At 44.3% G+C, this 72089-nt stretch overlaps 1 protein-coding gene across 11 annotated transcripts; it reads left to right on the plus strand.

Annotated features, from left to right (window-relative positions):
* The first annotated feature begins 4237 nt into the window (after window positions 1-4237).
* Window positions 4238-56588, plus strand: LOC142566826 (uncharacterized). Of its 11 annotated transcripts, XR_012825138.1 has the most exons (6): window positions 4890-5761; window positions 7325-7441; window positions 28789-29073; window positions 37313-37562; window positions 51418-51557; window positions 54714-56588. XR_012825138.1 is itself a non-coding variant. In XM_075677718.1 (5 exons), exons 1-4 carry the CDS (start codon window positions 4661-4663, stop codon window positions 28818-28820), a joined length of 348 nt encoding a protein of 115 aa, XP_075533833.1. In that variant the 5' UTR covers window positions 4603-4660; the 3' UTR covers window positions 28821-29073; window positions 54714-56587. The 11 variants fall into 11 exon arrangements, 3 of the variants coding, with proteins under 3 accessions (XP_075533833.1, XP_075533832.1, XP_075533831.1); XR_012825144.1 differs by lacking the exons at window positions 37313-37562; window positions 51418-51557 and adding an exon at window positions 4238-4303 and having other exon boundaries at window positions 5629-5761; window positions 54714-56577; XM_075677718.1 differs by lacking the exons at window positions 4890-5761; window positions 37313-37562; window positions 51418-51557 and adding exons at window positions 4603-4824; window positions 19088-19122 and having other exon boundaries at window positions 54714-56587.
* The last annotated feature ends 15501 nt before the right edge of the window (window positions 56589-72089 follow it).

Genomic DNA, 72089 nt, shown 5'->3' on the forward strand with positions numbered 1-72089 from the left:
GTTACCCTGCAGCTTTTTTTTCTGTTTCTATAAGAATACTTTCCGTAAATCTGAGTACAGGGCTCTGGATGGGGCAGATATGTTTTATTTGTTTGAATCGGCAAGCAGAAAGGTTACATGTGTTTTTCCGTCTGCGTTTCGCAAGACCTACCGATGGAAAATTATATGTGTAAGGATACATAAGAAAGATGCATGCCGCTTGAAGATCAAGAAAATTTTTTTCAAAGGGAACCGTACAATAACATAGTAAAGCCGACACTGCGGCCGCAATGCACGCGCAATCGCTGAGCGGCATTAAAGATAACTAAAACGAAATAGAAAGCGAAAAAACGCATCTGTTCCTAAGGCAAAATTACATTCCATATCCAATTATAAACACCGTTTGAGCGGTCTGAACGCATACAGTAGTGCGCCAAGTAGTACGAACATGGAGGAAGGAAACTAAGGAGAGGCCCTACTGTATACAGTGTAGCCCTACCCCCTCCGCGCGCTAGGAGAAAAGTCTGGAGGAAATGACGTAGTAGGTTCTCCTTTGTTCTGCTGTTTTTTATATTTCTTTGCTGTAGTGGCCCCGCCTTTCGGGCCACAATGGCGGCTTTGTTATTGTTCTGTGCGCTCACACGTGTTGCTCCGTAGCATGGAGGAAGGAAACTAAGGAGAGGCCCTGACGTCACTCTTTGTGAAGCTAAAGTGAAGCCGGAAGTTGGCGTTGCTCATGGCGTTGCTCCGCCTTTCGGGCCAGCTCTCCTCTCTTGTTTACATTTCTCGCGAAACCACGCCGCGCTGCGTGCAACAGGGCTGCTCCGACGCGCGCCCTCCGCAGCATTACTAAACAATCGCGATGTCTCATTGCATTACCGTTGCCGAATTCATGTTAAAAGAAGTTCATAATGGGCTTCGCAATTTGGGCCGTGGGGTCGAATCGGCTGCTTTTACCGGTTTTATGAAAATAAACATGTCTTACAAGGCCAGCCAACTGAACTGTTCTCATCAACCGCAGGTACCGGCCGCAGCCCAGTTCTTGCGTGTTTTTAAAAAAAGGTCACGCTATCGCTGCCTTCTACTTACTTTTCTCTGCTTGGGCTTCCTCGGGATCTCAGACGGTCTTGCGAGCTAGACGTCTGGCGATACGAAAAAAGTGTACGCATTCTCACTGCACTGCGAAACCGCACTAGACACCTACGACACACTGACCCATTTGAAATTTATGAGCACAAACACATTCTCGCTTGAGGACTCGTCGTACTTTACTAAACAAAATTCGGGTGGCCGCGCATCACTACAACAGCGCGCCGGCTAGGAGGCAGAGTGTCATTTCTGACTCCGCGTTTAGATTCAGTGACTGCGCGGCCTGAGGTGCCTTAATTCTTACCACGTTAGAAGCAGCACGGAACCAAAGTTTTGCGATCGCCGGCGCACGGTGCAGAACAGTACGTACGCGCGTAGAACCGGCCGACGTGCGACCATGGAACAGCCGTTTGATGTGTTCGCAGGCGTACGTTCTGTGGAGCCTTGCTCACTCTTGCAGAGCATCCGCTAACCTTCACTTCCCTGCGCTTCTCGCGTGCACAGATAAGAGACGCCTGCGGTAGGGAGGATTCGTTCTTTAAGTCAAAGCAGCCACTTCTTTCCCATCTTACAGGATGAAGCATCGGCTGGCAGGCGCACGGTGCCGAGGGCAGCAAAATGCACATATTCTGAGTAACGCTCTACCAGCAAATGTATTGAGGTACACCTGTGCAGGTGTGCATGAACCTCGAACGCACTCTACTTAAAAGACTTCGTGCTGTCGCGAGTACTACGAGGAAGAAGCAACAGTTAAGCAACACGTGTTTTAAAATGCACAAAAGCAAGTTGTTACTGAACAGGAACTATGCATTCATAACGTACGTTCTAGTACGTGCCGCAAATGCACCATATGCGCTGTCAAAAGCAGGAATCACTGACCTGCAAGGCGTTCACTGTACAGATTATGAAATGCACCGGTTTCGGCCTGCAATGGCTGTTAGCATGACTCCGCCAAAAGAGGGCAAAATTTCCCGCGGATATTCCTTCGTCCGTTGCCATTGCGGTGGCGCGGCACTTTGCGTACAGCGTTGCATGAGCGTTCATTTCGCGAACTTTAGTTCCTCCTGTCCCACCTGGCCACAGAAACATCCGGGAGAGCACGGTCCAGATAACGCAGCGCAAGAAAACACGGAGACCAACGCAAACTTGCCCGCACGGCGCCTTTGCCACTGTACGAAACCTAGGGAGCAACACGCGTGAGATGCACAGAACCATAACAAAGCCGCCATTGTGGCCCGAAAGGCGTGGCCACTCGAGCAAAGAAATAAAAAAAAATCAGCAAAAAAGAGGTGAACCTACAACGTCATTTCCTCCACACTTTTCTCCTAGCGCGCGGAGGGGGTAGGGCCTCTCCTCAGTTTCCTTCCTCCATGCTCCGTAGGTTTCGTACCATGACAAAGGCGCCGTGGGGGCAGGTTTGCGTTGGTGTCCGTGTTTTGTTGCGCTGTGTTATCTGGACCGTGCCCTACCGGATGTTGCTGTGGCCAGGTGGGACAGGAGGAACTAAAGTTCGTGAAATGAACGCGCATGCAACCCTGTACGCAATGTGCCGCGCCACGGCAATGGCAACGGACGAAGGAATATCCGCGGGAAATTTTGCCCTCTTTGGCGGAATCATGCTAATGTGCTAAGGATTGTTTAGTATTGCTGCGGAGCGCGCTGGTCCGAGCAGCAAGGTTGCGCGCAGTGCGGCGTGGTTTCGCGAGAAATGGAAACAAGAGAGGAGAGCTGGCCCGATAGGCGGAGCAACGCCATGAGCAACGCCAACTTCCGGCTTCACTTTCGCTTCACAAAGAGTGACGTCAGGCCTCTCCTAGGGCGCTATTCCGGACATTCCGCCATTTTCTTCGGTGCGTGACGTAGGCGCGACGCAAACAAAGTGGCGTTAGTGGCCCAGTTTTGCTTACGTAACGTGACGCTAACTTGACGTTTTGCCAAAGAAACTGAAATGAAGGCACTGAATGCAGCGTTATCAGTAAATAAAAACAGTTTTCCTCCGTAGTAAAAATAAAGCAGCTATCTCAAAGCATATGATTATTCGGTCGAAAACGCTTCTCGCTTCCGTCGTCTGCTGCGTACAAGACGTCGTCTGCTTCAATAGCTAGGATGCGTGTCCCCGGAAAATGGAATGAGTCATCCCACGTTGGCGCCAACTCGCTTGTTTTCTTGCTTGAGACAACATACGCGACCTACCAGTGGTGATGCGCGCACATTCTAGGCCACGTTACCGCTATCTTGTGAAACGCAAGTGACTCAGCCCGACTCGGCTGGCTGAGAAACGGCCGAATATCACCGATAGCGTTGCGCGCGCCAGAGATATCCACTAGCGCGACGCAAGCGCCGGCGCTGCCATCTCTTGTTCATTTCGCTGGTTCTCGCACCGTGGGAGGAAACTTCAAGGCACCGCCTTGCGTACATTTCTTTTTGTAAATTAGAAAGAGCCCATTGTCAAAACTTTTGATTGTGCAAAAAGACATAAATCTTGATTACAATACAAATGCAGCAGTGAAAAGTGGACAACATTGACGAAAGTTTGCTATGTTCAACCAATATTATTTCGTATAAACGCGTTCTTTTAAAAAAATGATGGCCCCAAACACAAATGCCAACACCACCCGAGAGCGATGCAAATACTATGAGCACGCATTATGAACAAAATATTTTCGTGGCGCCAAACGACGGGGAAAATGTGGCGATACGCCTTCCTCTCGGTTCCATTGCATATGGCGGCTCATTAGCATAATTCGCGCGGCTCGTTGCAGCAAAAATTATGGCGGAAAATCTCAGCAATGGCGGTCCAGCGCAACGTCACGCATCGTCAAAATGACGCTTACGAAACAGCCCTTCCTGTGACGCACATCACGAGATATTCCTTCAGCCAATCAGCAAGCTGGCATGGCGCATATCTTGAATCGCCACCACACATTCGCGCAATTGCACATGCATTGCACTGGTTGTGTATGCTACCGCTCACATTCTTTTTGAAGCGCTAACATCACAGTATAGCTGCCTAGGACCAAAAAAATGTATTAGTCCATAAAATTTGCAGCTCCACGTCACGTTTCGTCACCTTGATGAAAATGCAAAATGACATTTCGCAAAACTTCCGTTTTCCGGCACAAATTTCAAGGCACGTGAGCTCTCAACAGCCAATCAGAGAGTAAACATGGTGGATAATATCGGCCGTGCAGCCGCCATGCGTGTCGAGAATAACACCCCTCAGTTTCCTTCCTCCGTGAGTACGAATGACCCTTCCTAGAAGTATCGCCAGCAGTTTCCAAAGGCACGACCTTGATGCGGCCCAATCCACTTTGATCGCAGCGCCGCCACAGTGTTCTTCGTCGCAGCGCGCCTCACTGCATGCTCACAGCAAAGCATGTGCCGTCCCAGCTGCTCCTTCCCCTCCACTGTATTCTAGTACACTTTACTGAAGTGGTAGGGTCTTTCACATTGAGACAGCATTACATAATGCAACCAGCTTTGGCATGCGGACCCTCCGTGAAGCCACAGTGGTAGCCCAACACGTGACCTCTCGCGTCGAGATCACGGAGCGAGAATCGAGATTTGCTGATAGCTTTGGTTCCCAATATCTATGCCAGTTGTTTTTATTTGGTGCGCGGGGTGGGCGCTTGTTCAGCTGCCATGCCGTGGTTCTGCCTGCAGAGCGGGAACGGGAAAACCAACCGCGCACTTTGACGTGCGATCACGTGTTGGGCCACTGCTGGCCCGCCAGATTTCGGTTTCAGTCGCGTTGAGGTATGATCCCTCCTCCTTTTTTTTTTCATTTCTCCATGGCCTTCTCTCTGTCTTTTTCCTCCGTCCATATCTCGTGACGTTGGCATTTATGTCACGTGACATATTAACCACGTCAATTCACTGCATTTCCTTTCTTTACGCGGTTGGCACCGTTTGCAGTTTCCGCAGTTCGCTTGTTCTGCGCAATACTTCAGCTTATTCAGTGCGTTCAGCTCATTCTCAGTGCCTTTGGTACCAAGCATCTGACAAGCTCGACACGTGCGACGTTTTGAGCGCCTTGAGTGAGAACAACGAAGACTCAATCGTGCGACGCGGCCTTTCTGACATGGCCACCCGAAGCTGCGATGGCGAAGAGAATGGCGCTGCGACGGTTGGCGGCAGCAGCGACGAACCGCGTTATGTTGATCGTGGGTGTCAACAGACGGTGCCGTGGGCTGACAAAGCTACGCAGTGCAACCTGGATACATGTGCTCGCTTTGACCAAATGTACAGAGAGCATGAGACGCGCATGGAGGGGCTGCGTGTGCTGCATGACAAATATCGTGAGCTGCTCAACAGACCGGCCCGTAATTTGTCAAAATAATCCTGGAGTTCTTCTGGGACGTGACAATCCCAAAGTTAATAATTTTCACGTTTCGTTTGTCATTCAAATATGGTTCTGATTTTTTTTTTCTTTTTGAGCGCAGTACTGCTCTGAAAACTAGTTTCCCACGCCAAGTATGTATGTCATGGTAACATAAGGCGTATTTGACTTTTATTCTTCTTAATAACTGACGCGTGCCTGCTAAATCTGCTTCAATACAGGGCGGACTTGCCATGCAGTGAATGAAACACTAAATGTGGATTGCGGTGAAACACTTGGCGACAGGTCTGCTTGGCACGTAGTGCCCATGAACGAAAGGTTCTGATCCTCCGTGAAGTGGTTCTCTTCATATAGGTAAGTGTCGCGTAGCGCCAGTATAGTGCGTTGTTGCGTTACATGTATACGTCGTAATTACGTATGTGCAGTCGGAGCGATCGAAAATAGCTAGCATAGCAGTACCCTGTAAAGCGCGTGGTTATACACGGGGAACATTTTATTGATGTTCACCCCAGGCGCATTTCTGCCGTCGGCGTCGCCGTGAGCTTCCCCATAAAGTCCAAGGGCAATAAAATCGTCGCCCCGCGCCGTATGCTGTATGTGCAAGTGAGAGCGCGCGAGGGTGAGCCGCCAATCGCGGCTCAATGTGAAATGCGTTCGTGCTTGCTTATGTGCGCGTGACACCATGCTTGTTAATTTAGTTAGTATGCCTATGTTTAAAAGTTTATACGGTCGTTAAATCAGCCATCCTTTCTTCATATAGATGTCCACTAATTTGCTATCACAATTGGTGCTTCGACTTTCTGGTGGAACTGCGACATTTAAGTTTCACGGGATTTTGAAAAATCTAATTGTTGCAGATACCATAACTCTAGTCCTTGAGCTTGATTATTCAATAATCGGCCATTAATTGCACCAGAAATAGAAACATGTATTCAACTAATATAAGAAACATGTATTCATCTAGTATAAGAAAATCGCTAATTCTTAATTACTTAACTGTATGGTTTGCAATTTGTGAATTGTAGCCAGTGAGTTTGCAAGGTACATGCACTTGGAATGGATTTCCAAAATGAAACCACTTTGGAGATGTGCGCCATCAAACTCCGTAAAGATGGCACTATTGTGCCACTTTTTCTTTTTTTTTTTTTTTCAAAATGCTTTTTTATGCAATGATGTGGAAAAGCAACTGGAATGCCCATGTATTTTGCCCACACTTTGGGAAATATCTCGAAGCTGGTGTCATCCTTGAAATTCATTTCAAATAGATGCATCTTGCAATCTCACTAGCTACAATTAATAGATTTCAATGTATGCTGTAATGTAATTAATTAGGAATGTAATCAGTGAATTTTTGTTCATTAGTTGAATATGTGTTTCAAGTTCACATTCTGGTAATGTCTGCCTCTTCAAATAACCCAGGTCAAGGACAAGAATTTACTGTCTGCTACAGGTGGTTTTAAAGAATTTACGAAAACTTAGAAATTCCTATGACTATGACACTGATACACTTTATGCTATGCTGTTATAAACTCGTAATGAACTAATAACGTCCATCAACCAAACTGGAAAATCTGTGTCGCGGTGGATGGGAGCAATCGGGGGGGTCTCTTGCTGGCAGGCACCTTACATGCCGGGTTCTCTGCCATTACTGGAACGGTATTATCAGTGGATCACTTTTGGGAATACTCTTGTGTAACGCGACGTCCGATGCGACGCCGCCTCACTGGAGACATTGTGCACCTGCGCTGGCATAACCAATTTGTTCTTCTTAACGCGTACAAAACTCACAGTAGCTTGAATGCAGCACAGTAAGGCTGTTTCGCTACACGGCACATTCAATTTTTTTGAACGCATAGATAAGACGATAGCCTAGTTGTGCTTTTTGTTTGCCAAGCAGCAAAATTATTTTTGTTTCAGAACTTTAGCCTGCTCCTCGTGGCCACCGTATGAAGAGGTGGCCATCCAGCAACTGGGATTGAACCACGCACCGTCTATTGTCAAGCCAGTTGTCTTACCCACTAGGCCACAGCTGCGGTAAGTAGGTCTGGGCTGCTCCCATGGCAGCAATTTACCATGTGGCATACCAGGTGCCCTCGGGTTGGGAAGGAAACACAAGCGTTGAGGTCTTGTCATGGCCAGGCCATGACCGTGCGTTGCCTATTTTACCGATAGGTACTGCGAGGCAGCTCTAGCACTTCTGCCTCCGATAGCCGTGGCAGGTGCCCAAAGACTGTGTCTATAAATCTTGAAGAGGGTGTCATAGCTGTTGTCACAACAAATTCTTGGTGTTTTGCGAAATTCAAATAACATAATTTAAGAAATAAAAAAATGTGAATAGTAATGCACTGTTTCTGACCAATCGCAAACGGAATGAAAATGCACAAAACGATTAAAATTAAAAGACAAAGTTGCAACACAGGTGGCTCAAGGTAGAGTTTTAATTTGGAATATTACAGGGATAGTTTAAATGAAACTTGAAGCGATATGGGCATTTTCATAGAAGTAAGAAAGTGTAGAAGCATGGGAGAAAGGAAGTGAGTTGGAATATATGAAGGAGACACAAGATGTAAATTTAATTTAAAGGCACTTTCCCTACTCTCTCCCTACCATGGGGAAAATGGCGTTTTTTGTAGGTTCCATCAAATTTTTTTTCTGAAGGAACTACTGCACTCAATATTTTGTGTAAAATATAAACAAAAGGTAGAATGAATGTACTTTTCATGCATGATAGTTTTATTAATGAGATGTAATCATCGTCATCAGCCTAGTTATGCCCACTGCAGGGCAAAGGCCTCTCCCACACTTCTCCAACTACCCCGGTCATGTGCTAATTGCGGCCATGTTGATCCCGCAAACTTTTTTATCTCATCCACCCACCTAACTTTCTGCCGCCCCCTGCTACGCTTCCCTACCCTTGGAATCCAGTCTGTAACCCTTAATGACCATCGGTTATCTTCCCTTCTCATTACATGTCCTGTCCATGCCCATTTATTTTTCTTGATTTCAACTAAGAAGTCATTAACTAGCGTTTGTTCCCTCACCCAATCTGCTCTTTTCTTATCCCTTAATGTTACACCTATCATTCTTCTTTCCATAGCTCGTTGCATCGTCCTCGATTTAAGTAGAATCCTTTTCCTAAGCCTCCAGGTTTCTGCCCTGTACGTGAGTACTGGTAAGACGCAGCTGTTATACACTTTTCTGTTGAGGGGTAATGGCAACCTGCTGTTCATGATCTGAGAATGCCTGCCAAACGCACCCCATCCTATTCCTATTCATGTGGTTATTGCAATCTCATGATCCGGATCCGCGGTCACTACCTGTCCTAAGTAGATGTATTCCCTTACCACTTCCAGTGCCTCGTTACCTATCGTAAACTGCTGTTCTATTCCGAGACTGTTAAACGTTACTTTAGTTTTCTGCAGATTAATTTTTAGACCCACCCTTCTGCTTTGCCTCTCCAGGTCAGTGAGCATGCATTGCACTTGGTCCCCTAAGTTACTAAGCAAGGCAATATCGTCAGCGAATCGAAAGTTACTAAGGTATTCTCCATTAACTCTTATCCCCAATTCTTCCCAATCCAGGTCTCTGAATACCTCCTGTAAACAGGCTGTGAATAGCATTGGAGAGATCGTAATTCCCTGCATGACACCTTTCTTTATTGGGATTTTGTTGCTTTCTTTATGGAGGACTACGATAGCTGTGGAGCCGCTATAGATATCTTTCAGTATTTTTACATGCGGCTCCTCTACACTCTGATTCCGCAATGCCTCCATGGCTGCTGAGGTTTCGACTGAATCAAATGCTTTCTCGTAATCAATGAAAGCTATATATAAGGGTTGGTTATATTCCGCACATTTCTTTATCACCTGATTGATAGTTTCAATATGGTCTATTGTTGAGTAGCCTTTACGGAATCCTGCCTGGTCCTTTGGTTGACGGAAGTCTAAGGTGTTCCTGATTCTATTTGCAATTACCTTAGTAAATACTTTGTAGGCAACGGACAGTAAGCTGATCGGTCTATAATTTTTTCAAGTCTTTGGCGCCCCCTTTCTTATGGATTAGGATTATGTTAGCATTCTTCCAAGATTCCCTTACGCTCAAAGTCATGAGGCATTGCGTATACAGGGTGGCCAGTTTCTCTAGAACAATCTGCCCACCATCCTTCAACAAATCTGCTCTTACCTAATCCTTCCCGGCTGCCTTCCCCCTTTGCATAGCTCCCAAGGCTTTCTTTACTTCTTCCGGCGTTACTTGTGGGATTTCAAATTCCTCTAGACTATTCTCTCTTCCATTATCGTCGTGGGCTCCACTGGTACTGTATAAATCTCTATAGAACTCCTCAGCCACTTGAACGATCTCATCCATATTAGTAATGATATTGCCGGCTTTCTCTCTTAACGCATATATCTGATTCTTGCCTATTCCTAGTTTCTTTTTCCCTGCTTTTAGGCTTCCTCCGTTCCTGAGAGCATGTTCAATGCTACCAATATTATACTTCCTTATGTCAGCTGTCTTACGCTTGTTGATTAACAGGGAAAGTTCTGCCAGTTCTATTCTAGCTGTAGGGTTAGACGCTTTCATACGTTGGCGTTTCTTGATCAGATCTTTCGTCTCCTGTGATAGCTTACTGGCATCCTGTCTAACTTGCCACCAACTTCTATTGCTGATTCTTTAATGATGCCCATAAGATTGTTGTTCATATCTTCAACACTAAGGTCCTCTTCCTGAGTTAAGGCCGAATACCTCTATGTGATAAAAAAGATATAGATTGCCAAAATCAAGATTGTGGGATAAAATTGAAAAATGTTTTTAAAGACATGCTTGTATCTACTAACAAAAAACTTTAACAAAAATTAGATATGCAAAATTTATTGACGTCTAAGAGGCACTATCTCTGAAAAAATAAAAAATAATTAATTGAACAGGTATTCCGCTACAAAAGTTTGAGTGGAAGTACTACAGTTTGGCGTGCTGGGCTGCGGCCGCCGATGTTCCGCGCTGGCTTGCATTGTCGTCGCTCTCAGAGTCAAAGTCCGACTGAAAGGTAGCATCCTCAGACTCGCTGCTTCTGGATCCATCAATAAAATCGTCTGAAAACGCTGCGGAATTGCAAGATCTGCGATCGTTCGAAGCGCGCGCGCTGCTATATGCAGTTGGCCATTTTCACTTTCTGCTTGGACGATCGCCAGACTTCGGAGTGCGTTAAAAGATTAATGCGTGGTGAGGAAAAACCGAAGTGCTTAGAAAACAAAAATATAGTTCTCCTCCTTCAGGTCCTAAGGCACGGTGTGTCTGCGAGTGGCACAGAAGGTCTCGAAAGCGGTGTTTCAAATCTTAGATAGCGGGTGGCAGTTTTTACTTTCTACTTTGACGAGCGCGAAAACATCAGAGCACATTCAAAAATCGCTGCCTGGGGGAAAACAGCGAACTGCTTAGGAAACAAAGGAATAGTTCTTCTCTTTCACATCCGATAGCGCAGTGTCTCCATGAGCGGCACGGAAAGTCTCCAAACCGGCGTTTGAAACCATAGGTAGTGGGCTAACGATACCCAATATGCGCAGTACAAAAAAGTTAAAAGGACAGTCTACTGCTCGGAACATGCATTGAGATTAGGGTGGAAATGAGAACAGTGTGTGGTCACATTGACGGAAGTGAGCATGCTTGTTCTCCAGAAACAAGGAATTTTATTTTTAATATGGCTCCGAAAGAGGTGCAAGAATGACATGTGGTGTTGCTCGACACTGAAACAGTACACCCCATCTGTGTACCATCACATAACCAAAAAGCTGCGCAGGGAGAGTTTTTTAACTTGGGTGCAATATTGTGTTGCCTGCAAGTGTACTTTCTGCTCTTCTGCTTACTTTTCTTTGTTTGCAAGTAATTTCATTTTTCCTTCCAGCTAGCATGCGTTGAAAAATGGTGCCATCTTGTGCAGTTGCAGTGAATAAGAGTGGTACATTGATGCGTGACCTTTGAAATTGCCATCGGTCCAGTAATCAATGTTGTCAGCATCCGTTGGCGTATGTACACAGTTTCAAGAAGAGACTACACAGATTGAAAAATTCTTTCAAAAATTTCTTCTCACTTTTCTGAGAAACTACTGCACATTTAGGCCCTTCAATGGGTAAGCATTCTAATGCGCTGCAAAATTGAAAGTGGTTGTCAATTTTCCTTTCATGAAAAATGAAGGTACTTGAAAAATGGTAGACGGTCCCTCTGTTCTCACCGCTGGATCCTTGGCCGATGTGGTGGGTATGTGCTAGTGCTGTGGTATGCAAGGTGCCACAGTGCTTGATCATGGTGGCTAGAGCCACCGTAGCCATCCCTCTAGCTACCATAGCTTGATTGTAGACATGGAGAAAGGAAAAATACTTTCTTCATGGAGGTAGAGCACAGAGTTCCTTTATATATCTATAACTGTATGAGGCAGAATATGTGAAGTACTTGAGGTCATCAACATTGTCATCTATAAGATAGTACCATAGAGGAAGTACGTTTCAAGTCTCCAAGCATGGGAGAAGGCAAAATATTTCTTCCATATGCCATTGATCAATCCAGAAACGCTTCAAAATTTTAAGCAGCACGCACTCGACACCAACATGTATATCACATTCTTCCTTAAGGGGCCCTCCACTGAAACAATAATCTTTTTGTTGCATCTAGTTCAAGATGAACCAGCAGTAGCACTATGTGGTGAGCCTTGGACAAGGCTTTCGTCGAAGGGTTGCTGTGAAGTGTATATACCTCTAAAAAACTATTTCTTTGCCCGACACTCTGGCAGGGTCTGTGACCGAAGTAGTGAGCCTCGTTTTGGAAACCACTTCAGCTACAGCAGGTTGTGGCTGCAGAACCACATTACTCATGAGCTTCCTGAACGATGATAATTTAGTGGCCAAGTTTGCAGGGCCAATACGTTCGATGCCACCTCATCTGTGTCGCGTGGGCTATGCACGATACCGCCTCTGAAAACGCGCCGTGTGCGCAAGGAAATGTTGGGGGGGAGGGCGAAACAAGGCCGTTCTTGCTGTACTAAAGGAGGTGGGAGAGGAATGTCGTAACGTGGTCGAAAAAATGGGCGGAGTAGCTCGCATCGCCTCCACCTTCTCGCATTTCAGCACTTCATTTTCGATCTCTACTGCTACTGAACTCACCAACAAAAATATTGAGGTAGAACACTCCCTGCATGGCGCTTTACGTCTAGTAACTCATATTTACTGATTGGATGTGGGACCAGGTGTGACAAAGCAATCCAATGTAATTCAGCAGAGAGTAGTGAATTCAGCAGCAGTCTTCTAATCCTACTGAGTAGAGAAAGGAGGCCATGAACAAAAGCTGCACTCATTCATTTTTTAAAATAAAAAAAATTTTAGTGGTAGATGTAATGTAAAAAAACAGAGCCTGCTGTAAGACAGGTGTTACGACAAGGAGGTCTGGGCTAGGAAATATAGTGGAGTCCTCATAAAGATGGCTGTATGTGATGTGCTTGACTTTGTTGTCTACTTTCTGCTCGACACAATGAGGTAGACGGTGTAGTTCCCGGACTGTGCGTCATGGCATTTGCATTGCAGCTGCTCTTGGACTGCTCTTGACAGAGTTGCTTGTGCAACTTGTGGGGATGCGTGACTCTCACGCGTCCCCTGATATCTTGTTTTCCCGCATAGCTCCCGTCTCCTGCAATGCGACTTCGCCGCCTGGTCTGGCACCTACGGCGGTCGGAGTGGTTGAAGTGCAGTGCGAGAGATGGCGCGAGTGTTGCGCTGCTAGCGCCACCTCACAGCAGGGTTACTTGGGTGCGGGAAAGACAAGGCACTCTCTTTGGGTCTGGGACGGCAAGCAGCGCGGACGTGCCGCACGTGCGCTGATCCATGCTTCTGCGAGACCGTCTCGTGAGGCCTCCTTCGAACGAGCCACCGTTTGCGTGACCGTACGCACGAACGACCAGGCGTTGGGATCCAGCATGGGGTGAACATATTCGCTCGCTATATCCGGTCGCGGTGAGTCTGACTTCCTAGATTTGTTGCGCGCCCATCGGCATGTTTTGTGTATAGCAACTCGGCTAGCAGGCATTGATCTATGAAAGGTGCAATAAATGCCCTTGTGATTGTTTGCACTACTGTGTTGTCATTCCTTTGTCCCAAGAGAATGGGTGTGAGAACCCCACAAACTCAAATGCAGAGTGAGGACAATACAAAGAGACTTAGCAAAAGTGAGGACAATACAAAAAGACTTAGCAAAAGTGAAATAGCTGCAATTTTATAGGTCATGCAAAGCTGTTGTACATGCAGAGGTTTGTCACAGTGGTATCAAGGTATAGGCACTTATCAAAAGCAGAGTGATTGTGTGTCATTTCCTAACCTGCTTTACTAACATGAGCAAGCGACAACTGGATAAATTGTTTTTAGATTTATTTTCCATTGTTGATTCTACGTCCCATTACCATTCATTACTCTTCTATGTACGTTGTCCATGCACAATCCTTGCGGGTGCGACATCAAAATGATGGACTCTGGGACTGCCAGGGTCAAATTATGCACGGGGGATGGTAACTTTGGTTGCCATGGAAACGTATAGAGGGGAAGTCGGGCCTAGTTTCCAGAGCCGGTTTGTGTGACATTTAGGCAGACTTCCTGTGTGATCCCCCGCGGAGCGTTCTTGCGCTCTGCTGACCGATTGGGAATTGAGAAACCCGAGCGCTTGCTCGAGGATTTTGGCGGCCGCTCCAGATCAACCAGTGAAAAACACCATAATGGTCTGCACCTATCATCTTTGTTTCTTTGCAGCAATTATTAAGTGTGAATTCGCAGGTCATTACTTTGTCATGTGTAACTCGGTTAAAAACTGTGGTGTGCCACAACAAAGGCATGAAACTGCTCATTAAAGTCTTTGATCAAAAGCAGTTCAATAGTGAATTTGGCACGTGTGACTGGAACTTATTTGTGCAAAACAACGTCCCCAATCCTGATGATGCCGATACACTGTGAAGGGATCTTACTAGCTTGATGTTTTTTAAAGCGAAGCTTTCTTTGCCTTTTCCTTCCGACTTTCCCACTGCTGTCGTTGCTGTGGCGCTGCTGTCCTGCACACCGTGTCGGGGGGTGGTTCAGAGCTTGGATATACATGGAAGAAGCGAGGCAGAGAAGAGATGGGAGGAACTCCTTTGAGATGCACCACGTTGAATGTCCACAATAGCCTCTGGAGCTACCGTTTCATCACCACTTTAGCCTCTTGACAGCTGTAATTATCCATGACCCCCTGCAAGCACTTGCCTTTCTACCAACGTGCAAGTCCAGAGGGAAGCTAGAAAGAATGGAAGAGAGGAGGGAAGAGAGGGGGCAGGGAAGGGGTAGTACCCACGCAGTCGCGAAACGAGTAAATAACAGCCTTGCCACTCTTCGCTTGCAGTTCCCATACAAATACAAGGAGGGAGGGGGGGGGGGTGATAGGGAAAAGGTGACATGAAAAGGCGAGAAAACGCTGGATAAACTTAAGTTCAAGGTATTGGGGGCGAGGAGTTACGGAGTCGCCATCTATCGGAAGCGCCTTGCTGGCGTAGTATGAGGGATCACGCGGCGCGCGCATCATAGGTTTTGCTATCAGCGCTCACTGAAAACACCACGCGCGAGCTCTCCCGGACATTTCTGTAAGTACATTCGAAACGAGATAAGTTTTTTTACTGTCTAAATAATAATCTTGGGCAAACTGAAAACACAGAATTGTTTACAGATGCTATCTGTTTACCGAATACGTACAGTGACCGCCACAGCGCGCGGTCGCCGTGATGGAGTCTCCTGAACCGGCTTCTTGCGTGAAAGGTAGGTAAACGCTGAGAGCAAACTATGTGCAATATGCTCTTATAATGTTTCTATAACTAAATGGAGCGTAATAGAATGAAGCCTCAATGCAGCGATCGCAGATTTGCAGCGATCGACTGAGCGTCTGCATGCTTGTCCGCGCACTGTTTCGCTTTCGCCGCGTGCGCGTTTTCGTACCCTGCCATGAGCTTTAGGCCGAAGAATATGAGCATTTGACAGTATACAAGCAACCATTGTTGCGTGGGCGCTATCAGAGCGATTCCAAAATAATTTCATTGTAGAGACTTCGACGTGTACGGGGACTGTGATGTGCCGTCGCAACGATTCAATCTTTTTCTTCTAAATTCTTGGACGTTTCAATATTATTTCTCGAGTTGCGTCACACTTTATGTTTATCGGTGTTCTCAGCGTGCGATTTCCCGCTGCTTCTATTTTGTACTCCTGTGCATTAATTTATAACACAAACATGACAATATGCCATGCTTTCTTTTAATGTGCTTCTTACCGCTCCCTTTCCACTCCAGTGAACTTGCCAGTATCTATAGCATCGACAAGTTCATAGACCAAACCGTCATGACATTAGTCGGGCAGCGTACTCGCGCGAGCGTCTCAGTGCGCGTTTTGCGAGCATCGCAGAACCGGCGCCGTAGCAGAAATCTTCGTCGCGTCTGTGCTTGCTGCATACCAGAGTTGTAGCCGATGACTGTTTGCCGGTGTTATGTTTCGCGAGCCAAGCTTCACGCAGCTTCTTGTCATGCGGCTACGTGTGAATAAGGCTGACACCGGGCTCCGTTGCGTGCGTCCGGCACTGCGGCACCGAGCAGTAGCCTACCATGTTGCGCGCCTTCAAAGGCAGCCACTACCTATTGTATTGCTTTCAAGCGTTGTAAAGGAGACACTCGAAGCGGGAAAATCTCTCCACTAATTGAGGACCGCAGTATACGAGGGAACTTAAACTCTCGTTTTCAGCTCGCTTCGGCGCTCCCGAAGCAGCCGACGCGGCCGCTATGTCCACGTGATCCCTAATAGCACGTCACGGCGACGGTGGCGCCAGCTTTTCCAGTGGTGGCGCTCGAGGCCAATGGTACGCTGCGTTTTGCTATTTCTGAAAAATAAAACCATGCAGATATGTCTAGCGGACAACTTATGCAGGGCGAGAAGAAGCGGAGCCGCATTAACTTAAGTGCACCGCAGGGTTTAGGTGACACAACGGAAGTGGTCACACATCATATCAATACTTCTATGCCCGCCGCAATAGCTTTGCGGCTATGGCATATTGCTCGAGGTCATGGATTTAACCGAGGCAGCCACATTTCGACGGGGGCGAAATAAAAAATGCTCGTGCATTTTGATTTAGGGACACGTTAACACCACGGTTTCAAAATTAATCCGGAGTCCGCCACTACGGAATGCTTCATAATCCGATTCTAGCTTTGGCACGTACAGCCCCATAATCCAATTCAAGTTTCATACTTCTGCCACGATGTGATTTGCCATGTGAGGCAATGAAAGTGCTCAACCCTCGCAGAGGTTATAAAATATGGCGCACAACAACGCCTCAAGCAAACACCTCTCCCTTTGTGTTTTGTGTTCTACGCAGACAAACAGCAGTGGTGCACTCAAGATAATGTTTAACATCAACTCTCCACTCTTGCGTTGGACAAAACATTGAAGAAATTAAACATTTGCCATCAACATCACCGCTAATTATCATCAATCAAAGTAAACAGCATAGAAAGCTTCACTTACATCGATTCGCACAGTGCGTGGGATCTGCATAATTTTTTTTCAGCATGGGACTTGGTATCTGCACCCTAGCTACCTCTCCCGGCTGCAGAGGCACATCCTTTGCACCATGTTGCTGGTCGGTGTTTGCTTGGCATTTGAAGCTATCCCTGCTTGCAATTTGTCGTCCTGTTTGTAAATATATAGGCATAGTCGCTGACCATTTATTCAGACCTCATGGGGACTGAGGAAATGTCCGAATAAACAGGTGTCCGAAAAAGCAGATTAAGAAAATAAAATCCTTTATTTCCACGCACTTATTCGGGCTCAGCAGTAGGCTTGAAGAAATCATGAATGCGCTGTTGCACACTGTTCCGTTTACGCGCAGTCAGATAAGCCTGAATCTCGGAGAGAGTCATACGGTCACAATAGGCGGCTGAAAGCATAGTCACTGCTTGTACACGCTCTGCATGCGACGGCAGCATAGCACATGGTGCGTCATCTTTCGACTCGGAGTCATCGTCCAGCGGTGCAGCAGAAACCTGACGAATGATCTCGCCGTAGTCGAGTTCTGCGCATGTCAATAGAATAGTGTCAGCACCTGTGAAACTGTCAATCGAGACTGTGTCCGGAATGGCAATGCAACCACTGCGCAGGTCTCGGCAGGACATTTTCGGCGTCAGTAGGGAGCACATCGGAAGGCGACAAATCCTGGGCCTCCTGGCACCCGCTTGCCGGCATTCCCCAGCGCAGTCTGCATGGCCACTGTCGGCGCCATTAGACACTTGACGCAATGTTTCCGTAGGCCGCGTTGGATCACCGCAACCTCGAGACAGCACACAAAGCAAACATCACCACGCCATCACGCCGACATCAGTCGCACAAACGAAAAACGTGGTCTACACGCAGCATCGTGCACGAAGAAAGAAACAAATCAGCTGATGGATTGTCTTGACCTGGCTTACTAAGCTGAGACTGGAACTGCTGTAGCCACGAACCAGGCAGAAACGATGATGATGAGCAGGGATTTTGCAGTAGCGTCACTTCGTGGGGTAGCAAGGAGGCACTGTTCAAAACAAAAATGGTGTTCAGCAAGTCAAACCATGCACCGGTCAGAGTCGGTGCATGGTACTTTTGATCGAGTTGGCTCAAGGAGTGTCCGAAAAATCAGACGAGAGGTTGCAAGGTGTCCGAAGTTTCGACAGTCGTTCTATATGGTCTATGGGGAGAATGGCGGTGCCGCAAAGCAGACCTGACTAACTGAGGATGTCCGAATTTTTGGAGTCCGAAAAATCAGTCGGCAACTGTAATCAGGAGCTCCTACTAGGTCAAGCTCTGTCCGGGGATGACAGCAGTGTAAAAGTAGCACTGGTTTCTGCCCTGCTGGCAAATATGGTGTACACTGGTATGCTCTGAGTGACAAATTCTTTTATAGGCTTGCGCTGCTTTCAGGCAGGCGTGAATGTACGCCTTCAATACCTTCAATACATGGTTAAAATGTTCAACCTGCGTGTTTGACTGTGGGTGATAGATCATTGAGAAGGAGCACTCTATACTATGTTCTCTAAAAAATTGTTCAATCTTTACAATTGTGAACTGTGAACCGAGATCACTGGCAAATTTATCGGGATAGCCTACATGGCTAAACACACTTCGCAAGAAAGATGTCACGGTGTCAGCTGTCACACTCAGGTTGAAACATGCTTCTGGTTATTTGCTGATGTTGTCTTGTCAGAGTATTAGCAAAATGAAAATTGTGCAGGGCATTTGCTGATGAACCAACCAAGTCAGTGGCAAATATCTTCTACAGCATGTAGGGAAAATGCACAGGCTGCAATGGTGGTGTGACTGGCTTGGCTGATTTGTCCACAGGTTGGCATATGGGGCACGACTTCATAAGCTCTTCCGCCTTTGTTCTGTATCCGTGCCTGACCACCAAAAATGCTCATGCAGTTTCATGTGGATGATGCCTGTGTGCAACTTGTGCACCTTGGCTGGCTCATCAGGGATGGTGGCACTGCAGACCTGTTCCCACATAGTAGCCGGTCTGCAACAAATTAATCTTGCACATGGGGGCACACTCCAGCTGTTTGTGCATTGCAATGTCAGGATGTAATATTGTCCACTTCACTACTTGTTGCAGCAAAGGATCCTGTAGGGTTTCGCTGACAAATTCGGGTGAGTGCCACAGGATGACTCATGCACTTTCTCTGGGTCTTTGTGCGTGATGTGCTGAGGGTATGTTAATGTGAAGAGAGTGTATGCTACAGCATTCTTGTTGGCCTCTCTGAATTTTATAGTGTAGCTGTAAGCCAGTAGCGTGGTGCTTCATCAGGCAATCTTAATTGCTGACCACCCGCTTCTCTGGTGCTTAGGGGCGTCACCAAAACCTGGTAATCCATGTGTAGGGCGAATTGGCACATCCAAATATATACTTCCCAGTGTCCGCATGCCCACATGCAGGCTGAGGCATTTCGTTTACTTGCTGACTAATTGGTCTAGTCTGGTATCCACCTTCTTAATGCATAAGCAGCGCAAATGAGGTGGTCACCCTCATTTGCGGTGGTGGCCATGATCCTAGGCAGGGTCAGACAGCTACCAACAGCTGTGCTTTCCAACAAGAACTTGATGCATTTAAACCAAGCTTGTTCCTCAGGGAAGTTACTTTCTGAGCCAATCCTGTTTTATACTGATGTGTATACATGCCAAGATGTTGTACTATGAGTTTGGTTGTTTGGAGAATTTAGTGATATTGATAAAGTTGCGGTTTCACCCACTGCCAAAACTAAAAGCTGGTACCAGCATTGTCTGTGACATTGATTGCAGAAGCTGAATTTTTGTGCAGGTGCCATAGTTCCACGAACCAAGAAAGTGGTCAACAACCACTGGTTCTTCCACTTCAGCATTAGACTTAGTTTTCTTATTCTTGTGCTGGTAATTTCTTTATGATATTAACATTTAGGGAATCTACAGTCTGCACAGCTTCAAATAAAGTTATGATTTCAAGCTGGTAGAAATTAGGCGCATTTCCGTGACACTGTTCAGATATACAAACATGGTGCCGTTTTCTTGGCACACAATAATTAACGGTCTTAATTTTCTGGGTTTTTTAGTCTTCAAAACTTGTGGGGTGACAATTGGGCAATTGGGCATTAGTCATTACGAAGAAATCAAATAAATCTTAAAATGCCTGTCCAGTCTTTAGGGTAAGGCAAGGGTAGGTGAGAGTGGTTAAAGGGGCCTTGAACCACTTTTTACTGAAGTGGAGAAGGGCATTTGAAATGAAAATGGACTAGTTCAGAAATACTCTGCCACAAAATCCACTTCAATGCATTCAGCAGAAGCGGAGTTGTTGGGAATCGCACACGGCCTTCACAGTGCTCCCACTCCTTCGATGAAGGCTACAGCGGGGTGTGCCCACGCCTTCTAAACGTGGCACACAGTTCAAATTTGGTTTTGGATGTTAATGACGCCACTTCCAATTTTGGCGCCTGCGACGTGCCAGACGTAAGTCACAAGCGATTGCTCTCAGCGAGCCGGAGTGCACTTAGCCAGTGGATTCATCGCGGCGGACATGGAATCTATGCTACGTAGCAGACTGCAGCTAGATGTAACCATAGTGCATATGCGTAGCGTTTGCTTTGTGAACGACAGGGCTAGAGTGCGTGTGCAGCAGTCTGACCGTTCTGCATGGTGCAGACCAGCTTTGTCCTTCATAAGCTTGACTACCAGATAGTAGCCACATCCAACATGCATATTTTTTGAAGCACTGTCAATTAGTCTGCCCAGGCGTCTACTCAAGGCAAGCGTGAGTATGGCCTGACCTTAAATTTCGCATGGATCGAGACTAGTTGAGCGTTCAAAACTAGTGAAAATTGGTGAGGTTCGACTGCTATGACACTGATAAACAGGGCGGCCAAAGTTTATTTGCCACACAGGCTGCCGCAGCCCTGAATGAGCTTACGATAGTTGTTTTCTTCCGGAAGTATGTAATTATTATCAAAATTTGAAAGCACATTTTTGCTTACTTCAGCCTGTTTATTTAACTTCATGAATAAATATACGCAGTTACAGTAGGATGAAGTGCACTGATCCAAACACCCTTTTTGATTGATGTCAGCTATTGGCTAATGGCAGCTGCGTTTGGGAATATGCTATATGAATTTTAATAAAGCATCCAGAAGAGAGCAAGCAGCAGGCTTGTGTTGAAATGAGAGCGTTTGAGAGAAAGGCTACTTCACGCTCCGCCTGTGAGCTCCATCCATGAGCCGCGCACGACTGCAAAACTTGGCTGAGGTATTCACAGCAGTGCATGCCCTCCGCGGACTATATCTTTCGCCAAGCCCAAGGCCTGGTTCTGGACTCCTTTAATTTTACCATTGAGGAGAACATTAGTGTATAGCGTCTCTCTTGCAGGATATAGTAAGCGGTTATATAGTTATGTGGTCAGGCATGGAAAGTACTCAAGGGCAGAAGAGAGTCTAGCTGGGGGCTACCTGGATACTTGTTTCACGTCAGCCATTTTGTCAGCCTATACATATAATTTGCATAATTTGCATTTGATGTCACATCCGTCATCTGTCCTGACCATCCACCATTGATTTTGCTAGAAGAATGCCACCAAATTTAAAAAAGGAAAAAAAAAAATCGAGAGGCAGGCATAGACAAAGCGATAGAAAGGTGGCTGGACTAACAACTCGCCTTCCTTTCACTTTGTCTGTGTCTGCCTCTCGATTTATTTTCACTTTTTTTTTTTAAGTTTAGTAGCATTCTCCTAGCATAATCATGTATCAACTAGCCCAACAAACCACTCGTAAGAAGCACCATTGTTAGGCACTTGTGTGTTTTGCTGTGTCTGCTCTAGGAGTTGTGTGACTGCAAAAGTTAGAAGCCCCAAATTTTGCCCTTCCTACATGGACAGGCTTGTGGAGCTGGCACAGGCTTGCTATAAAGAAAAGTCTTCACTGTGCGACTGCATGAGCTTGTACTTCACGTTGTTGCATATTCGAGTTAATTATAAGACCCCAAGGTGCTGCCAGCCACAATGCACATTGATATGATTGCAATTACTTGGTGCCTTCTACAAACCATGCCACTGCACAACAAATGAACAAGAAATAATTGTGAACTGTAGGTTCACAAGTATTTTTGGGCGAGTAACGTAGGTGCATATAGGCCTGCCATCATGGTCTACTACGAGACAACTCAATAAAAGCATGTTCTTTCGTTTACGCTAGTGAAAACTTGCTTGGCTAATTGGGTCCGAATTAGCTTTGGTTCATCATCTGAATTTGTTCAGCAGAGCAGAGAATTAGGCAAGTTGTTTTAGATTCATGGTTTGGGGTAGCATAAGAGAAAAGCAAGAAAAAGAAAGCATGAAAGAAGCTCGCAAATGCACGCAAAGTGCCTCGAGTGCCAGTCGCATGGCAATTTTGCCTGTATTCACAGGCTTCTTTCATGCTCGGGAAAACACTTATGTAGCACTTATTGAGCAACAGAAAGCTGTATCGGGAGTTTTTCATTGTTGTTCTATAATTTTCTCATTGACAATTTTCATCTAATTATAATATTTGAGAAGTTGATTAACTAATTAAGACTGATTATGTAACGAGGCAGAATGCAAAAAATAGTCTGGGTATCTCCAAGCGACGGCAAACAACATTGCCTCGGTTCGGTCCAGCTACGTGACATTTGCATATTTTTGAAGTTTGGCTCAAGTTGCGTGAAACACCCTGTAGAAAAAAAAGTTTCTGGGAAGGGCTAATCAATTTGTGTACTTCTTTAGTGCCTTGAATTTACACTTGCAGGCTACTTGCCCTCCTCAGTAGCTCAGGTATTGTGCTGCTGAGCATGTGGTCATGGTTTGATTCCTGGTCAGGAGAGATACAAACTTTAATGATGTGCTGGAGATGTTCGTTTCGTCACGGCATTTGTGTTTTGATGGGCGTAAAATGCAGAACTGCTGATGTACTTGGATTTACGTGCACGGTAAAGAACCGCAAGTGGTCAAAATTGACACAGAGCCCTCTACTACAATGTTCCTGGTAACCCAATCTCAGGTTGTTAAGCCCCATAACATAATAAGGCAGAATATTCAGCTAATTTGCTGCTAGGGTTAAACTTTTTTTCTGAAAGTTTGTTGTAGTTTCATCACTCATGATTGACAAGATGTATTTGCAGCTGTTTTTGCTGAGTACTGTTCTTCTGAAATGCAAGGGTAATTAAAGGGACAGAAACACTGAATCAGTTTAGATTGATAAAATATTCTTAAATGAACTTTATTTTCTTTGATTTAGCGGCAATAACTTGATTATTAGAAGAGAAAATGATGCTTTCATTTTTGAATTTCAAGCAGAAACCCCAGGGCCAATCTGTGGTGTCACTGTGATGTCACAGTGACACCAAGTCATTTTTTGCATTTCGACCATTATGATTCAGTAAATGTTCTTGAAGCTTCCTAAATTCAGTCTTTAGCTCTTTAGAATACAGTGTGTAGCAGTTCACTTTTATCAGCTTAACAGGCCACGAGCAGATTCTCTCACAATCGATGATGCCGCAGTGAGCTGGCGTGGGAATTTCAAGGCCACCTGTTTTTCATTTTTGCATATTTTCTGGCTCACCAAGAGCATTCTTGCGGTAAGAGTGGCTTTTTTGGTGTTTTGGAAAAGTAGTTTACTAACATAGCTCAGATAATGTTTCCCTTTAGTGTTCTTTTAAGGGGGCATGAGGCACTTTTATATTCTTATTTTCTTGAACAATTTTAATGAAATTTTCACAGTTAATGTATTTTTAACAGCTGATTCCAGAAATACAATTATTTTTTCATATGATAAATATTTTTTATGATATCCAAAAGAGGATGTTCTTTAACCCTTCGAGGGTCGATTTTTTTTTTTTTGCCATGTGCAACCACCCAGGGTCGATTTCTTTTATTGCAGATTCCAATTAATCTTAGGGACTTATTTCGAAAAAAATTTACCGTAATTTTTCCAGGGTGACCGTAAAGTGACAAAAAAATATTTTGCGTTGGTATATATGCACTCTTCATTCATGAATAACAGCAATTAAAAAGGAAATAATAAACTTATCTGTATTAAAAATTTGATGCATTTTCATGCACAGAGTTCAAAGCTTTGAAAATCCGCACACGAGAATATTTCGCAAGTCTCAAATGTTCCTGCCCTTGCACTATTATATACGTCCATAGCGTAATCGAACTGCGTAGGTGCGCGCACTCAAAAAAACTGTTTGGTTGTGTGCCCATAAAAAAAAGCAACATGTGTGACACACTTCCGCTAACCTTCATCTTATCGCCAACCAGCTAGGGCAATTAGATTTCGTGACTATTAAAAAAAAAGAAAAGAAACGGAAACGCATGCACGGTGGGATCCTTCCTATGCGCACCCCTGTGAGCACTCAACGAGCGAGAAGCAAGCGGTCGCCCTTTGAGCGATTGGGAACGTGATAGCCATCACTTTTGCAAGCGAAAAAAGGCGAAACCGCCCGCGAAACAAAATCCAAACAACTGCCCGCACGTGCGCGTGCGCCAATGCACGAGCGGTAGTATGTAGACGCGCGAGAGCAAACTAGCGCTAAAACAAACCATGCAACGAAAACCGAGAGAGGGAGGCGCGCGAAAAAAATTCCCTGTATCCCCACATAGTGGCAGCACATGACAGAAAAGAAAAAATTAGGAAATTGGCGCGCTTTCTAAACGTACAGACGGCGCCGTATATATATATGGCATCTACCATTTTTGGACTTGTTTGCGGCGCCGTATATTTACGTCATTGACCGTCAAAGGGTTAATTCTTTAGGGCCTAATGAGCTGATTAACAACTTGCACAGTAACATAGAGCACATTGAATCAATCTGAACATTCATAGTGTGTCGTAAGCTATAAATCGTTCTAGGCCATTTTTGAGCGAAGTTATACGTTTTTAAATTTAGTCATAAGAAATGATCCACCTTGATGATAGAAAAATTTGAAGTTGGGCATTTATTATCACTTAAGTTTGACAACCTGTAATGTCGCTTCAAAATGGCCTAAAACAGTGATCAATAGCTTACACCACACTATGAACATTCAGCATTCATTCCATGTGCTGCACATTGCTGTAAATCAGCTAATTAGGCCCTGAACAAAGTAGATCCTGTTTTGAATATCGCAAAAAAATATTTACCATTGAAAAAAATTACATTTTTCAGATTAGCTGGGTGAAAATACATTCACTCTGCAACTTTTATTCAAATTGTTTAAAAAATGAAATAGTTTTTTCAAGTGTCTCGTCCCCCCTTAACAAGGTTTTCCAGTGATTATTTATATAACCATTTACCTGCTCTCAGTAAAGCTTGCTTGAAACAAGTGCTTTCTTGTTTCATTAGTTGAGTATCGCTGTACTTCTAAACATAAAGTTTGGTTGTAGTTAGGCTGTGAACAGGCATGCAATCAAGTGTAATAGTAACGCGCCCCCACTTCTCATTTTGTCCTCTATTATTTGTGCAACTTCTAAATCTGCTGCGAGAAGATTAGGAAGTACTGATGAGGGCCTCAATTTTTTGTTAGTTACAGCTGCATTAAGTGAACAAGCAATGAAGCCAGAGAACGCATAGGAGAAATGAACTGTTCTTATCATTGGTGTGTGGAAATATGAGGAGAAGGGAAATGAAAGTGGACAAAAACACAACTTGTCACTGATGGGAGCCAAAACCATACCTTCCACATTACACGTGCAATGTTTTGCTACCGAGCTGGAGCGGTGCCTATCCACCCCATATACTTTTTCAAGCACATGTGTATATGTACTAGATCTTGTCCTGGTTATAATACTATGGCTACTGGTACTGGCTATAACAGTCCCAGCACTAGACTTTCAGGTTATCCCACTCAACCTAATCTGTGCGACAGTGTATTCAGGTGCCGTAAAAGTCGATCCATCTGCTGGTCACTTTAAGTGCCACTCAATTTATTCTGAGCACCACTTAATACCTACACAAGTCAATTTATTCTAAACACCAGGAAATGTAGTCCTAATGCAGCATCCTTCAAAAGTCCTCATGGTTCAAGCCAAGCAAATTTTCCTGAAATCGTTAGGTGTTCATACTTTTTTTTCTTTAGAATAAAAGGGCGACATGGGGGGGGGGACCAGAAGCTTTATTCCCTCAAGAAACAAAAAAAGTTTGGGGATTGTTTTTTTGTATGTGACACAGCAGACGGCCACTCATAAAAAAAAATTGTTTGACTACATGTCAGCAGGAAGTTGTTATGAGAATTATTGTTTGAAATCCTTGCTACTGGCCACAGTGGTTTAGTGTTATGTTGAACATAACCATACAAGGTTCAATTACCAGCAGTGGCAACTGCCTTTAGATGGAGGCAGGATATACAAAGCACCTGTGCGCTACTTAATTGTAGGTTAGATAAAGTGAGAATGAAGCTGGAGACCTCCACTATTAAGCTCTTCATAGCTGTGGCGTTGCTTTGGTACCTGAATTTTGCTAATTGAGAGGCCATTGAATCGGAAGCATACATTGCTTCCTAACAGCCTGAAAACATGTTAGCTCGGTAACATTTGCAAATGAGTGGTGTATATGCAAAGTGGGGTGGGACTACGAAACTTGTGTTGGAAAGAAAAAAAGAAGCTGTGTGGGTGTTCTTCTCAGCAGGCTGCTACAAACTAGTTCACGGTGCATTGTTTCTACCACCTTTCAACCATATGAAGCCAACAGTGAGGCCAAGGAAAACAGAAAGGAAATTACCTGTGGTTTTAATTCAGAATGTACCAATAGTATAGAAAATAGGGATGACAGTGGACAGAACGACAACTTGCTGCCACCGGGGGCCAAGGCCACATCTTCCGCATTATGTGTGCGGTGCTTTGCCATTATGCTACCATTTAATTCAGTACATGAGCTTAACAGCAGACAAATGGTCAATAAACCCTCGTTTGGCACCTTATGGTATCAAGGCTGCCAAAGTTGAGACCATCACTATGCAAGAAGAATGAGTGGACCAAAGAAAATGCAGCCCCTCAGTTTTCCCTTCTTGTTTTCTAGTGCGTAGGCATTTCTGTTTCGATTTGATTCTCACAGCTCAGTACACTGTGCACACTGCACTGAGTTTATATTGTTTGGCAAATGTGTACCCAGAAAAAAATGAAAATTGGTGCAGCATTCAAATATGCAATATCTTTTCAATTAAAAACCACTTCGATTCTTGGTTTCAGGCTGACATTTCCTCACCATTTTTTTACACATCAGTTGCTGCCTGCCGTGCCACTGTTAAAAAAAAAAACAAAGCCTCCAGGAATGTTCCTTGTGCCACACTGGATTAAAGCTATACATCTCCTGTTTTGCCCTTTTTGTTTCGAAAAATCGCTTTCAATTCCTAACAGTTTCACAAAATATTCTTGGTGGGAACTTCAGAAGCTTTTAAATTATGTTGTGCATATGATAAGTTCCATGACGTTTGGATTTGATTGACTAGCATTAGGGTTAAAGTAAGTGGTGCTTGGATTAAAATAACGAGCACTTGAATTAATTTGTATATGTAGTGCATAGAATAAATTAGGTTGTCAGGTGGATTAAATGTACTGGCCTTTGGATTAAGTAAAGTGGAAAAACCTAATACAAGCATAACAGTCCAGAAACTGGATGGTGGGATTGCTGCTGCTCTACCTGAATGCTAGAGCATCACATGTGTAGTGTGATGTGGGCTCGGCTCCTGCAGCAGCAAGTTGTATTTTCATCTACGTTCTCTCTTTCTTTTTGTATTTCTGCATTTCAGTTTAAAGAGTTAATTTTCCCTGTGCTTGCCTTGGCTTCATTGTCTGTTGGCTAAATCTGTTGTCATTTCTTGTTTTTCAATTTTTCATGTGCCATTTTAAAGCTGCACTGCAGGTAATCAAATGATGGCAGTGGACATGCAAGATGTCATGCAGTGGTTACTGAACAATACTGCAGCTGGACATAATGCATAAACCTGCTCAGTCCGTTGACAACAGTGTCATAGACAGCGAAGCTAAATATTTTTTTGTGGAGCTGCGAAAAGTAGCCTAGAATAAAAAAAATTGCCAGCAAGTTCTTTCCACAGTTTTTTCACGTCAACATGATCTTTCACATGATAGTGGATAAGTCATAATGGCTTCTGGTTTAATTTTTCTAAAAATTATAACTGGTCAATGCATCAGTCAAGAGAAGATTTCTCAGCACGGCTACTTAGGCTGTGCACTTGATTGAATTCATAGTTCACAATTACCCTTCCAATTAAGAGTTTAGAAGCAAATTCAGGCAAATATTGGAGTAGCTATGCCCATTTCAATTGCTGAACAGCAACAAAGGGAACTCTACAGATTCAACTTATCTCTTCCGGTTACGACTGTGCCTGCGTAACTCAGGACAGAAGTCATCCATGCGTGCTACACTTCTCGCCAGCGGGGGAACAAATCTAGGGCCATTCAAGCACCTTTCAAGTGTAGCTGGCATGACTATTGATAAGAAAAGGGACTCTCTACTTCTAAAGTCAACAAAATTTTTTGCCTTTGCAGCTTTCAATTGCAATTCCATTGTGCCTCAGTGAGCTTGATATGCTTGACATTTCCACTCATAGTAAGAGCCGCTGACAGACAACTGCCGGTGTTACTGTTATTGTTATTTAGTATGACTTTGTGATATATAAAGTTGCAGATATATGTCAGCTCAATTAGTAAAGCAAAAGATTCAGTTTACATTTCTGGTGTTTAATCAGGATTCACGGTTGTCAGCTCTCACATAGCCCACTCTTTTTTTTTCTAACGTAAGCCCGGCGGCAGCATGCTAAGAAACCCGCTTTGCTTCTCTATCCAGGTTTTCCTCAGAATTCTGCAAACTGCGCCTGATGGTTCCCCAGCGGCGAGACACGTGGACTGCGTTCATGGGCTCGACACGGCAACATCAGCACTGACCAACGACTGCACTGGTCCCGATGAACCCTGCGTCATGATGCCTCTTCTGATACTGATGATAACTACACCATGTCATGTGGTCCATTCTCCGGCTGTAAGAAATCTGTCAAGCCAGCTCTTCATCAGTGGGCTCGGCAGCAGCACTGGCGGCAACATGCTTAGAAACCCGCTCTGCTTCCGTGTCCAGGTTAGTGGCTATTTGCCTGCGAGTTGTTAGTGAAGCGACAACCATTTCCGAGTGCTGTTGCCTCGCCAACTGTGCGTGAAAAGGCTCTTAAATTGTGCTTTGACAGCCAACAATGATTTGTCATCTTGTGTTGACATCGATGCCAATCCTGGGCCTTCCGAGAGGGAAATGATATCCGAATTATTGCGAGGTAAAAAAATTATCAGTTCGACAGTTGAGGCCATACAGTGCACACAGAAGGAAATAAAAACAAGCTTACCAGAATAACTGAGGATATTGATGGCATCGATCAGCAGTTACATAAGCTGAATTCTCTAGCCATGAAGGTTGAGAATATGAAATCAAGTCTCGAAACTTGAATCTCAGCTGTTGGCGCTTCGGGACCAAATAGATGACTTAGAGAACAGAGGGCACAGAAACAAAATATATATGGTCTAGATGAGCCAACTGATGAGTCAAACGATTAACTAGTTAAAAAAGTACACGAAGACATTTTTGCGGAACATTTCAGTGCGAGAACGCTAATAACGTGAAGACTAAAAGCGAGAGTAATCTGACCATCCACTGGGCAAAGTGCTGCTGCTATCCGTTCTTTGAAGAGACGCAGGTTTTGCACTGGTCTAGGGACCAAACAGCTTGTGAGATATATGAAGCATTTGTGATGACGCGTAAAGGTGATGCCTGTGTCAGTGCTTCTTCCATTGCCCTAACCGACAAAGAGTTTATGTATCTTTGCCACTAATCTGGTTTCATCACTAAGGGGCTACTTTTTATCACTTGATGCATGCGCAGATGAAGTGCAAGTTAGCAACCCCCCCCCCCCTTTTTTTTTTCATAGGCATATTTTTGTATATGCACAATAAACCTTAGGTATGCAGATGGTGCAGCGGTGGCGTAGAGGTAGAACACCCCCCTCGTGTGCAAGAGGTCCGTGGTTCAAATCCCGGTGCCGGCACTTTTCCACCGGATTAGAAAAAATCCGCGTGGTGACAAAATTGCATCAACAGGCCTGGAGTGTGGCCTGATCCCAGTGACCAGAACCAGTAACGCACTCCCTCACCAGAGCAGGATTGGCCACCCTGGTGCAGTACTTGGCCACAACCTCCTATATGAACACAACAATCAAACCCCGGCCCTCAGTCCCCAGCAGCTGCGAAGCAGCTGACCACGGCGGCCGTCAGACCTGCGGCACAGCAGAGGGTGCTAAGAATCCCTGGCTCCGGACAGGCTGCCATCGGAATATGAACCTGGCAACGTATAACGCTACAACGTTATCTACTGAGGCGAGTCCAGCAGTGCTATTGGAGGAATTAGAGGGCAGTAAATGGGATATAATAGGGCTCAATGAAGTTAGGAGGCCAAAAGAAGCATATACAGTGCTAAAAAGCGGGCACATCCTGTGCTACTGGGGCTTAGCGGAAAGACAAGAACTAGGAGTCAGATTCCCGATTAATACGAATATAGCTGGTAACATACAGGAATCCTATAGCAATAATGAGAGGGTGGCAGGTCTTGTTGTGAAACTTAATAAGAGGTACAAAATGAAGGTTGTACAAGTCTACGCCCCTACATCCAGTCATGATGACCAGGAAGTCGAAAGCTTCTATGAAGACGTGGAATCGGCGATGGGTAGAGTGAAAACAAAATACACTATACTGACAGGCGACTTCCATGCCAAGGTAGGCAAGAAGCAGGCTGGAGACAAGGCAGTGGGGGAATATGGCATAGGCACTAGGAATAGCAGGGGAGAGTTATTAGTAGAGCTTGCGGAACAGAATAATATGCGGATAATGAATACCTTCTTCCGCAATCGGGATAGCCAAAAGTGGACGTAGAGGAGCCCGAACAGCAAGACTAGAAATGAAATAGACTTCATACTCTGCGCTAACCCTGGCATCATACAAGATGTGGACGTGCTCAGCAAGGTGCGCTGCAGTGACCATAGGATGGTAAGAATTAGCCTAGACCTGAGGAGGGAATGGAAGAAACTGGCACATAAGAAGCCGTTCAATGAGTTAGCGATAAGAGGGAAAATAGAGGGATTCCAGATCAAGCTACAGAACAGGTATTCGGCTTTAAGTCGGGAAGAGGACCTTAGTGTTGAAGCTATGAACGACAATCTTGTGGGCATCAATAAGGAGTGTGCAGTGGAAGTCGGTGGTAACTCCGTTAGGCAGGATACCAGTAAACTATCGCAGGAGATGAAAGACCTGATCAAGAAACGCCAATGTATAAAAGCCTCTAACCCTACACCTAGAGTAGAACTGGCAGAACCTTTGAAGTTAATCAACAAGCGTAAGACAGCTGACATAAGCAAGTATTATATGGATAGAATTGAACATGCTCTCAGGAACGGAGGGAGCCTAAAAGCAGTGAAGAAACTAGGAATTGGCAAGAATCAGATGTATGCGTTGAGAGAAAACTGGCAATTTCATTACTAATATAGATGAGATCGTTCAAGTGGCTGAGGAGTTCTATAGAGATTTGTACAGTACCAGTGGCACCCACGACGATAATGGAAGAGAAAATAGTCTGGAGGAATTTGAAATCCCACAGGTAACCCCGGAAGAAGTAAAGAAAGCCTTGGGAGATATGCAAAGGGGGAAGGCAGCCGGGAAGGATCAGGTAACAGCAGATTTGTTGAAGGATGGTGGGCAGATTGTTCTAGAGAAACTGGCCACCCTGTATACGCAATGCCTCATGACTTCGAGCGTAAAGGAATCTTGGAAGAATGATAACATAATCCTAATCCATAAGAAAGGGGATGCCAAAGACTTGAAAAAATTATAGACCGATCAGCTTACTGTCAGTTGCCTACAAACTATTTACTAAGGTAATCGCAAATAGAATCAGGAACACCTTAGACTTCTGTCAAGCAAAGGAACAGGCAGGATTTCGTAAAGGCTACTCAACAATAGACCATATTCACACTATCAATCAGGTGATAGAGAATTGTGCGGAATATAACCAACCCTTATATATAGCTTTCATTGATTACGAGAAAGCATTTGATTCTGTCGAAACCTCAGCAGTCACGGAGGCATTACGAAATCTGGGTGTAGACGAGCCATATGTAAAAATACTGAAAGATATCTATAGCGGCTCCACAGCCACCGTTGTCCTCCATAAGGAAAGCAACAAAATCCCAATAAAGAAAGACGTCAGGCAGGGAGATACCATTGATCTCTCCAATGCTATTCACAGCGTATTTACAGGAGGTATTCAGAGACCTGGATTGGGAAGAATTGGGGATAAAAGTTAATGGAGAATACCTTAATAACTTGCGATTCGCTGATGATATTGCCTTGCTTAGTAACTCAGGGGGCCAATTGCAATGCATGCTCACTGACCTGGAGAGGCAAAGCACAAGAGTGGGTCTAAAAATTAATCTGCAGAAAACTAAAGTAATGTTTAACAGTCTCGGAAGAGAACAGCAATTTACAATAGGTAGCAAGGCACTCGAAGTGGTTAGGGAATACATCTACTTAGGACAGGTAGTGACGGCGGATCCGGATCATGAGACGGAAATAATCAGAAGAATAAGAATGGGCTGGGGTGCATTTGGCAGGCATTTTCAGATCATGAACAGCAGGTTGCCATTATCCTTCAAGAGAAAAGTGTATAATAGCTGTGTCTTACCAGTACTCACCTACGAAGCAGAAACCTGGAGGCTTACGAAAAGGGTTCTACTCAAATTGAGGACGACGCAACGAGCTATGGAAAGAAGAATGATGGGTGCAACGTTAAGGGATAAGAAAAGAGCAGATTGTGTGAGGGAACAAACGCGAGTTAATGACATCTTAGTTGAAATCAAGAAAAAGAAATGGGGGGCATGGGCAGGACATGTAATGAGGAGGGAAGATAACCGATGGTCATTAAGGGTTACGGACTGGATTCCAAGGGAAGGGAAGCGTAGCAGGGGACGGCAGAAAGTTAGGTGGGCGGATGAGCTTAAGAAGTTTGCAGGGACGACATGACCGGGGTTGTTGGAGGAGTATGGGAGAGGCCTTTGCCCTGCAGTGGGCGTAACCGAGCTGATGGTGATGATGAATAAACCTTAGTAGTTGGCAGTCAGCGTTCATCCTGTGTTCCTCCCTTGTCTGTGTTTATTTTGTGCTGTTTTCACCCATGGGTGTCCAAATATTTCCATGTTTTGTTTGTGAAATCCTTGCAATTTGGCCAAGTGCCGAGCTAGTGGAGTCAGAGTCCAGCCAGTCCACAAAACCTGGAATAAGCCGCAAATCTAGAACTACTGCCCTATTTTCAACTGCATGCAAAATCTTGGAACCCGTCATTCACAAACACATTTCAGAATTCTAACAATCTATTAATTCTGAAAAGGGGTTTCAACAGTAACTCGATTAGTACAAACAGTGCATGAGTTCGCAAATAACACAAACAAGGGCAAGCAGACAGATGCCATGTATATGGATTTTTCTAAAGCTTCCAATAAAGTCTCTCATCATAAACTAATGCATAAATTGAACAAAATTCTTAAAAGTCCTAGGCTAATTAACTGGATTTCAGATTACCCTAGTGCACGTTAAACAATTCGTTACTCTTAAGAATCACGCCCCTGATAGCCTTTCCGTTGACTTTGGCATTGTCCAGGGCTCGGTTCTTGGGGCTCTCCTCTTTCTGCTGTGTCTAAATGATCTTGTAAATGATCTTCCTGTTGAAATCAAATTACAGTCGAACCCGGATATATCGAACCCGCATATTTCGAATTATTGGCTATATCGAACACACAGATTACCCCCTTGAAAATACTATGTAAAAGTATAGGACAATTGCGTGGTATATCGAATTCCATTTTCGTCGGACATTCGATATATCGAACGCCGCGCTGCACCGCGGCCCTGGAAGGTGCGCTCTTCCCAAAGACATTCATGTCCGGTCCTCAGGGGAAAACATTTCTGCAGTCAGTCAGCAGGCTCCTCCTCTGCACATGCGCGGCCGTCACCTAGCGACGGAGACGTAGAGCCTTTCCTCCTTTCTTGCGCCCCACCGGCGCGAGCTCTCTCTCTCCTCCTCTACTGCCGGCGTGTGCATTGGGCAAGGCCATTGGAGCTCAACGAAGAGAGTGTGCGGCATTGAGACGCGGCGACGTTTCCAAGCCACGCTTCCTGGGGAAAGGAAGAGAGAGTGAGGGGTCGGCACGGTCGCTGCCAGAGAGGGCTAAAAAAACGAAGCATAGCGAAGCGGCAATTGCACCCACAGCGCCTTCGACGGCATATTCCGCTGATCTTTTTCCCCGCTCTCTTCTTTCTTTTCCCTTTGTCGTTCCTTCGCAGCCGCGCTGATTGCCGCTCGAACGTTGGTTCTTTATTCTATGAACAGGCTTCGCTCGGACTGCTCCATCTGCGCATCACACATTTTCTTGTGTGTACCTGTGTTTCAACATGCCGTGTGTAGCATGTATGATTGCGGTCATCTGGTGAGCCACGGACATAAAAAAGAGGAGGAATCTGGACTTTGCAAGAAAGTTTGAGGTAATCCGGCATGTCGAGAACGGAGAAAAGTCCTCCGTGGCAGATGCATTTGGCATTCCGCGGTGTACTTTAAGTACGTTGTTAAAGAACGAGCAGCACATCAAGCTTAAAGCAGGTGAGGAAAGTCACTCGGGAGTGTGTCGTGTGCGCCCTGCTGCTTTTGACAAAGTGGAGAAGGCACTCTATATATACGTGGTTTCTTGAAATCCGAGCGAAAAATATTCCCGTGGATGGCCCGATGGTAATCGAAAAGGCCAAATGCTTTGCTCCGGCTCTTGGCGAAGAGAACTTTTGCGGTGGCACTGGATGGTTGCAATGGTTTAAAAACCGCCACGGCATTGTAGGAAAGGCCATTTCAGATGAAAGTGGGGCTGTCAGCAGCCAGGAGATGCAGCAGTGGCTTTCTGAGGAGTGGCCAAAGATCACTGCGAAGTTTTCGCCTGCAGAAATCTTCAATGCAGACGAAACTGGTCTTATTTGGCAAATGTTGCCGAATAAGACACTCGCCCTTCGTGGAACCTCATGCCACGGTGGTAAAATGAGCAAAGTGCGTGTGTCGGTGCTGCTTGCAGCCAACATGGACAGCTCGTGCAAGCTATGGACATTCGTGATTGGGAAGAGCAAGTCACTGCACTGCTTCAAGAACTGTAAACAGCTTCCTGTCCGCTACGGCTGTAATAGGAAGGCCTGGATGACACGTCAACTTTTTGTTGAGTGGCTGCAGGCTTGGGACGCTGAGTTGGGCAAGTCGGGCCGCCGAGTTTGCCTTCTGGTAGAAAACTGTTCAGCCCATCAAACGACTTGCAAGCTGCAGCACATCGAATTGAAGTTTCTCCCGCTGAACATCACAGCGAGACTGCAGCCCCTTGACCAGGGTATCATAAAGGCATTCAAGGTAGGCTATTGGAAGCGACTTATTCAACGGCTCCTTGTAAACCTCCACATGGGAACCGATCTCAAGATTGACCTGCTCGGCGCGATCCAGATGATTACCGGCGCTTGGGGCGACGTGGAGCAGGCCACAGTAGCGAACTGTTTCGGCAAGGCAGGCCTTGAAGTGGTCGGAGATGAATGTCCGGAAGCTTTAGATGACGATGAGTGCTTGGAGGACGCGTTCCGCGACTTGTCCAATTTTCCCGGCGCCGTCCCGTCCGAAGTTACTGTTGATGACTTCATTAACGCTGACAGCGAAGTTCAAGCGGTAGCCGACCTCGCTGGTGTTCAAGACGGCGACGAGGGCAACTGTGTTTTCGAAGAAACGCGTCCGTGCACAGCCACTGAACTGGCGTCAGCGTTCAGCCTGATTCGGTGCTGCTGCGGCGAAATGGAAGGCACTGGGCTCTCGCACCTGGACAGTCTCGAGAAGATTGAGACTAGTGTTTTCAACTTCATTTCCCAGAGGAAAAAGCAGCCCAAAATTAGTGATTTTTTTCTGTGAAATAAAGCACTTTCATATTGTGTGCACATGCTATGTGATTCGCGGCTGTTCCAATCGGTAAGCCACAATTTTTTATGATCACGAGTGCTTTTCTGGCCTATATTTGTATATCGAATTTTCGCTATATCGAACTATTTTCCAATCCCCGTTGAATTCGATATATCCGGGGTTCGACTGTATATGCAGACGACTGTGTTTTATACTCACAAATAGATAGCCCCTCGGATCAAATATTACTAAATGATGCCTTTCAGAAGGCTGTTGCTTGGTGTGAAGATTGGTAGAGGTCGATAAATTTTGATAAAACTGTTTTTATGCGCGTTACTCATAAAAAATAAGTTTAGTTTCAATTACTCGGCTAACAATACTTTTCTATCTGAGGTAACAGAACATAAGCACTTTGGCCTGTGTATAACGAACAACCTCAAATGGAATTGGCATATTGATAAAGTAACCACTAATGCCTGTCGTAAATGGGTTTTTTTCTTAGGAGAGCAATAAAACTGTCCATGCGTCCTATTTGTTTATTGGCGTACAAAACAATTATACGCCCAGGACTAGACTATGCAGCTATTATCTGGGATCTGTTTGCGCAAGCTAACTTCGAAAAGCTCAAACTTGTGCAGATAAAGGCAGTTGAGTTCAGTTACAATAACTTCTCCCGTACTGCACTAACAGAACCTTCAAAACAAGTCAACTTACCTGCACTAACAGAGTGCAATCGAGTTTCCCAACTAAAGTTCTTATGTCAACTTGTAAATGGACATCTCTGATATAATTGCATTTTCTTCTGGGTATGCCACAAGACAGAGGCATCAGCTAACAATTACATCATTCCATGTAAAGGACAATTGTTTTAAATATTCCTTCTTTCCTAGGACTGTGATGGAATGGGATAACTTGACTAATATCAAAGCTACTCAGCCTTCGTTGTCTTCATTTCCTACTAACCTCTGTTGATTGGGTTACAAGCTCAAATATGACCTTCATCATTAGTTTTCTTCTTTGCTGCATTTTATTTATTCAAAACTGATGTTGTTTCTTTAAGCAGTGTACTCCGCCTTGCTTTGTTTTGTTGCCGGCATTTGCACACTGATATACTGTACATCCACCCTGCTAATTTGAAGATTGCAGTATCTGTAAATAATATATATATGTATCACAACACTGTCATCACTAGGGTTCTTGCTAGAGTACATTTCTGTTTTGCTTTTTGTTTATTCTCCAGTGAGTTGTGTGCTCTGGAACTTTGTCATGGCGGAACTGACAGTGAAATGTCACTAACCCGGTACATGTTCTTCATAACCAGGCCCTGGGTGCTCATGCATTCAGCCCTGGGAATTCCATGGTGAAGGCTGCTTTGAAGCAGCAAAAAAATCACTTATCAGGCTCTTCATTCCTTGACGTCTCCACGCTGCTGAAGCCACCAACTAGTCACTGCATCGTGACAGCATCAACAAACTACGATACACATGAAACATTGCAACTGTTCATCTCATGAGACACAGTAGCACATCTATGACTTGTTGCTGACCAAACACCTGCTCTTCATTGTGCAGGTTGGTTGTTTAGTCCTTGTATCACTTTGTGCCATGTTCACTGCTTCGATATTGGGGTTCTGCCATGGTTCCAACAGTGAATTGATATTGTTGTCGTCCCACATATTTGCTCTGCCGAACTAAAGCATCTGCTGTGTACCATGCGTCTGATGTTTTGTTCATTTATGCCCTGGATTGTCAAGGAACGGTCAGTTCATGTGTTGAGGGCATGGTTTTTGCATAGTTAAACAGAGAAGATGGCAGAATTTTGCTTCCAACATAATTAGACCAGGCCTCATACCAGTTTTGTGACCATTGGCCACATTGCAGAATTTTACTGGACTGTCCTACTAAATCCACCATACAGTCCACCTTCAGACTTCCATCTCATTTGTGCCCATAAGATGTGAACTACTTATGCAACAAGATTTGTACTGTTATCTCGGGTTTAAAAAAGTTAACTTGCCTTTTTTGGTCCTGGTTTTTATGAGCGCAGCATACAAGCTCTTAGAACTTATAACCGGGCTAGTTGGCAATGATTTATTATGAGTATGGTAGCGTAAGACAAGATGGGAGGACAAAGAAACATCATATTTATTCTAATCTAATGCGCACTTTTTTCCCTGATAAAAGGGGTAAAAAGTTGCCTGCATGTTAGAATTGAGTACGACCCTAAATCTGTGTTACCATATCACCACCTTAAAAAATGGCCTCCTCATATGCACCTGAGCCTAGTTGCTGTAGCCTCCATGTGCTGTGGTACGTATGCTCATAGAGCTTCATGCAATAGTTACCAGAGGGAGCTCTGGCGCCAGTGTCTGCTGCAAGGTTGAGCGAGCATGGGAATTATGGGAAGGACAGGGATTTGCCTAAACCTCGTCCTTCTGGCTTCAAGCAGCTTTGTGAACTCGTCATTTTCAACAATGTACTGCACAATAAATAATTAAATAAACATTATTAAAGTTGTCCGATGGCAGGATTAGAACACGGAACCTTTAGCACAAAAGCCTGATATTGAGACCATTAAGCCACAGATGCATGCATTGGTAAGCGACATGAAATGCCCTTATGAATTTATCACGTGCATGTCAGTGCCTTGAGATGCTTGGCGCATTTCGATTTGGCCTACAAAACTACTATCCTTACTTTTCGTACAGCTGTCTACTAATTTGGTATCGCAATCGATGCTTTGCCTTTCGGGTGAAACTGTGACTTTTTTATTTATCACAACTTTAATGTATTGAGAGTAAATCTTTGTTTTTCCAAATGAGAGAAAGTTGTATTTCTGTATGAAAGAATGAGGTGCACGGTACTGTAAAGAACTTTTTTTTCAGGTCACGGCAAACGGGTGTGCATTACTATCGAGGGTGGATTTTTTTTCCTTTTTGGTCACGGGAAACGGGCGACCGTTAGAATTGAGTAAATACGGCAAACAGCACAGGTGCTAATACATAATTGTTGTGAGTTAGTGCCCGTCCTGTGTATTTCCTTGTGCTTGTCCTGCCCTGTGGTTCCATACTGGCAATGAATACATGCCCTCATTCAACTCTGGCAAAAGTGCATAATGAATCGAGTAAATACGGTAAACAGCACGGGTGCTAATACATAGTTGTTGTGAGTTAGCGCCCGTCCTGTGTATTTCCTTGTGCTCGTCCTGCCCTGTGGTACCATACTGGCAATGAATACATGCCCTTGTTCATCTCTGGCATTATTCTTTAGTGCATAATGAATGGTGGTGATTGGACGGGAGAATGATTGTACAGCTGAAACCTTGCTTGATTATTATATGTCCTGTAGTTTTGATGGATGAAAATAGCAGGCACTAATTTTGGAACAACTCTCGCATTTCTGCTATGCAGAGGAACATTGCCTAATGCCAGTTGCGAGAACTTGCCACCGTGACAGGTGGCAAGTGTGTGTCGCAGGCTGTGAATCGACATGCTTTAATGGTGGCTACACTTGAGTAATTGAAAAGGAGAATGCACTTGTCCTGCCTCTTGAAGAAGACTGCCGCTTGGCCTACAAGGCGTGCTCAAGTTGGAGCCTTAGCTGGGCTGTCGTAGCTTTTTCGTGCCGCTCTGTTTTAGCATACACAATGTTTTTTTTTATTATTATTTATCATACCCTCAAAACCATTACGGCATTATAGAGGGGAGTGGTTACAAGCAAAATGGGTAAATTCAACAAACAGGAGTTACTAGTGCAGAAAATTATATATATATACACAAAACTATTTAACAAATGGCACCTAGTATATATACAGTGTTAGCTATGGCGTTTGTGAGGACAGGTTGAACAATGTGAAGAAAAAGGTTCCTAGTTATACAGTGCTAGCTATGGCATTCTTGAATAATTGGTGATCTGCGATAGTGGCCACCGAGGCGGGGAGGCGATTCCACTCATCGGAAGTGCGTGGTACAAATGACTGCAAGAAAGCATTGGATCTGCAAAATGAAATGCCGACCTTATGAATGTGATCTAGTCTGGGCGATACATTCGCAGGCGGAGAAATAAGTTTGTTGCATAGCAGCAGGTGATGAAATAATTTATGAAAAAGGCACAAACGGAACATTTTTCGACGTGATGACAAGGACGGTAGGTTAAGGCTAGATTTCATGGCACTGATACTCGCGGTTCTATTATAGTTAGAAAGAATGGAACGAGTAGAGTTATTCTGAACCATTTCCAGTGAGTGCATTAGGCTTACTTGACCTGGATCCCAGATTGAAGCGGCATACTCAAGTTTAGGTCGTATTAGAGTTCTATAGAGGATTAATTTTAAGGAAGAAGGTACCTGGGAAAAGTTGCGCCGTAAGTAACCTAGCATTCTGTTAGTGTTACTTATATGGATGATGTGGGTATTCCAAGTAAGATCAGAGGTGATGTGAAGGCCAAGGTACTTGTAAGTTGTTACCAATTCTAATGGAGCGTTATTAAGGGAGTACACAGGTGGTTCACTGGTAGTTCGAGATACATGCATGAATTTACACTTGTTAAGATTTAGTTCCATTAACCATGAATTGCACCACTCAGAAACAGCGTTAAGGTCAGCTTGAAGCCTGGTTACATCCTCGTCGTGAGTTATTTCAGTGTAAATTACGCAGTTGTCAGCAAATAGGTGAATTTGAGATGAAACACAGGAAGGTAAGTCGTTAATATATATGAGAAATAGGAGGGGTCCAAGCACGGAGCCTTATGGTACACCTGAATAAACAGGACTCAGATTAGAGGTTACTTCGTTAGCTGAAACAAACTGTGAACGGTTCGTGAGGGAAACCTCAAGCCAGTACAAAATTTTAGGGTCAAGGTTTAGTTGTCACAGTTTGTAGATTAATAAGCTGTGGCACACTTTATCGAACGCTTTTGCGAAGTCCAAAAAATTAGATCTGCAACTGAAGAGTAGTCAAGCAATAGGTTTAGTTTATGCATGAATGATACTAGTTGGGTGTCGCATGAATATGCTTTGCGGAAGTCGTGTTGAAACTCAGAAAAAAAGGAGTTTTCTTCTAAGAAGTTGGCAATATGAGAAAACAGAATATGCTCGATAATTTTGCATGGTATACTGGTTAAGGAAATAGCAGGGTGTCTACCAACCGGGAAAACCGGGAATTCTCAGGGATTTTTAGCAGTCCGGAAAAACTCAGGGAAAACTCAGAGAATTTGTGCCTCTATCAGGGAAAATTAGCTGTAATTTTATTGAAAGGGTCGAAAGTTGCCGTAATGCTGGCTCGAGTAACAGACAGGAATCATAACGAATCGTCTTTGACGCCCTGTCGTCGGCTGGAGGAGTTGCCAATGTAGAGTCAATGACCGACTTTCCGGATTCCCGATAATTTGGACGGCTTCGCGGCACCACCACGTACCCATAGAGTCAATGTATCAGAACGTCTGAAATTTCGGACGCAAGAACTCCTTGCCGTCCGATTTTCCGGACGTTCTGCATGACCGCAGGTCCGAAACGGCAATAATCAAAGCCACCGCCGCTGCCATTTTGATTACCTCGCCGCCTCGAACCGGCGCTATCGCACGCGGATCCACTGGCAGCCGTAGCCAACACTGCGGCAACGCTACGCCTAGCTGCTTCGAAGTTCGCCATTAAGCTTCTTGCCGTTCGATGCCGTGTTTCTTCATTTCTCCGCTGTGAGCAATAATTTTGACTTCGAAGCTCGGAAAGCACCGCGCGTTCCATGATGCTGGTTCCGGAAAGTTAGTTTCGACTCAGTACAGTGGTGTGACGCGGCGAAGCATTCGGAAAAGTATTGCAGTGAAGCTTAACAAGCGTTGGAAGGGGCAATTGTCACGGGACGCAGTATGTATTCCTTAATTTTACACGCGTGCACCCGTCCTCTCCTGTCACAGTAGGAGCGCCGCTATGTCTAATAAGTGTACTGACAGGCATTCCGAGCTTTTCCAGACGTGCCTGTGTCGATTTGAGCCCTTAAGAGCAGTAAAAGACATGCATTTATTTCGTCGGACTGCCTGATTTTTCGGAAGTTTTCGCGGCCCCTAGGGGGTCCGAAAATTTGGACGTTGACTGTAAACTGACCATGAGTATGCTTCAAATGGTCCGTAGTGCGAACGCGCAACAAAAGGAGCATGAGAAGAGAAAGGATCGATGCATTGAGGAGTGAACGGGGAATGAAGTATGTGAGCGCTTCTTTGAAGGAGCCTGAGCTTAAAAAACACTCTTGGCTGATGCCGAGATGCAGATGTCCCTCATACAAACCAAAATAAATTATTTAAAGCAGTGAAACACAACACTGAGGTGTCATGTGCTGGCTGAGAGTATGTCAGGACAGTTGAGGTTGACTTACGAGCTGTTGAGAGAGACTCTGAATTGTGACAAAATTCGGGCCTCATACCACTTGAGCTTGCTATCAGTTGGTATGAATAGCTCATATTCGAAAATATTTGCTTCTCTATGCATCTCCTTTTTATTTGTATTTGGGAATGTCTGACTCGATTTGCAATTTCTTTCGAAGACATTTTATTTGCTGTGCATTTTAATAACCCCTACCTTCTATTCCTTTCTTGAATAACATAAACACTACTTGAAGAAAAAGGGTTAACCGAGCGGCTCGATTTTTATTAGTCATATCATAAGAAGCCAACAAACACTGACACCAAGGACAACATAGGGGAAATTACTTGTGCTTAATAAATGAAATAAAGAAAAGATAAAATAACGGAAATTAAAGTGAATGAAAAAACAACTTGCCGCAGGTGGTAACCGAACCCACAGCCTTCGCATTTCGCATGCGATGCTCTACCAATTGAGCTATCGCGGCGCTGTTTTCCCATCCACTTTCTTGGGTATTTATGTGCCCTAGTAGAACCCTGGGAGTGTTAGCCAGCGCCACCACTCACAGACCTTGGCGGCAGACGTGGAACGTCCTTTTTGCTGCAGGCGTCACAAGAACGTGATCTTTTTGGGCGAAGGCAACTGGTCAATAAACCCACATATCCTACCTGAAGGCATCAATGTTGCCGGATTCGAGACCCTCGTTATGTAATAAACGAGAACAAAGAGGGTTAACCGAGGCGCTCAATTTTTATTAGTCATATCATAAGAAGCCAACAAACACTGACACCAAGGACAACATAGGGGAAATTACTTGTGCTTAATAAATGAAATAAAGAAAAGATAAAATAACGGAAATTAAAGTGAATGAAAAAACAACTTGTCGCAGGTGGGAACCGAACCCACAACCTTCGCATTTCGCGAAGGTTGTGGGTTCGGTTGTTGTTTTTTGTTGTTTTTTCATCCACTTTAATTTCCATTAATTTATCGTTTCTTTATTTCATTTATGAAACACTAGTAATTTTCCCCTATGTTGTCCTTAGTGTCAGTGTTTGTTGGCTTCTTATGATATAAACACTACTTAGTATTCAAATTGGATTAAGTCGGTTCTTTTAAAAAATTTTTTTCATATGTTTATTAAAGAGTGACAGCATCTGGTGATATGGTTCCCGCCCGCCTTGACATGAAACATAGTTCTGCATCACTCAGGGAATTTCGCAAAGGCACTCAGGGAAACCTCGAAAACTCAGGGAATTTGGAAATGTCAACTTGGTAGACACCCTGAATAGGCCGATAGTTCAGTGGGGAACTTTTAGTACCTGTTTTGTAGAGTGGAATCACCTTCCAATCAGCAGGCAGTGAACCTTTGTCAAGTGATTGCTGGAAAATCTTCGCAAGAATAATGGTAAAATATGTGCTAGTGTTTTTTAGAAACTTTGCATTAATTAAGTAACAGCCAGGAGCTGATGAGAGTTTCAATGAGGCGATTATTTTTTCTATGCCAACGGGTTCAATTATTAAAAGGTGCATTGCGGCGTAGTCATAAGATAGTGTAGCTGGGCGTGTTACATGAGCGTGTTTAGAAAAGTTACGCGTAAGAACGTCATTTAATACAGATGCGCAATCGGCAGGGGGAATAGCGGTATTGGTGCTATCAACAAGGGTTATGGCGTCGTCATGTTTTGGGTTAATAGTGCGCCAGAACTTTTTCGCATAAGTAGTTAGCATGGATGGCAATGTGTTCTTTAAAAAGTTATCTTTAGCTTGTTTAAGGGCTGTTATGCAATTTATGTAGCACGTTTGTAAGCTGCCTATCTTTGAGCGTTTGCAGATGTTTTAGCTAGTCTGTACGAATGTGTCTTTCTGTTAGGTTGCTGTTGCTGCTGTTGAGTATAGTACTACTTCAGTGCAAAACTTGTGCACAACATAATGAAAGTAAAGATTGCAAAAATGGAACAAAGACAAGATGGAAGACGGGACGGGCGCTTGTTCATAATGAAAGTTCATTATGGAGTGATGAGGTTTATAGCGAACAAAAGGTTGAGGACACAAAGACGTGGTACACGCAGACACGTCCTTCTGTGTCCTTGTCCTTTCGTGCTCTATGAGCCTCATCATGTCATACCAGCATGCCCAAAACGCTGTGTTACTGATCGTTATGGAAATAATGTGATATATATATACAGTCAACAACTGAATTTTCGGACATGCCTGATATTTCGGACGTCTTCGCGGCACCGCCACGACCCCCATAGAATCAATGTATAAGGACATCTGACTTTTCGGACGCTCGAGCCCCCCACTGTCCAATTTTCCGGACTTTTTGACGCGACGGAAGGTTCTTTGGCTCCTCACGCAGCGCCCTTGCGAAGGAAATCGACTTGCAGCCAAAGCATGTCACCGATTTGGTCTGGCCACGCTGGCTATGTTCATCGCCGCACTTCCGCCTCCAGCGGAGTGTCCGGAGCGGCGTCATGGTTTGTTTGCGCAGGCCACGTTTTGGCTAGCGTGGTGTGCGGTTGTGCTATTGTGTCAAGTGTGCTCTACGACGCTAGGCCTAGGTGCTTCGAAGCCCATCAGTGAACTCCACTGTTCGCAACTTGAGGATTTCACTTGCCTTCGATGGCCCCCACTCTGTCTTCGTCGTCCTCGCCGATGGCATCGAAGCGCGAAAAGCAGTACTGTTGGACGACGTGATCAACGACCTCCGCTCTGCTGGGGTTTCCATGCCCACGGAAATAACTTTTGAATAGTTTGTTAATTGACGCTGACAACGAGCTCGCCTTCTGCGCAGAACTGACTGACGAGGAAATAGTCCAAAGTTGAAAATGAGGAGCCAATGCCTGCGCCGTCTACAAGCGCCGAGTTGACGCGAGCACTGTTGACTCTTTCATCGGTGTACAGTGCTGACATGAACCTTGCTCAGATCGAGGCGAATATGATCGCATGCAACCGGAACGCCGTCCAAACAACAATCAACAAGTTCTCCAAGCCACTGCAGCAATAACACCGGCTGCCCCACGATGCACATGTACATAATAAACCGGCAGTCGGCTGCATACAGAGTTTTTGAACGCCTCTTTTTATAGCCTCTTCACTGATGCTGTGGCAGGGTTTGGAAGCCTGTTGCTTCGCCCTTTACCTCTAGATCCGAGAAAAAAAGAAAACAGGTGTGTTTTTTTGCATGCATTCATTTTTTCGGACTGCCTAAATTTTCGGACGTTTTTACGTTCCTTAGACGGTCCGAAAAATCGGTTGTTAACTGTATATATCTTTACACACACACACACACATCCGTGAAAATTACGCCCGGAAGATAACAAAATTTGCAACACTCTTAATCTAACAGAGTCATGTAGTACTAAATTAAAAATAGCATGTGTGTATACAGAATTATTCAGTTCCCAAGCAAATATTGCATCTCTTTGTCTGAAACTAACGGAAGGTTGGCTGATGTTTTTACCATGGAAAAAAAGTTTTTCTTGTTCACTACTAGTGACTGAAGCATACCAGTTCATAGTTGGCATAGTTGAGTCACCCATTTTACGACATTTCACTTTATATTTATGACATTATGGCACTTAAAACCACAACAACCCTGAATTGAGCGTAGTAATTGGTGATCACTAGTGACTCGGGCCTATAATTAGGCTATTTTCAATCTGCTTTTGATAATGTCCTGCATGATAAACTAATTTTAAAGCTTAGAATCCTTGGCATCACCGAAAGCTTTGTCAACTGGATTTCTGAATACCTGACTAACAGGAAGCAACACACTGACATTGGAGGACAGCTTTCTGGCCATCTCCCAGTCACGTCAGGGGTACCAAAGGCTAGTGTACTGCGCCCCCTGCTCTTCTTGGCTTATATTAACGATATTGTAAATGTAATAACTCCTGGTGTGCAAATCCGGCTGTTTGCAGGTGACTGCGTTTTGTTCAAAGAAATTTTTTGTTCCGATGGTCAAATTGAGCTAAATAACAACCTGAATAACATATTGAAGTGGTGCATAGATTGGGGGATGGTTGTTAACGCCGACGAAACTATTTTCCTCCCTATAACACGTAAAAAACGCCTCTGTCATTTACTTACAGACTTGGCCCATCGTCGTTGAAAAAAGTCGACAATTACAAATACTTAGGTGTGACATTAACAACTAATTTATCCTGGAATATGCATGTTGGCAATATTTTTCATCTACCTTTCGAAAGCTCTGCTTCCAGGAACATAAACTTCAAACCACCCCAAGCAATGTTAAACTACTATGCTACTACTATTCCTTAATCAGACTCAAATTAGAATATGCCAGTGCAGTATGGGACCTGTATACCCAAATAAACATTAAGTGTCTTGAAAGAATACAGAGGAAAGCAGTCCAGTTTATTTATAACAAATTTTCATGAACTGACTCTCCATCCAAAATGGTCAATGACATTCCCTTTCTTAAAACGCGTCGAAAACAGTTCCGAATCGACTTCCTTTCACTGCTTCTTAACCACAAACTTGCCATAGATCTATCACCGTACCTGTCACCCTTACTAACCAGACCCACAAGGCACCATCAGCCTAACTCTTTAACACCTTATTTTGCTAGAACTGACACTTACATGTATTCCTATTTTCCACGCACGGTCTTAGATTGGAACAAATTAATCCAGACATCTTAGTCTCTCCTACCACACCGAAGTGTCACTGTTGCACCGTTTAACATCTGTTATTGTAGCACTATTAATGCGCTAATCTAGAAACAGATTCCATTGTTTTTTTGTACTCAGTTGTGTTATATCTTATTACACTAACCTTGAAACAGATTCCATTGTTGATATTTTGTGTTTTATTGTCTATGTTATTTCTTCAAACAGCTTGTATTGTCGTTTTCTATATTATGACTGTTTTTTAAAGCTACCCACCTGCTTGGACCCAAGGGTCTGCAGTATGTAATAAATAAATAAATATTATTTTCTTAATTACTCATTTAATGACAGTTTCATTTGCACCAGTGGCAATGTGTTTGATTGGAGGCTACCAATGGCATAGTAGAAAATGTGAATAGTATTCACTTGTGCTTGAAGCCTACCAGTACTTAGTGGTCATCATTGAATCACTCTGACGTTTCGCTTCAAATCTGTGATGACGTTGAATGTGAATATCTATGAAGCTTTAAGCAAGCATAATTACTGATAATCACTGGGGACATTGCCCTTCAATGTAGCAATACAGTGTGTTTTAGTTTATCATTGACAGAATTTTTCAAAATCAGCCATGGCATTTAGCAAAATTCTATTTCTTGAGCTAGATTACTCTCAGAGGCAGACATTATTTGCACAAGAAATTGAAGTGAATATTTGACTAATTAACAAATTTTTGCTAAATAACTTTTTAAAGAATTACTTTGTGGCATAAGTTAAAACTTATGAATTGTAGCCCTAGACATCTAAAGTCACCTCCACTTAGAATGAATTCTCAAGATGACACCAGTTTTGAGATAAGCATTCCCAAAGTTTGCGACGAAATGCATTGATTGGTGTTCCAGTAATGTCTTAGCTTCAATGCGTAAGAAGGCATCTTGGTAAACAAAGTTAGTGGAACAACATTTTCGCCACGAGTTGGACTGCGCTCACAACTGGTGCTTGTTTCAGAATTCATTTCAAGTGGATGTGCCTTGTGAATTCACTGGCTTCTATATGTGCATTGCGATAAGTGCACCAGAGTAATTTGTTAAAAAGTTTATTAGGGAAATTTAGTCAATTATGCGTATTGATTTTCAATCTGTGTAATGTCCGCCTCTTTGAGTAATGCACCTCAATGAGTAGATTTGTGCTATATGCCATGTCGATTTTTAAAAGTTCTGTTAACATTGCAATAAAGCACCCGGTATAACCAGCTGAAAGCTCATTTATTGAGATTTTGATTGCTATGCCTGCGTGGTGTATTTATGGCTGCTGGTGCCATATTTCTTACTCCTAATTACTGTTGCTTCAAGTATATCACTTGCTAATTAGTGCAAAATTATTTTCACAATTATCTGCTCGCGTGTGCCGGTGAGGCTTGACTTGCTTATGTTGAGCACGATAGTACATACTGGAAACATCAGTTATGCCTCACACCCAGTGTTTTGTATTTTCCCTCCATGTAAATGCTGCTGTGACTTGAGATTTGAACATGCCTTGTCGTTTTTTAATCCCATCGCTGTGAGTAGCCAAGAATTCCAGATGTCATCAATTTTCTTAAAGGGGCCAAGAAACACTTTTTGACCATAGTAAAAAATGTTGCGGATCAGTTGTAGAGGCAACTATGAACATGTGAGCCAAATAATACTAAACTGCATGCAGCAGGGAACTTACTACCTACTATCACACACAGCAAAAAATTGCTTACTCACTTCCGCAATGTCGTCATGCAGTGTCATGGAAAGCAACTGACTCACTAACACCAAGGGCTGATTTTGTCATTGCAATAGTATTCTCAGTAATGTGTAATTGCTGTACTCAAGCATTATTGTGTAATAAAAAAGACACGGACGTAAGAGAAGAACACACACCAAGCGCAAACTTTCAACTAAATTTATTGTGCCACTGAATTGGTTTATATATGTGAAGAAGTATAGACTGCACATGCACTTACATGAAGAAAACGAACTGCGCATGCATGTAACATAATTATGAGCCATGTGATGCCGCCTCCAAGAAACTTACTGTATTTACTCGATTGTAACGCACCCTCGATTGTAACGTGCACCCGTTTTCCATGACCAAAAAAACAGGGAAAAAAAAAGCGCCCTCGATTGTAACACGTACCCATTTGCCATGACCTCAAAAAAAAAAAAAGTCCTTTACAGTACCGCGCACCTCATTCTTTCATACAGAAATACAACTTTCTGTCATTTGGAAAAAACAAAGATTTACTCCCAATGCACTAAAGTTACGATGAATAAAAAAGCCGCAGTTTTGCTTGAAAGGCGAAGCATCAATTATGATAGCAAATTAGTAGACAGCTATATGAAGAGTAAGGATAGCAGTTTTGCATCCTTACTTTGCACCCCGTTTTGGATAGCAAAAGTAAGGAAGGATTACCAAAGCACACATACTTCAGGCAGACTCGAAGTGCGTATGAGGTGGAAATTTTTGAAATGCTAATGGCTATATGGTAACACAGAATTAGGGTCACACTCGATTCTAACACGCACGCAATTTTGAGACCTGTTTTATTGGAAGAAAAGTGCATGTTAGGTTTGAGTAAATACGGTAGTTCTTAATACGCTAGTTCTAAGCTCCTTAACATCGATAGAAAATGCCTGATGGCCACGGTCGGAATGTAATTTCAAAAAATCAACCGCAGTGTCTGAGCTCTTAACAAGGAAATGGTCGCTGACAGGCAGAAGGCCCAACATATGTTGTAAAAATACCCCAACGCTTTTGCCAAGTATCAATTTCTGACACAATCGTAATGGGACACCGGTCTTTTGCGTTTTGGCACTAAAGAAAACTTGTAGATGATTTCGTTTACTGCTTTCAAAGGCCTTGGTTAATTTTTGTAGATTAAGTCTGTTGCACATGTGCTTTGCCACCGCCTTTACCTTAGCCAGCAACAGCTCCCTATGACAGTTAAACGTGGCACTGATGTCTTCTGGAGCTTTGAAGGTAAAGTCCTCAGCAGGTAATACAGCAAAACCCTGCTTTATCGGCTGGAATCACACACAGTGAATTGTCTACGAGTGAAGAGGCCACCGATTCACCGATATCGTCGCCTTCGGTTGGGTGCACCTTTGTAGTACATCGATACCTTCCGATATGATGTGGCCTACCTCGTGATCTGGGACAAGCCTTGAGACATCTCGAATGTAGGACTGAAGTTCTCTGGGGAGCCCTTTGGTTTGGACAGCAAACTTCGGCCCGAGAGATAGGACCTCTAGAATCTTTTCAAGTAAAGCAACAGACTCATGAACATGGATGAGGTTCTCCTTTTGTCTACGCATGAAGATCGCTCCTCGAGACTTGGTTTCCCTGTTCGGAGGCTTTCTTCCTTCAGCACGACACTCCACCAGAGTTTGCAGGATCCTACAGTCCGAGTGGAACCACCAGGCGCGACTTTACAGGCAGTACCTTTCAGTACAACTTCAGTGCGGTGCAGGGAATCTCACAGCTAATTGTCTGCATCACGAGTACTTTCGGATGCAGGACCAGACGACTGAATACCTATGGCAGCAACAACTATGTAGACTCCGAAAACAACAGCCACAGAAGCGGTCGGCTCCGCAGAACCTCAGAAACGGTTTGGTCTGGCTGTTACGTCAAGGTGATGTCACTCGGAGAAAGAGTGGAATGTCATGGCGCGAGGGAGACCAATGACCCTGCAGTGTTCCGTCGCAAGGTCACGTCATCATTTTTGTTTGTACTTTGGGGACGATATAATAACTGAAGGATGTTGCTAGTTCGGTAAAAAAATATTGGTTTGTTTACAAAACTTGCACATTTAATTTCCACTAATAACTTAGCTTCCGACATAGACAGCTAGTGCTTTAATTTTATCTGCGTTGCTTTATTTATTTCTTGTTGCTAGGTGGTGCGCCATGCGTTAAGCAATCAAAGAAGTTCTCGGTGTGTAGGCCGTGGCTCTAATAGGATTTCGTTTAGCCGTGGCTGAGCTTCTTGGGGTGGACGATTGCAATGAGAGTTCCGTCCAGGCATCCCACAACTTCGAGAATCTTGCCGCGGTCAAGGAAACGTTCTTGACTGCGGCTTTCTCCTGCAGCGTGGAGAGAAATCTCTCACCCCTTTTTCTTTTCCCTCAACCGTAATGACCCTAGCGACGGCGGTAATGATGCGACTGACCGATGGTTGCAATAACCCAATAGCTTCTACATTCCAGACGCAGTGCTGAAAACAATCCTCAGTAAAAGAAAAAAAAGGAGAAACGTAGCACGCAGAACACTTGTGTCGGAGTGTCAACGCTACTAAATCTTGTGGTTTGCGATATTCTAGCTCTTCGCAAATCCATCGCATTCTGTTTTTGGGGTGCCTAAACTGCCTTCGCAACTCGCCTTCACTCATGTCATACGTCATGTTGCTGTCTTAGGCCAACGCTCGCCAGCAACACAATCAAAGAAGCCACTATCGGCATCCCTCTCGTCGTGCCAGCCAGCGCGAGACTTGCGGACGGCCATGGTTGCCTTAGCAACCATCAAGATCATGCTCGCCACCGCGCACGACCCTCAAGTGAGCCACTTCTCCACGGTTCCTCTCGTAGCAGACGCCGGGTTCCTTTCCAGATCATTGACAACCTGTGTGATGACAACAAAATTTGTTGTCATGCCCACCAGGGATGATGACAACGAAGTGCCGATCAATGGTGTTCGTGAGAGTGAACTGGTTCCAAAGCGAACCGTTACAGAATACGGCCGCTGATTGGTTAATGGGAAATCACTAAAGTAGTGAAGAATACCTGTACATGCAATACTGCGTGCACAGTGGCTATGAGGGGTAATAATAAAATGGTAAGCCGGCATGAGAAATAGGTAGATAGGCTATTGGTTTTTGGGCAGGGAAAAGGAAGGAATGCTATGGGTATTTGGAACCCATTTAAAAAGGTTTGGTGTCTGAATTCTTCCTTGTCCAGGTTATACACCATTCAGCAAGGGATGTGGCACACATTTTTGATCTAACTGAAGTTTAATGATGCTAAAATTGCACAGCAAATACTGTGAAATGTTTCAGAGCTTCCAATAGTATCTGCGACTCGTTGCCAATGACACCCTTATGTGCAGAGACATGAAATAAGGTTATATGTCTCATAGGTGTTACAGATAAAAGAAGTTCAGACATTCAGGAACCCCAGGTGGTCAAAACTTCCGGAGTCCCCCACTACGGCCTGCCTCATCATCAGATCGTGGTTTTGGCACGTAAAACCCCATAATTTAATTTTTTGTCCGTTGGGGTCTGAGAATGTGGGCCATATGCTATCCTACCCATTTTGATTCTGTAAATTTCTTTCTCATAATCGGGTTCCCCTGTGAGTAATTTACCTAGGTAAACATATTCCTTTGTGTACGCTAGAGGCTGACTGGCGATCCTGAACTCTTGTTTTCTTGCCATGCTATTGATCATTATCTTTGTTTTCTGCATATTAGTCTTTAACCGCACTCTTGCACTCTCTGTGTTAAGGTCCTCAATCATTTGTTGTAACTTGTCCCCTGTGTTCCTCTAATAGTGAGTGACTCCATTCTGTGATTACTTGGAGAAGTGCTTCAGGGCCCTTTTAATGATCTCATGCTGACATTTCTTCCCACTTATTTGCCCAAATTGCTGTCCGCTTTTTCACCCTAACAAAAATAAATACAGCCTGCAAAAGTTGTCATTAGTTACGTGGGAGGAAATTTACTTGTACCCTATATTTCCCTTTTATTTTGAAAAAAAATGAAGGCTATCAACTTCTAACCTTTTCTGAAGTTGTGATTGTCTTGAAATTTGGACCTTGTGTTTCGAATAAATTTACTGCTTTTTTGTTTAAGTTGATTGGCATTGGGATTAAATTGCCTGGTGCTTAAAATAAAATATGTGGCACTTGGATTAAAATGACTGGCAGTTGGATTAATTTGTGTGGTGCTTGGATTGAATTGCTCGGCAGATGGAATAAATTGATGGGTACTTAGATTAAAGGACCATAACACGGTCGTGCGACTATATTCTCAGTTTAACATTGTAACTGAAAGTAAGTGGCCCAATATGTTATATATGTACAAAAAAAAAAAACTTAGCTATGAGCACATACATTATCTTGAATATTCTATTTGAAGTCCCTGCCTCTGAACACCTTCTACTGACTAGCGACCAGCACTTTTGCATGGACTATGTGATGTCAGAAAATGAGGGAATGTTGTGTTGTCTGCTTTCAAACAGTGTGAGCAGACCACATCGGACCTTTTGCTCTGGCACCCAACAGCGCAGCAGGAGCATCACCGTTGAGTTGTGCCCACAATACCTTCACTCACTCGATTAAAAGTAGCAGCAAACCACCGAGATGCACCTGCAAATACAAAATGACACATGGTGGCGACAACATATTTATGGCTCCTGCAGTCACTTGCAGTGTGTGCAGCACACCAAAACATGGCCTTCGAGATTGGCTTCTGTTACCCGAGGAAGCCGTTTCCGAGGGTGTCAGTTCATTTCGTCGCTGTTCAGTGTTGCTAGACTGCTGTACAGTTCAACTGCAATGTAAACAAAAATTGAAATATAAATTTTCTACGGCATTGAATGTGCTTAAATTATGCCAGCTTTCTGTGGGACGCATATGGCTTAACATGCAATGCAATATTCAAGCTTGAAAATTTGGTGTCAAGGCCCTTTTAAATTGAGTGAGAGCACCCGTAGATGCCAATTTCAGTTTTTCATAACATGCACACGAATTTCACCCTAAGCCAGCAAATCAGGTGAAACTAATTTTGGATGTTCTAAGCTGTTGCAAGGTAATTTATTAAATTCATTAATTAAATGTACTTATAAGTTTAATCGACATCTTCTTCCTCAGGTTAAAAATAACACTCGTACAAGAAGAGCTTAAATGCTGCAGCTTAAACAGTGTGCATGTCACTTAGTGGCACTCTTTGCACTCTGAATTATAACCATCAGACGCTGTTACCCTGTTACGCCATAAATTTGTTGGAAATTGTACTTGTTAATTTGGTATCACAGCCTTTTTTCTGTGCTTCAACACTCCTCTCTGGTTAGTTAGTTACTAGCTCTACTGACAAGTCTCATATCATTGACGGAATGCCATGGGGCTGTGGCTTTTGTTGGCAAACAGTGAGAAAAGGAAAGGCGTGCTTAATTTCAAGGCGCAACAATTTCTGGCTGTGGTACAATAAAGGTGTACCCTAAACAATCTGCGAGCCTATTGGCAACCACCACAAACCTCTTGTGCCAGCAGCAATGCTGTAACGCACTGCCTTATGAGCAGAGGAAGTTTTTATATTACATGCTGCAATTTATCGCTTGCAAACTTTGCGCTTATCTCGAGGTATGATGAGGTGCCCAGCTTCCGAGCCGATGGGCACTGGCGTGCTAGGACATGGTAGTATGTACGTGCACTTCTCTGCGCATACAAGTGAAGAGCTGTTTTCTCATTCAAAATGTGTCATTTTCATGGGACACTTACTAGATGGTGTTGTTTTTTACTAGATTATTTAATTTAGTGTCAAGCTAGAACAGCCATAATGCCTCTTGGTTTCCCATTTTACTGGTTGATACATACATGCACCTCTGTCAGCAAGAGTGAAAATGGGAGGGTACATATTTTCCTGCCATGTAGTTTCTGAAATCACTGTGCTGTGTACAAAAACTGTGATGGCTTTCATGCTTCTTTTTAACTTGCAGGTTGACCATCAAAACAGAGTGGGCAGGTGTCGTTGAGGAGCCCGAAGACAGCCCTGTAAGCCGTGGTGCTTGGCTCAGTGTGGCCCAGCACCAGGAATGCCACTGTTCCAGCACCCACAGTTGTGCCCCAAGAAATTGTAGGGAGTGTGAAGACAATGTCCTTGCTGCTCCTAGTGTTTTCACCCATGACGTGACTGGGATGTTCACCAGATCTGTTCGCCAGTTGCTGCTGTGAATATAGCCCATGTTCCTGCAAGCTCATCAGCTCCATCCATCCCAGGCTTGATGTGTGTGCAGTACAATTTAGCTAGCACCTGCGGAGACTGGCAGGTAGCCAGAGTGGTAGCAGCTATTATAAGCAATAGCACTGTTAAAACTGTTCACTGTGATGCCGGTGCCTGGAAATTATTGCATTAAAAACCATCTACACTTTAAAAAACATCTGTTACACACCAGCAACAACACTGTATTGAACCCTTTCACTGCCGAGGTAACTCGGGGGACCCACCCTTGCACCACCCTCGTTTCTCTCTAGTACTATACTCATTTTGTGTTTTTAGTGTACTCCCTGCCTCTCCTGAAGCCATTTGTGCAAAAGAAGAACATTGCGTGTCTGTTGTGCCATCTATGGAGAGGTCATCTAAACACACAAAACTCTGAAGTGAAATTTCTGACAGCATGTGGAGCACATGTCTTCGTGCTGTGAGGCTCTGTCTTGGCAAGTCAGGCATGGCAAGCCAGTGCGACGGGTCCCTCCACACTTGAGATAAAAAAAAATTATGAACTGTTTATGAATTCTGTATTGGGAGAAAGTGATGGCAAAGTGCCAGCTTCTGTGTAACATAACATGTCCACTAAGTAAACATGCAATAAAAGCATGCCAGGGGCTGAGTAGGCGTTGGGGGGAAAAAAACAGCCAGCAAAAGGGGTAGAAGGACACAAAAGACAAACAATAAGTGTAGCTAAAGCAATAAAACATGTAGGGAGAGAGGGGGGTAGAGCAATAAGTTATGCTCCTAAACATGTTTCAACGTTTATGCTGTTCTCAGTAATATTATAGAGTGTTGACCAATGGTGACTGCTGCTATAGAGCCCTTTCTGATAGGAAGGAATATAGGGCGTGACTCATGATCACATGATATGTAAGAGAATTCCACGATTCCCATATTTCCTCAAGCATGAAAATAATTGTTAATAGTGTGAGGCAAGGAAATGCGATCTCGATTTCGTTTAGCATCTTTGGGAAGTAGTCATGATAATAGATTGGGGGGAACGATTGCAGGTAATGGTAAATAGGAAATATCCCAAAAACATGCATTTGCAAATTGCTTTACCATGAATTTTAATAAAAAAACTTATAGGCTATTAGATAACACAAGCTGTATTCTGTTGATGTATTAGTCTATTAGCGTACTGATCTTAGTATATTGGTGTATTAGTTTATCAGCCTATTGGTACATCCACCTTTCAGTGAATTGGCCTGAAAGCCAATTATTTGCAACATTGGCCCTTACGTTGGTACACTAGAAGACCTATACATTAATATGAAGGTCTGAGAAATTAGTACTATGGAAATCCACAAGGTGGAAGAAGCTTTCATCATCAGCATTATCATCAGCCTGTTTTATGTCCACTGCAGGACGAAGGCCTCTTCTTGTGATCTCCAATTACCCCTGTCCTGCGCCAACCAATTCCAACTAGCGCCCGCGAATTTCCTAATTTCATCGCTCCACCTAGTCTTCTGTCATCCTCAATTGTGTTGCCCTTCTCTTGGTATCCATTCTGTGACCCTAATGGTCCAATGGTTATCTAACCGGCGCATTACATGACCTGCCCAGCTTCATTTCTTTCTCTTGGTATCAATTAAAATATTGTCTATACCCGTTTGCTTTATAAAAGGGAAAAGATAGTCATCCACCTGAAAGCATACATGAAGCTAGAAAGGAGCTTCGTGCTCTTCTTGGGTGCATGACAAGTTCTTTTTCGAAGTGCGGAGGTCTGTGGCCCCTTAGGATACCTAAACCTGAATTCCTGAGCAAGGCCACATGAAGCAAAGTACATTAGTCTGAATTTACCGTGGTTGCCCAGTGGCTGTGGCAATGTACTGCTGAGCTCAAGGTCTTTAGTTCGATTCCGGCCATGGCAGCCACGTTTCGATTTTGTGCACTTACATTTAGATGCTCGATGATGAACCCCAGGTGGTCAGAATTAATCCGGAGTCTCACACTACGATGTGCCGCATAATCATATCGCGGTTTTCGCACGTAAAACCCGAGAGTTTAATTATCTTTAACATTAATCTGGAGAATGCACCAGAGCATACTATACTATGAAAAAAAAAAAACTAGAATTGGTAGGAGTAGTTACGGAGTAAAACGAGAGCAAGGTGAAAGCAGCAGCCAACGTTTCGACAAGTGGACTTGTCTTCTTCAAAGCGACATGCTTTGCTTGCCACAGTATATATACGCGGGGTTCTAAATGGGAGAGGGCCTAAGGTGGAGGGTGCGGCAACGAGCGAAGGTGTGTTAGCGGTGTAGGGTGTCGAGTTGAGAATAAAGGAGTGCGGTGAACAAGGCCAGGGACACAGTCGTCTGTCAATCACGTGTCAACGCCCGTGTGTCAGCTGGCGTGTCAACGGCATGCACAGCTGCCCTCATAACTTTTTTCGCTGGTGCTCGTGGGCTATCATGTCTCTGAAAGAGATAATAGAAGGAGCGACAAAAACAGGTGCTCGTAAAAAAAAAGAAGAGAAAAAGGGAAAATACTGAAATGGTATAAATAAGTAAATACATAGCAGCACATACCTCTACCGATAGTCCTACAGGCGAGCATCCAGAGCACTGCAGCAATGTAGTAGACATATCCCAGAGTCTAAGCCCCGAAGAAGTTGATCTCCTGAAGGGTGGTCCAACATTTTGTCCGACAAACAATGCAGTAAACAAATACAAACTCCACAAAGATGTAATATAGTTTTTAAGATGCATGCGCATCAAGGAGTTCTTTTTCGATAGGCCAGACATAGGAAAGCAAGATAGTGACTCTCTAAGACCACCTAGCACATGGACACCGGAAACCGAACAATGCCTAGACCTGGATTTATACATAAAGCTGACATCGAAGGAATTTTTAGAGTCAGCGCGGCAGTGCTGGAAGTGCAAAAATTTGTCCCCCGCTCAACACCAAATCCTTAAAGAACTTGCGAAAAGGAATGATATTGTAATAAAACCAGCAGACAAAAGCGGCAGTATCGTAATCTGGCCTATTGAAAAGTACAAGAATGAGGCCTCCGAACAATTGAGCAACCACACCGATTATAGAAAAGTCAACTCTAACCCAACTTCAGATTACAGCAATACTGTGAAAAACAATAGCGGAGCTCCTGTCCAGGGAACTAATCACGCAATCTGAATATCGCTTTGTGTTGCCCAAGAACAAAAAAGCAGGCCGCTTTTTATCTTCTTCCTAAAATACATAAAGTTCCGGTCGAAGAAATATTTACAGCAGAAATCCCAGGTCAGCCTGTTGTGTCTAATAACAACACGCCTACTGAGTCACTATCTAAATTCTTAAATCACCACCTGTCAAACATCCCCACCACCCACCCATCTTTCGTTCAAGACACGCGGCACTTCATTCGAATTATCGACGGCATCAACACCAACCAAATCCTTTCCGACCGTGTTATTCTAGTTACTTTGGATATTTCTGCCCTTTACACCAACATTCCCATGAGTGAAGGAATTGAAGCTGTTTCTAAATCCCTCGCAATCAATCCCCAAGCGCACGCTCTTGAAGTTTACTTATCGCTCCTTAGGCTAGTTCTCACGCTCAACTATTTCGAATTCAATTCTATTCAAGATATGCAAGCTTTCGGCACAAGCATGGGAACACCATTCGCTCCCATGTATGCAAACGTTTTCATGGGACAGCTTGAAGCAGACCTGTTGAAATCTTACCCTTGAAAACCCCACATCTATTTTCATAACATTAATGACATATTTATAATATGTGAACACAGCACAAGCGCATTGACCGACTAAATTAGCCATTTCAATCGCTTTCACCCAAGTATTAAATTTACTGCTGACCACTCTCCTAATCAGATCAACTTCCTGGACACGACAGCCTACATAGAAAACAGAAAACTGAGAACGACACTTTACCGGAAGCCTACGGATAGCGAGCAATATTTAGACTACAACAGTCATCACCCTTGATACTGCAAGGAAGGAATTTTTGTCAGACAAGCAAAACAAATAAGAAGAATCTGCAGCTAAGACCACGCTTATATCCACCACCTAAATGGCCTTAAAGCAACGCTAGCAGAAAGGAAATATCCCCAAGTTGCTCTCGATAGAGCTTATGATGTGTCAAGATTGGAGAGACAGTCGGAATTGGCGAAGAGACAGCCCATAATAGAATCTGACAGACCGCCGGCCTTTATAACAAAATATTCTAATGCACTCCCAAACATAAACAACATCCTAAGAAAATATCACCCAATATTATCAAGTAACGAGCGTCTGCGAAAAGCGTTCCCGGATGTACCCAGGGTTACCTATCGCCGAAACACGAACTTTAAAGACATGTTAGTGCACGCTAAAGTCAGCCAACATCATTCCCCCGTAATAAAAGCATGTTGTCGCCCTAGGTGCAAAACCTGCAGGTACCTTCAAAGTGACATTAAAATTAAAAGCACCGCAAATAGTTATACACATGAAGTCAAATCTGCTTCACTTGTACAAGTTCGGATGCGGTTTACATGCTTGAATCTTCCTTCTGTAAGAAAGAATATATCGCTGAAACGGGACAATAAAAAAAATGAACGTCAGATTAAACGGACATCGCAAGGACACAGCTAAAAAGCTTCCCAAAGCCGTTGCCAAGCATTTCAACCAACCAGGTCATAACTTTGATGAACTTATACTCTACACCTTACAGTCAAATTTCCGTTCTGAACGAGAAAGGAAATACAGAGAATCGTACCTTATCCATAAGTTCAAGACATTGCAACCAATAGGCATACACGTTTCAAAGGGAGTTTTAGAATCTATTCACTATGCTAAATTTCAAGCTATAGGCAACAACAGTTAGTGTTGTTTCTTAGCCTTTGTTTTTACTTCTTTTTTTCTTTTTTACCCTTGTTATTCTTTCAGTTTTTTGTCCCCTTTATTTACCTATTTATACCATTTCAGTATTTTTCCTTTCTTTTTCTTTTCGAGCACCTGTTTCTACCACTCCTTCTATTATCTCTTTCAGAGACGCGATAGCTCACGACCACCAGTGAAACAGGTAATAGAGGGCTGCTGTGCACGCCAGCTGACACACGAGCGTTGACACGTGATTGACAGATAGCCATGTCTCTGGCCTTGTGCACAGCACTCCTTTATTCTCAATTCGACACCCTCGCCGCTAACACTCCTTCGCTCGTTGCTGCACCCACCCACCTTACGCCCTCTCCCCTTTAGAAGAACTCCACCTATGTATACTGTGGCGAGGAAAGCATATGTCGCCTTGAAGACGACAAGTCCACTTGTCGAAACGTTGGCTCCTGCTTTCACCTTGTTCTCGTTTTACTCATCGTTTTGAATTTCCATCTTCCGCCTTCCCTGTGTTTTCCTAGGAGTGGTTACTAGCATTTATTAGTTACTGCATGCATTTTGACACATCCTCTTCATTAGGTCACCAATGTTTATTGCCAGGGCCTTGTTTAGCATTTTTTTCCTTTGGTCCACCTCATCCGGAAGACGTCCTTTCGAGGAATTTCTGGAGAAAAACGGGAAGAACCACACGTACGAAAATATTTAAAAGCAGGGGCATTATTTCTACAATATTGCATTCGGCAGACGGTAAACCAACAATATTTGTTTCAAAATTGGAGTAGTGTGGGGCTGCAGTGACTGAAATAACATCAGGACAGACAACAATATGCTAGCTAAGTGTTTATTATGTCTTATGAAATACGAGAGCACCTGACAAGAATCGCCACACACCACTAGGTGTTTCATGCATTACATCAAAGCTGCACACCTGCATGCACAAAAGGTTCAGAAGGACAGAGAATTGAGTGAGTTGGTTTATACATGTACATGGCTGCCATAGCGCAGCAAAAAACAAGGCCTAAGGAAAACGAAGGGACACCACACAGGTGCAGAGTAAACTGAACTTTCATCATCATCATCAGCCTGGTTACGCCCACTGCAGGGCAAAGGCCTCTCCCATACTTCTCCAACAACCCCGGTCATGTACTAATTGTGGCCATGCCATGCCTGCAAACTTCTTAATCTCATCCGCCCACCTAACTTTCTGCCGCCCCCTGCTACGCATCCCTTCCCTTGGGATCCAGTCCGTAACCCTTAATGACCATCAGTTATCTTCCCTCCTCATTACATGTCCTGCCCATGCCCATTTCTTTTTCTTGATTTCAACTAAGATGTCATTAACTTGCGTTTGTTCCCTCACCCAATCTGCTCTTTTCTTATCCCTTAACGTTACACCTATCATTCTTCTTTCCATAGCTCGTTGTGTCGTCCTCAATTTGAGTAGAACCCTTTTCGTAAGCCTCCAGGTTTCTGCCCCGTAGGTGAGTACTGGTAAGACACAGCTATTATATACTTTTCTCTTGAGGGATAACGGCAACCTGCTGTTCATTATTTGGGAATGCCTGCCAAACGCACTCCAGCCCATTCTTATAAAAAAACTAATAAACTGATAAAACTAATAAAAAAACTGAACTTTATTCATCATCATTTGCCTATTTTATGTCCACTGCAAGATGAAGGCCTCTCCCTACGATCTCCAATTAGCCCTGTTTTGCGCCAACTGATTCCAATAAGCACCCGCGAATTTCCTAAGTTCATCGCTCCACCTAGTCTTCCGCTGTCCTCGACTGCGTTTCCCTTCTCTTGGTACCCATTCTGTAACCTTAATGGTCCAACGGTTATCTAACCTGTGGGTTACATGACCTGCCCAGCTCCATTTTTTTCTCTTGATGTCAGTTAGAATATCGTCCATACTCGTTTGCTGATTCAAACCGCTCTCTTTCTGTCTCTTAACGTTATGCCTAGCATTCTTCGTTCCATCGCTCTTTGCGCAGTCCTTAACTTCTTCTCAAACTTCTTTGTCAACCTCCAAGTCTGTGCCCCATATGTCAGCACTGGTAAAACGCTCTGATTGTGCACCTTCCTTTTCAATGATAATGGCAAGCTTTCAGTCAGGAGCTGACTATGTCTGCCATATGCAATCCAACCCATTTTTATTCTTCTGTAAGTTTCCTTCTCACAATCAGGGTTCCCTGTGAGTAATCGACCTAGGTAAACGTACTCCAGAGGCTGACTAGCGATCCTGAATTCTTCTCTTGCCCGGCTATTCATCATTATCTTTGTCTTCTGCATATTAATCTTCAACCCCACTCTTACCCTATCTCTTTTAAGGTTTTTTTATCATTTGTTGCAACTCGTCTGCAGTGTTGCTGAATAGAACAATGTCATCGGCAAATCGAAGGTTGCTGAGATATTCAGCATTGATCCTTGCTCCCAAGTCTACCCAGTTTAATAGCTTGAATACTTCCAAGGACGCAGTGCATAGCATTGGAGAGATTGTGTCTCCTTGTCTGACCCCTTCCTTTATAGGTATCTTCCTACTTTTCTTGTGTAGAATCAGGGTGGCTGTGGAATCTCTAGATATTTTCCAAAGTATTTAGGTAAGCAGTCTGTACTCCTTCATTATGTACTAATGCCTCTATGACTGCTGGTATCTCTACTGAATCAAACTCCTTTTTGTAATCTATGAAAGCCATATAGAGAGGTTTATTGTACTCTGCAGATTTCTCGATAACCTGATTAATGACATGGATGTAATCCATTGTAGGGTATCCCTTCCTGAAGCCAGCCTGTTTCCTTGGTTGCCGAAAGTCCAGTATTGTCCTTATTCTATTCGTGATTATTTTGGTGAATATTTTATATAATACCGGGAGTAAGCTAATGGACCTATAGTTTTTCAATTCTTCAACGTCACCTTTTTGTGGATTAGTATAATGTTTGCATTCTTCCAGTTTTCTGGGACCCTTGCAGTCAATAGTCACTTCGTATAGAGAGCTGCCAGTTTTCCAAGCATTATGTCTCCTCCATCTTTGACTAAATCTACTGTTATTCCATCTTCTCCTGCCGATCTTTCCCGCTTCATGTCTTGCAAGGCCCTTCTGACCTCATCGCTAGTTATAGGAGGAGTCTCTGCAACCTGTTCATTACTGCTTTGAATGGAGGCATCGTGGCTCCTCTGGGTACTGTACAGGTCAGTATAGAATTCTTCCACTGCTTTTACTATACCTTTGAGATTACTGATGATATTACCCTGCTTATCTTTCAGTGCATACATCTTGGTTTGTCCAATGCCAAGTTTCCTTCTCACTGATTTCAGGCTGCGTCCATTTTTTACGACTTCTTCAGTCTTTCTCACATTATAGCTTCGAATATCACTTATTTTCGCCTTGTTGATCAGTTTTGACAGTTCCGCATATTCTGTCTTATCTCCCGAGTTGGACACTTTCATTCTTTGTCGTTTCGTTATCAGATCCTTGTTACTCGGGAGAGCTTGCCTACTGGTTGCTTTGGTGCCTTGCCTCCCACTTGCTGCCTCTGAAACCAGTCTAGTGACAATTTCGTTCATTACCTCTCTGTCATCATCTCTCTGTTCTAAGGCTGCATATTTGTTGGCAAGTACCAGCCTGAATTTGTCTGCTTTTACCCTTACTGCATCTAGGTTGACCTGTTTCTTCTTGACCAATTTTACTCTTTCTCCTTAAATTGAGGTGAATCCTAGCCCTCAGTAGCCTATGATCACTGCACTTTACCCTACCTATCACTTCTACATCCTGCACTACGCTGGGATCGGCAGAAAGTATGAAATGAATTTCATTTCTTGTTTCACCATTAGGGCTTTTCCAGGAACTTTATTGCAGAAAAACAAACAACACATAATGAACAAGCATCACAGTCTCAACATATACTGTACTCGCACAAAGAATCAGTTTCAGAAAAATGACCAAGTAAAATGCAAAGCTTCAAAGACGCCATGCATATATAGATGGAGAAAAAAACAAAAAAAAAACATGGTAAAGCAGAGAACAACAGTAAAGAAAAAAAGAAAAGATAGCAGTAAAGCCAAAAATAATTTTTTAAATAAAAAGAAATTTAAAAAATTCCACATTGCTAGGTACTAGACAGATATGTGACTAAAGTGGAAAGGTGGGCGAGTTAGTATGCATTCGTAATGGTAACTACGCAAACAAAATGATAAACGGTGAAAGGATACAGGACGAGCGCCGACTCACAACTAAGTTTACTGAAACACACACCAAGGAATATAAGTGGCACAGGCGATCACATGGCAAAACGAGGAAAGCACAACCAGGACACGGGGATACAGGGCATCTGTTACCGTATCGAGCTATCTAAGTATATTAATTCCGACTGAGAAAGCGCAATTGAAGGCTGGCTAACACACCACGTGCCCTTCTGCTCTATGTGGGCTGCCTCCACGACTGATCTAGTGGATACGTCTGTATGCTTCATCAAAATTGTTGTCTTCTTGAGCAGAGGCTTACAGATGTGCATGTGTGTGTGCATTGCCAACAATGCAAGTGTAAGCTTCTGCTCAAGGAGAACACTGTTGTTGAAGTTTCAGAAAGGTCTGCATTGCGAGCAGCATGATTCGCAGGAGATTCCCTATGCAAAGCAAGGCAATGCAACCATTTTCTACCGTTTCAGCGATCGCGCGCAGAGATAGAAAGCGCCCCGAGTGTTATGCAACGCGTCTCACTTGCAGATCCAGCGAAAGCCTCATCCCGTGCAGACCAGCCACAGTGTGCGCAGCGGAAGGAAGCACTTCGTACCGTCGGAGAACAGGGCCCGCAACTGGCAAGCGATGCGAAAGCGCACGGGTTATGCAGCAAGCTGATCTGGTAACTCTGTGCGCTTCGCAAACGGCGTCGTTGCATTCGCTATATGTTTTTCCCCGTAAAATTCGGCGGGCAGTATGGCAACATTGGCCAGCAACTCTCGCAACAGAGTTCTACACGGTCTAGGAAACTCGGTGGCTCCGGTGGCAATAGAGTCACTGGAAAAAATTTCAGAGTACCGCAAAGGTCGGGAGGCCGGCGTGTTGGAAGAGCTTGATATTCGGTGACACATCGGGTTGAGTGTTTACTGAAGTACAGATACTTTGTGCCCGGAGATAATGGTTGCTAAGAACGAAAATAAAATGTTATTTTGTGCGAAGTAATGCAGCCGGTGGTTGTTTTGCACGCTGATCGTGTTTACTGCTGGGACTGTGCTGCGATTGTGGGCAGCAGCTTAGCGCTGCTATCGGGAGCTTATGCACGCATTTTTTTTTTTCCTTCGGTGGAGCGAGCTGCGAAGGAAACATTTCGTCACTTCGAGCCGCAATGAGGCAAGCTTGTGCTTTTGGGCATGCACATCGTGTACCACCGCCGGCTTTTATTGAATGTTTCCGAACAGGACGAAACTAACACCTGACAGTGTCACAGGTACATATATTTATTGTTTAATTTCACAAGCTACATTAGATACATTTAATTTAGTTTGTAATCGGGTACCGTGCGTTCTCGACTCTGCCGGGCGACTTCGTCTGCCGTATACGCACGATGCACTGCGACTGCCGTGTGCGCACCGGTGTTTGGCCGTAATCGTAAGACAATCTGTGCACAGCAGGTGTAAAAACCAACTTTAATGACCATTTTGCGCACTAAATCTTGTGGAAGGCCAATATGAGCCATTTGCGTGATTACAGCAACGTATATGTACTTCTATACACTGATAAGGAGCGAGAGTTTGCTACATTGTGATTTATGAACACGGCTGTCAAGTGCGTTCCATGAGCGGCTACTCTTTTCAACTGATTTATGACTGTTTTCTTAGACTGCCAAGATTTGCTGCCTGTGTAAAAAAAAAAAAAGGCAGGAACTCCCGCTGGTGAGGCAGCACTATTTTTTCTAAGTTACATGGGTGATGTCTAAAATTCTTGCGCTTTTAGAGCGGTTTATGTAACATGCATAGTGATAGAGTGAAACTAAAGCTAATGGGTGTTCTGTTTTGTATTTCTTGTTATGCATCAAGCACAACATTATTTGGGTATGCACCATAGCATTTCAACATAAAACATAATATGTATGCTGACTTCAGTTCATTGCATGCGCTCGGCTTACAAGCTCAAAATTTGAAGCATGTGTTGTGAATATCACCTTGCCGTTGGTTTCAACCTCAAAATGCATATGTATAAATGAGCAAAGGATAAGTGGAATGTGCATCCACTCTAGGCTTCTTAAAGTTTTCAGCACAAAAGTGGTCCTGCAAATGTTTGTTGTATGGTTAGAAGTGTGATGCTGGTCACCCTAACGCTGGGCTCTCCAAGGAGGCTCCCAGGGCTTTCTTGAATGAAGCCCTGTTTCAGACATGTGAAACAAGAAAAACATGGAACGTAGCTGTAATAATAAGTTGAAAGACCCAATTAAAGAGTCGAAGAATAGGTTATAAGGGTTTAGAAGTTTACGCAGTGAGACAATTAAGATAGCTCAATTGAAGTGTAAACGCGCATGTGGCGGCAAACACGCAGCTTCAAGGATTGCTAACATTGCTAACTAACATTGCTAACCAATTTCTATTTTTCAACCCCTGCCAACACAACTGCACAGAAGGCGGCCCTTATGTGGACGCACGACATGCACTGACCATGTATTTATTGACTGCGTTCCTCAGTCTGCGAAAAACAAGTGCCATTTTGGTCGAGTAACTCGAGGCGAGAGCGCGCTCACGTGCGCAGAGAAATAATGCGAGCACCTGGTGCACGTGAGGACGCGGAATTCTCGCGCGACAAGTGTGCCTTCGCGTGCCACTACCACGGAAACCGCGTGTGTTGAGCAACAAACGCGTACACGTGTACCCGCGTCAAGCGTGCAAGACGCGAACGATCACTGCAAGGAACCCCTATTTTCGTGGCATCGCTAACACCTCGTGCACTTCGCTTAAATATCTTCTAAAACAGTGCCGAAAAGCACAAGCAAGGTGTACTTATACCTCGCGCACGCGGGTGTTTCTTGTAGGCTCGAAGTTCTCCCGGCCGATTCTGTGTAACCACGCAGAACGACGATCTCGGTCATTTTTCCCGGTCGAAATCGAGAAAAAAACTCTTTCCAGACTCGGTTAGGTTGCTGCATACGAAGGCGCAGCAGTCAGGCATGATTTCCTCGCAGTCAAACGCGAGCGCGACAATCGGAACACAAAGAAAAAACTTATGGAACCTGCGCTTCCTCTGCGCTCTAACGCAGCCGGCCCGCCCGGCGCTTAGAAGGTATATGGCACCATAAAGTCACGTGGTACGGTTGGGCCAATGAACGCGTCGGCGGCGCGGGGAAAACGAATACGGTACTCTGATATATATATATATTTTTTTCCAGTGGCTCTACGCGGCCACGGTGCGCCGTGTTCACCCTAAGCAGAAGAGTGGACGACCCTGTACATGAACACGCCCTGTCCATGTGTGTGCTCCATGAGTGTCCGGACGTCGTTGCGCCTTGATTGTACTACACTTCCCTCTTACCGGTAGAGAAAGCTAACATATAGATGTTCCTTCTCATGTCAGCTGGTGTATGACTTGTGTTTTTCTGTGCCAAGTCTCATTCTGCAACTTCAGTATGCTTCAGTAACTCGCCCAGCTTTCCATTCCGGCCTCAGTGCTTTTTCTGTGTGCCACATTCTACAATCGTACTAACAGCTGAAAAATTACTGTTCGTGTTTGTGTATTATCTCAGTAATCGCCGACGAGAAAACCGCGCGAACAACCTTCATGTGTAGGCACGATATGCTTTTTTTTTTCTTCTGGAAAGCATGAGTATTGCAATTGTCCTAAATGCACATTTTTGCAGTTCGTGCTTATTACACAAAGGAGTGCCCATTAGGTACGATTTAGTGCCTTAAGTGACGTAATTTTACTGCTAAGCATTGCATTCCGGGTTAAAGTGTGGTGAACACAAATATGCCGCGGATAAGCCGCGGTGCTGCCAGCGCGGAACAGAGCCGACCGCAGTCGACCGTAGCCAGCCGGCCGAGAAGAGAGGGCCGGCGCACAAAGAATAAAGATTCTTCGTATTAGCTGATGTTTTTGAAGTGTTTTCTTTTGCATGGAGCAGGAACGCAAATTTTGAATTCGTGGTAAGCGTGGTAAACGTACCGGCTTTGTCTAGGTCTGGCTGTTTCCCTCGTTAGGCCTAGGTGCTAGGCGGGACCTATTTGATAGGCCTATTTAACTATCTCAGCTAGCTCTTCGAAATGATTTGGCGGACGTGCTCGTTGAGCCTAAGGACGTAGGCCTAGCGATGAAACCAAAGAAAGGGAAGGCAACGGGGGACGCGGAGCAAGTGCAATGCGACGAGTGCCTGCGCTGGTGCTCCCTCGACGAGACCAGTTTCCAGAGCTTAGCAGACGCGGAGGAGTCTAGCTTTACGTGCAGGCTGTGCGAAGGGGTCAGGGAAGCAGTCCAAAAACTGGAAGGAAATTGGACAGCCAAGTTCGAAGAGCTGAAAGCAGACCTGAGGGAGGAGCGGGAGAAGCGGGTAGCTTTGCAGGCGAAAGTCGCCGAGTTGGTCAAGGTGGAAGCGGTGCAGGCCGCGCAATTAGTAAGAACCGTGGCCGAGCTTGGAGAAGAGAGGGAAAGGAGAGCAGAACTGCATAGGCGGCTCGATGCGCTTGAGACGCGCGCAGCGGAAAATGATGGGTCGGGACACCAAGCCGGTGGCCCAAGCACAGAAAGTAGGGTAGACCCTACATGCGAGGTGGGGGGCAGGGTGGCAGAGCAAGCGGTAGTCGGCTCGCCGCCGGTGAATCGGCGTAGTTATAGCGAAGCAGCGCAACACGCCCCGAGGGAGGCGACGCTGCAGCCACAGGGGCGCCAGCGAGCGCGAGGAGAGGAGGGGAACAAGCTAACCCCAAGGAATGAGCTCGTAGCCAATGATTAGCATAACCTGAAAGTTAGGAGGGAGGGAGAGAATGCCCTAGTACTTATCGGTGGTGATTCAAATATGAGGAGGTGCAAAAGAGCTATAATGGAGCGTGCAAGGGGTGATAAGCGGGTAGCAGTCGGGACGTTCCCAGGCAGGATAATGGACGCAGTACTGAGAGAAACAAAAAGCGAGCTTTCTGAGAATGTTGCAGAGCGCAATTTGGTAGTGGTAGCGGCGGGGCTAAATGATGTGTTGAATGGTGAAGCTGCAAAAGCAGTGGAAAAATTAGCGGAGGGAGTTGACGATTTAAGGGCGATAGCACAGCAAGTCCAGATCGTGGTATGCACAGTGCCGGAGGTGCAAGGACGGAACGGAGAAATTGCCAAGGACGTTGTGGCTGTTAATTGTGAAATAAGAAAGCTAAGCCAGGAGAAAGGATTTGAAGTGGCAGACATAAACAGAGAAGTGCATAGAGCAGGCTTTGGCGGAGGCTTTACACGAGATGGCATCCACTTTAATGGAAGGCTAGGAGCCGCGATCGGCTGGCGCCTGGCAGGTCGGGCAGTAGCTTTTTTAGGGGGTCCACTGCGCCTCAGGGCGTAGGGGTAGGTAGAAACAGTGTAGAAAGTGCAACAATAGAGGCTGAAGCCAATAAAATGGCCACTAGGAGGTCCAGGAAGAAAACTACAAAGAAATTTAACACCAGGATCAGGTACATAAACATGCAAGGCGGTAGAAAGAGAGCGAGGTGGTTAGAAATAGAACAGCAGTTAAAGGACGAAGAAGTAGGTGTATACGCGCTGTGCGAAACTCATCTCGGGGATCTAGAAGACCCACCGTTTATTGAAGGCTACGTCTGGGAAGGGAGCAATAGAACAACGGAGAGGAAGGGAGGAGGAGTAGGTATGCTCATACACCAAGGAAGAAATCGGCAAAGAATAAAGTTAACTTGCAATGAACGTGTCTAGGTATCAGGTACAATTGCCGCTAAAAAGGCATGGCTAGGAGTAGTTTATTTAGGGACAGGGGACAAATGCAGGCAAGAGAACAAAGATCTAGTGAAGTGTCTCGATGACGATATAAAGGAGTTTGGAGAAGGTGCCGAAATTTGTCTGCTGGGTGACATGAATGGCCACATCGACGATCTGGATGGATACACAGATTGTAATGGGAAGTTGATGCTAGACTTCTGTGAGCCACACAACCTAGTTATAGTAAATACAGAAACTAAGTGTGAGGGACAAATCACGTGGGAGTCCCGTAACAGACAAACGACCATTGACTACTGCTTAATGTCGCAGGGGTTGTATAACAAGCTCGCAATAATGGAAATAGACGAAGAGGGGAAGTACAGCCTCGGAAGTGATCATAAGCGTATTAGTCTACAGTTGGGAGCCCTACTCAAAAGAGAAATGCAGGGAAGCCAAAAAGAGTACGCAAAATTAAATGACGCGCAAATAGCGCAAATAGCGGCTGGCACAGAGGAAGCAATAAAGAAACATCCCATGGAAAGGTGGGATTATAATCAGTTAGAAGTACTCATTAGTACAAAAATAAAAGATTAAAAGGAGTAAACCGCTGGAGAGGAAAGGGGAAACCACGAAGTTGGTGGAATAAGGAAATTAGAGAGGCCATCGAACAACGACGGTGGGCATCTCGGGAACACAGAGAAGCAAAGAGGGCGCAGTTATCTGAAGAGGAAATAGGCCAAAAATGGGAATATTATCGACAAAAGAAACAAGTGCAGGTCCTCGTCCAGGCTAAAATAAAGCAGTCCTCTGATCGCTGGCTGGCAGAAGTTCGCGATGCAACTAAAGGGGGGTCAAGAAAATTCTGGAACCATATAAGCTGGCTGGGTAAAGCTAATCACAGAAAAGAGGAACAGATTCACGATGTCGAAGGAAATTGAGGGAGATGACGCTGTGAACTACATTGGTTCAGTTATAGCAGAGTCATTTAGGAAAGACGATAATCGCCCCAAGTGAGGGAGCAACACAGAATAGCATAATAGAAAACAGCTTAGAACTGACCAATCTTAACTGGAAAAAGGCGGAAGCAAATGTTCCAAAATGCACGTCCGCGGGGATAGACGAAATTCCAATCAAGTTAATTAATGAACTTGGCCCAAGAAGCAAGGAAACGCTGATAAAAGCATTGGAGGCAGTCATAACAACTAAGCAAATTCCGCACAGCTGGAAACAGAGTAAAATGAATTTGATTTATAAAGGGAAAGGTGATAAGAAGAACATAAAATCTTTCCGACCAATTACGATAACATCAGTTATATATAGGCTGGCGATGCAGGCGGTGAAATTAAAAATGCAGTCATGGGTAGAAAGTAATAGAATACTCGGAGAACTTCAGAACGGGTTCAGAAGTGGTAGGCGCTTAGATGATAGCCTGTTCGTGCTTACCCAGTGCATAGAAATAGCTAAGGCGGAAAATAGACCTCTGTATTTAGCCTTCCTGGACATAAGTGGTGCATACGACAATGTGAACAGGGAACTCCTGTGGAACATATTAAAAGCTGAAGGTATCGGTAATGAGGTAATTGATTTTCTACAGGAACTATATCGAGAAAATAATGTTGAAATAACATGGGAAGGAATTAAGAGTACGACAACTGTCGAGGTTCACAAAGGATTAAGGCAAGGGTGTCCTCTATCACCGCTGCTGTTCATGCTTTATATGATAAGCATGGAAAGAAGGTTACAACGAAGCAATCTAGGGTATAATATGTCGTATAGATTAGGCGAAAAGGTTGTTGAGCAACGACTACCGGGTTTAATGTATGCGGACGATATTGTGCTGTTAGCAGATAGCCAGGAAGATTTGCAAACTCTGGTTAATTACTGTGGGGACGAAGGAGACAGTTTAGGTTTCAGTTTTAGTGCAGCTAAGTCCGGTGGGATGTTTTTCAACGATACAACTGATCAGGAGCTTACAATACAAGGCCATGAAATACCCCGAGTGGCCGAATACAAATATCTCGGGGTATGGATAAACAAAGGGCAGATGTACACGGAAAAGCACGAACAGTCTCTCATAGCAAAAGGGCGAAGAGATGCCGGGATAATGAAACATAAGGCATTGTGGGGTTGCAACAGGTATGAGGTACTGAGAGGCATTTGGAAGGGAGTAATGGTGCCGGGGCTTACTTTCGGGAATGCTGTCCTGTGTTTAAGGGCAGAGGTTCAGTCGAGACTAGAAGTAAATCAGAGAGCTGTGGGAAGGTTAGCACTAGGTGCCCATGGGAAAACCACAAACGAAGCAGTACAGGGAGATATGGGCTGGGCATCGTTCGAAGCAAGGGAAGCTCAGAGTAAAATCCTATACGAAAAACGTCTGAGGAAATCGGACGA

Source organism: Dermacentor variabilis, unplaced genomic scaffold (assembly GCF_050947875.1).
Source record: "Dermacentor variabilis isolate Ectoservices unplaced genomic scaffold, ASM5094787v1 scaffold_13, whole genome shotgun sequence".
Taxonomy (NCBI): domain Eukaryota; kingdom Metazoa; phylum Arthropoda; class Arachnida; order Ixodida; family Ixodidae; genus Dermacentor; species Dermacentor variabilis.

What these genes read in the sequence shown, in the direction of transcription:
- LOC142566826 (XM_075677716.1), top strand. Translation starts at nt 4,661, where the DNA reads ATGCCAGTTGTTTTTATTTGGTGCGCGGGGTGGGCGCTTGTTCAGCTG. An exon ending in TCGGTTTCAGTCGCGTTGAG is followed by an intron (nt 4,825 to 7,324) that starts GTATGATCCCTC and finishes TTTTTGTTTCAG; the next exon opens with AACTTTAGCCTGCTCCTCGT. An exon ending in CCCACTAGGCCACAGCTGCG is followed by an intron (nt 7,442 to 54,713) that starts GTAAGTAGGTCT and finishes TTTAACTTGCAG; the next exon opens with GTTGACCATCAAAACAGAGT.